The sequence below is a fragment of the Manduca sexta genome, chromosome 26, assembly GCF_014839805.1.
Source record: "Manduca sexta isolate Smith_Timp_Sample1 chromosome 26, JHU_Msex_v1.0, whole genome shotgun sequence".
Classification (NCBI taxonomy): Eukaryota; Metazoa; Arthropoda; class Insecta; order Lepidoptera; family Sphingidae; genus Manduca; species Manduca sexta.
Genome location: NC_051140.1, coordinates 6,912,619 through 6,984,707, shown reverse-complemented (window position 1 = coordinate 6,984,707; position 72,089 = coordinate 6,912,619). Strand labels below are relative to the sequence as shown.

The 72,089-nt window shown below is 34.4% G+C and overlaps 1 protein-coding gene across 1 annotated transcript; it reads right to left on the bottom strand.

The window, feature by feature from the left end:
• Nucleotides 1-34,783: 34,783 nt before the first annotated feature.
• LOC115450704 (ionotropic receptor 40a) lies at nt 34,784-56,886 on the bottom strand. Its single transcript, XM_030178783.2, has 15 exons — nt 56,438-56,886; nt 55,728-55,821; nt 55,061-55,156; nt 47,681-47,817; nt 43,520-43,679; nt 42,979-43,085; nt 42,396-42,489; nt 42,044-42,202; nt 41,614-41,767; nt 40,425-40,657; nt 39,913-40,072; nt 38,960-39,056; nt 37,487-37,637; nt 35,818-35,911; nt 34,784-35,346 (listed from the first exon to the last, which is right to left on the bottom strand). Exons 1-15 carry the CDS (start codon nt 56,617-56,619, stop codon nt 35,141-35,143), a joined length of 2,124 nt encoding a protein of 707 aa, XP_030034643.2. The 5' UTR covers nt 56,620-56,886; the 3' UTR covers nt 34,784-35,140.
• Nucleotides 56,887-72,089: the final 15,203 nt, after the last annotated feature.

Sequence of the window (72,089 nt, the reverse complement as noted above, 5' to 3'; positions counted from 1 at the left end):
TAAATTTCATCTCTCGAACGATATATTGAAGTTCGTTATACCGGGGCTGAGAGGTTTTTAAAAATAGACAGACGACATCGACTGTCGATAAGTCAGTTCACATGACTGACACCTACTGGTGCGCGAAGGGACGCGTCAACATGATTTTTCATATTTTTTTGCCGTTTGTCTTACAGCTCGCTTCGTAAACCTTACTTTTCGTTTGCGGCATGTATTATTGTAAAAAAATCTAAGTGGATTTCATTAACGCTTATTTTTCAACTGACTGACTTGACTAATATTTATGATTTATTGTAAGAAAATGTACACAGGCGAATTGAAAACATGTTTCATTTTTAAAGTCGGTAAAAAATAATCTTATGTTTTGTAGTATCATTTAAGACATTGTTTTATTTGTAACTAGCCTTTGCCTACTGCTCCGTCCGCGTGAAATTATTTTCCGGGATAAATATTTCTTGGGTTAAAAAGTAGCCTATAGCACTCAGGAGTAATATAGCTTCCTATTAGTGAATTAAAATTCAAAAACAGTTCCTGAGATTTGCACGTTTAAACAAAAAATATTAGTACAGATTGAATTATTCTAGTTCACTAGATAGATAAGTAAATTAGTGCGATAGACTTCTCATATATAATTGTTCCTTTAAGAACATTATTAATCTTTATTCCACCTTTTCTATATTGGCAGATATCAATCGAAGCAGTACCGGGTAGTACGTATATTCGTTTTCTCGTTAAGTGCCGATCGGGCATCGTGTCGATTGTCCCGCCGGCGGGGCTAATAAATGGACCTTAGCAACAAGTAGCCGGTCTTAGTAATAAGAGACCTCTTAGGCACTGCGTCAGATTTATCGGGAAAATAAGTGGATGTGAACATAGTTATGTGTGTTGTGAGAGATTTTTTGTTGAGTTAAGTAATTAATAGTATCCATGTAAGAAAATGTTATACTGCGCTGATATTTGTAGTTTGATTGCCAATATAATAATATTTATTATACACCTATATAGGTGTATAATATATAGGTCTACATAACGTAGGTACGTTACTTATTTATTTATTTATTTATAATTAGGACAACCAGTAGTTGTTACATTATAAATAGCTCCAATAAAACATAACAGTAATGATAGGTTTAAATGCACAACATTTTAAGGTGTCACAGCATGCATTGACAAAAAAAATAACAATAACAATACAAAACGTTACTTATTAATGTTTAAATTGTTTATATAGACTTGAAAATTCAGATTTCGCAATCATTCATTATTCTTAATGGTTTGTTTTCGCATTAATTTACTATAGACGCACACATTTCATGTTTCTATAAAAATCTTTATGAAAAGTGAGTAAAATTAAAGGCCCTTAATCTCTCACAATAATGAAGCAATCGAATGAAGTCGCATAACATTAATCCGTCATTTGTGAGGGCTTATCTTTAGCCGTCAGTCGGATTCGAGAAGAGATCTTAACGACGCTCCGGACGATTGTGTCCGACTCGTTAGTGTACTTCGTCTGTGATTAGTCTTTTTCTCAAGAATGCTAAGGATGCTATAGATATGCTTATAAGTAAAATGAGTATTTGTATGTTTTTCACAGTTCAACGGCAACACTGATTTTAAATATTTCGGTGACAGCGTATTTTGTAACATCTACAAAGATTTTTATTTAATTACCTACTTCATCGCCGATTTTAATGAACGATCTCAATTGTTTTTTCGATCATTCGTGGAAATGGACCAATCAGAAGAAAAGTTTTTGACAAGCTTGTAAATTATTTATTTTTATTGGTTTATCCTCTGGATCGGATCGAAGATTAAGATCGTTTTTTGAAAACAGCCGTAACGGGTGGATAGGGGGTGAAAATAAACCGATTAATAAATGATTTATAGTGTTAAGATATGTATTTTGATTCCTGACCTAGCATTTTTTTTTAATTCGAAATATTTATTTCGTTATATTTTTGGTGATTTAGCCACTGTAGGCTTAATAAGAGGCTGGTGGTCGGCGGGTCCAGGAACATGAATTGGTGTCCGCTGTCGTAATTGGTTTTATGTAAATATAGAATGAGACGCGTCATTCTGCGGCCATGACGTAAGCGACACCATAAACTTTTATGGTGCTCATCATATCAATATGTTTTCAGTCACTCAAATAAAGCGGTAGTCAAAAATGTATTGAAAAGTAGTGTAACGTTGAGTCTTTTATTGAATATCAGTAAATATGTGTCATGACTATGTATCTCCATCCATATTCGGTGTGATACCACAAGTTTTGACTCTAATTTATGAACAACAGTTGTGTTCTAAATAGATTGTGTGCTGGAGCAGATCTGGTCATATTTTAATTTATAAATTATCTTTCAAATGTGTTTCGTACTGTCCCTTCTAGATTTCAAAACGGAGTCCGCAACATTCTTTGGAAATAAAAATAACGTTTCTAGCATCTTTAATGAACCTATTATTGAATGGAGTTTGAATTCATTTCAAATATAGTTCTATTTAAATGAGTACCACATTTAATACTGGTATCGGGATAATATATTTTTTTTGGATAATGGCATGTACATATATTCAAACATTCTCAGAATAACAATGTATTTTCTCTGTTTGAAAAATAAGGAATGGAGGTATAAATTCAAACATACAATTAGTAAATATCTCAAACGAGTTTTTATACTAAATAATGTGGCAAACATTTTAATGATTTGTTAAATTAGGAGTTACAGTGGCGACGTTATCGGTGGCTCAGTTATATTGCGTTACGACTGCGGTGAAAGTTTAGGTTTGAGTCCCGGGTCGGGTAAAATGACATTAAGTTTGTCTGCTTTAGTTTAATGCTCTGGAATTTCCGATAAGGATAAGCTCGCCTCCTGTCACATCATGGGACGGAATACAAATGGCTTAAAGTATATTCGTTAGTTGCGCCTCTGCTTACACCTTTAAAAATAAAAAGCGTAAGTGTGTGTTAAATTAATAAGGAATGATTATGTGTTTATATTAATTTAAGTATTTTAGCTCTTATTTACATGTCCGTGTAAAAACAAGTGTACTAATTGATTGAACTCTGATGAAATCGATCGCCTATAAATAAAAAAGCCTCCTTTGTGGCCGAACATAGACTTCAATTCCACAAGTAATATTTGAATTAAACCGGAGACGATTCAGACGGCCCGAGGGGACGGTGTCGTCAGAATAGGGTACCGGTCCCCGAAATGGGCTTCAGGCCTCTCAACACGACCCGTCTTGTATGGGTTAATTGATTTATGTATTTCATTCTCGCAGGCCCGGATTAATAGATTTGTTGCTTAAATAATAATCAGTGATGAATTTTGTATAGTCAGTAGAAGTTTAAGACGGGAATTTGGTTATTTATATCTAGATGTAACAGATTTATGACTAGATTTGATTCCGATATTTTCGTTTAATATCATTGATCTTCAGAAAACGGCTTAAGCTAAGCAATTTGACCTCACAAAAATCCTATTTTGATCAATGTAAGTGTAAAATAAATTACGATACAAATAAAGAAATCCAACAATTTTCCATTATATCGTATCTAAAGCTTCCAAATCCCTCTTTTTACTGAGTATTACTGACACACACGTTTCAGAAAAAAAAAGATATTGTTCAAGTTTCATTGTGAATCCGATCACACGCGACCGGTGTACGTTTTTATAAAAGAAACAAAAGATTAGCTTATCTTTGTGGCTTCGTAACAAAGACTGCGTGAAACCATTAACCTCGTACCTAAGATTTACTTCAATTACATTTGTAAATTAACCAATGAAAGAGTGAAAAGGTACGTGTCTGTGTTACTAATTGTAGCTCGTAATGGCTCGGCAGTTTCGGAGATATTTTAAAGGTTATATTTCGGCAGATTTGTAATGTTCACTTTACAAATTAACTAATTTTGAAAATTGAGTATTATGATATTTAATGTTTATGGGTATTTTACTACCATTGTTAAGGTGTACTATCTCGGCGTAGTTGTGTTACGGTACGACTGTAGTGCTGAAGTCTTGGGTTCGATCCCCTGGTCAGTGGTATTGGGTTTTTCTACTATCAGACAGTAATTTGGAATTTGTGCCCGATATGGCGATAGGCTTGCCTTCTATCACATCACGGGACAGTATACGGCGAAAAGTGAGTGCAATAGGTGTGCCTCTGTCTACCCCTTCAGGCATAAACGGCGTGAGTGTGTTAAGGTGTGTAATGGCTATCTTACATTTCTATAGTACACTTACCTGAAAAGGTTAATTCAATTTCTATGTGAATATTTAGGCAATACTCAACACATTTCACTGGTCAGATGTAATCTGTAATAGAGCTTCGATGTTTTATTGTACAAACAAACCGATAAATAGAATGTTCTAGAACGGAGCAAACGATGACGTTACATTATTGCTTTGAATGACGAGACGAGTCCGCCGTTCGCCTGACAGTAAGCCATACGACCACCCATACGACCACCCATAAACAGCAGAAACACCATCCAATACCTTGAATTACAAAGTATTGTTTGGTATTCTACTGCGCTCGCCATCCTGAGACATGGGATGTTAAGTCTCACTATGTCCAGTAGTTACACTGGCTACAATGTCCTTCAAACCACAACACAACAGTGACTACACACAGCTGCTTGGCGGAAGAAATAGACATTGCGGTAGTACCTACCCAGGCGGACTCTGACTTGTAAAAGACCTACCACCAGTATAGTAGTATTTAAATCTAATTAACTGAAACTAATATATGAACACATAGTAATAATAATTAAATTACATCGCTTTCCATCAAAGATCACAATCTTTGATCACATCCTGAGATTAAACCAATCAAAATACGTCATTTGTAGGCATGTCAATTTTTTTTGTCCTGATTGGGCCATTTTTACTATGGATAGAAAAATAGCCATTGGGATCACTTCTTGAAAAGGGGTAGACGTCTTTTATAAAGACAGATGCATTAATTTCGGACTGTCCTAAACGATCAGACCTTCAGCCGCAATGAACTTGGAGTCAATAGCTGAGTTAATTAAGTCGAATTCAACTGAAACTTGGACCATTAACGAGAGAATTAAGGTGGAAATGACTGGCCTAACTGTGTTTTCTTAAAGGTTCAGTTTTTGGACTGTCCTTTGAAGTTACTGTGGAACGTTATTTTCTATTACAATTGAATTAAAAATAGATATTATTTGGATATTTGTATATATCATTATTTTCAATCTAATGCGTTCTACACATAAATACTGTATAAATGCTTAAATTCTATAACTTATTTCTATTTTTCTGAGAAGTTAAGTGTTAAAACTAAACTTTGGCTGGAAATCAGTTAATCAACTTGTTATATCGCACGCGGCAGTTAAAGTCGAAGATGTATCGAGAAATCGAATGAACTATGGCAGAACAGTAATTCCATAGTTCAGGACCGTTCAATTTGTTCTCGAGTTGCCAGTAAAAACTTTATAATTCGTCTGAAAATCGAAATACCATACTAAATGCAGTTAGTAGTTAGGGTACAAAGGAGTCTTTACTTTACCAAGTTCGGTGATTAGCCGCTTTGCACGACTTCATTAAAACTTGCCTCGGCTTCTTTTTACGTCTAATCCGACGTTAAAAAGGCAAACAAACTAAAAAACAACGCAGCGCCGTAAAACCTTTCTTGGAAAAATTCTTGTCCCTTGGAATGGCTAATAAAGTTTAAAGCTGAAATATTGGAGGTTTTATATATTTATTTACATTACTTTTTCCTTATGGGATGTACGAGTACATATATCTGAACTGGCTCATGAGTATACATGATCAGAGAGGATATTCTGAGTACTTACAATATTGTGTAAATTAATTTATTTATTTTCAGTTTTAATAGCTGTCAATGTTTCTGAAAATTGGTACGAATTTGCAATGAAACACTTCAGTTAGCTATGTTCTAATTACAAGTGATCTTATTGAACATGTCGTAAGTAAACACAATGGAAATAACCAATTAAATTATTAATCATGTTCAAATAGTTGTACAAATTAAAGCTTATTAATTAAGTGAAGCGTCGTCCCTCTTATTTGAAAATGTTGGAGCCCGCAAGTTACATTATCAAGTCCAACAAAGTACGCTAACTCCAATAATTGACTTAGCTTTGCGTCTTAGGAACTTTCCTCACATTATCCTCCCGGACAGTGCCTCGGAATCCAATTCATGCACTCCAACCCCTTCTGTAATTGTGATGCTGTTCATATTATATACTACGCCCTTTGGAGACTTAATATGTGGTAACATTGATTTGGTTATTAGTTTTATTATTTATACTTATTTTTTAGGGTCGACGCATTTGACTGTTATAAAAGCGACAACGCAATTTTTTGATATGCGCGCTCTCTAAGGGCTTAATGTTTTAGTTCACTGTTTCATTGTATAGCCTTTTGCTTGGGCCTTAACCCGGCGGTATGAAAATAGTGTTTATCCTTTTTAATTTAAAGATGTAAGCGAACTATTGTTAGTTATTCTTCAACTCTTTGTTTATTTAGTTTACGCGATACTGTGATGGCTTGGTTAGCGACTAGGTGAATGAAAAGCGGTGATATTCCCTTGGTCATAGGAGTATATTATAACATGGTGGTATATTAATTAATTAAGTATATTGATAATTTGAACACTACAAAAGGTGTTTACTTAACCTATCATCACGTTAGTTCATCTCGGTCATTCTTTTCATTACAATCCACATTGCAAATTAAACTTTAGCATCTAAAATCTTTTTGCTTTGTGCAATCGTGTTCGATGAGTCGTTTTGTTTTATCTTTTTTCCTATCAACAGCTGAAGGCGGACTCCGTGTTACTTAGAGGCGCTTTCTAGCTAATTACTTTTAAATTCTCACTGTGACTACAGATTTATTTATTTAAAAATGTATATACAATAGTGGATAAAGAGGGAGTTAATGCTGGAGGCTTTTTCTACCAGTTTACTTTCAGGAGATGCAGAAATAAGACAATTTGTAAAGTCTTATACTGTCTAATAATACCGAGCGAATAAATTACTAAGGTGTTCGAGAAAAGGAGAGTAGGAAACTATAGGTATTAATTAATCATGATTTATAGGTATCAATAGTTTAGTGAGCCTTGTGTGATGTAAGAGTTGTCAAGACGAATCTTGATTTTTATGTTACACTTAATACTTATAAATAAATCATTTTTTTAATTGTATAAAAAATACTAAGGTTGTAGTATCTCGTATATTTAGAAAAAAAAGTTAATTCTTCAATGGATTACGACACAACATGAAACTACTTAAATCAGTATTCAAAGGAAAGCGATCAACAGGAGTTTTTCATTACAACAATTACAGATTAACGACTGTGTTGGATTAACATGCAATAAAAGACTGCAATTTAAATGATGTCTTTTACGTTTGCAAACAGCTGGTGCGGAACGCGTATAATTGTTTCTTAATTCAGATTTGGAACAACATTACATAACACACTGAAGGTATACCAATAATCAATAAGGGGCCAGATCTCCCTTCCTACTATTTGAGCCCTCATAACGTAGCGGCAAAATTCCTCTATCCTATCCCTGAAGAGGAAAATGGGTTTGATGCTGTAAGAGTAAAATAATAAATTTATTATTTTACTCTTACAATACCATGTTCAAGTTCATATAAACGAGATACATTGACATAAATACTTACAACAGTTCATATTATATTCGTAACATACTGTTTAATCGATCTCATAAAAATTTGGTATCTTCAAATTACAACTACGTGACATCGTACAATTTGTCTAAAATAAATTTCGTCAATCATACTCCCACGGTCACACCAAGTTTAATATTGGAAAACTCCCGTCTAACTTTCAGGTAGATAATCAAATAAATCTAATAATGCATTAATAAGAAAATCAAGCGAGCGGGTCGCGTCGACAGCGGGCCTCACTGAAGAATCCTGCAAGTTGCCGCTCCGGCTAATGGAACGGATTCCAGCGATCGGAAGCAATCCGGTTGCCGGATGCCGTGTGGAATGCCGATCGGGCGGTGTAATTAAAACTGCCACGTCTTTTAACTGATCTCGCCACCTGGCCCGCCGGTCTGGGAGCTGCGATTTATTTTGTTCATATATCTGGTTTGTTGTAAGGAGCTAAGTGACGTAATTTATTTTCTAATAAATCATGATGCTTGAAGCAATGTTGAACGCTTGGTGATTTAATCAGGATAATTTGATCCTTGGAGTGGACTGTTGAGTGGTTTGTTATTGTTTTTTTTGTCATATTGCACTTTTGTAGGAGATATTTGTTAGGCTTTGAGTGCACACTACAGTTCCATCAGACGAGTAGTCGGGTGCTTTACTGATTTGTCAAAAAGTTGGTGCAAAGCAAAACATTTGTTTTGGATACCATTATCATCTCATGTTCGTCTAGTATTGTGGTAGTTGGAGTAGGAATGGTGCAAGAGCGAGTATAACCATTAGAAAAAATATGAATACTTAAATGAATACAATAATGTTAAAAAGTGAAAACAGCGTATAAAGCTATTTGACGATGTGTGTTACACGCTTTATTTCGTTGTCACTCAAACGTCACGTCAAATGATAATGTTAAGCGTGAAAATCATCTATATATATAAAAATCAATTGCTGTTCGTTAGTCTCGCTAAAACTCGAGAACGGCTGAACGGATTTATCTTATCTTGGTCTTGAATTATTCGTGGAGGTCTAGGGAAGATTTAAAAGGTGAGAAAAATTCGAATAATTGCCGGGAAAATCCTCAAAACAGCATTTTTCTATTTCCCATACAAACGTTTTCTAACTAATACGTAGAGTCAATTTGTAATTTATTACCGCTGCATAAAGTTCAAATTCGCGTGCGCGTTGGAGGATCTAATATCGCGTTCTGAAACTCAACAAAAGTGAAAGTGAATCGCGAACGCGACAAAATTGCATAGTCTCAAAATACATAGTACATAAATAGTGGTCGGCTTCGAGAAACTCAATTTTAGCTAACTTCAGTTGTTAATATAATATATAACTCAAAGGTGACTGACAGTGATATATCAAGGAACAGCCCAAACCATTGGACGGATCGGGCTAAGACTTTACATGCATAAAGCTACTATGACGTAGGCATCCCCTAAGAAAGGATTTTGATAAATTCTACCCTTAAGGGGATAAAATAGGGGATGAAAGTTTGTATAAATGTTCTTAGATTTTCGACTGATTGAACTGAAATTATAGATTGGGGATAAAATTAGTTTGAACCTATAAGTACCGGGAAAATATGTAGCAAGACTTTTATCAAACAGTGGAATTTTATCCTGGAAAACACCTTCACGCGGGCGAAGCCGCGAGCAAAAGCTAGTTTTATATAAAAAATTTCGCTTGATTAAGTGTTTATTTTTGGTAAATTGTGCGCGAATTATTTATAAGCTGGTAACTTTATTTTTATTTTCAAAACTGACAGTAGCTGTCTACCACGAAATGAAAACGTCATTAGTATTATCTGTTTTTTTTTTATAGGTACAGTAAAAATATTGCTCGTCGGCTTGCTATTGTGTGTCACTGTGGATACATCGTTGCCTATTTCGACCATATTCTAAAACTTTAAGATTTGGAGTGATGCGTACAGAAATAAAGAAAGAGACATCGTTTAGTTGTACATACGTAATTATGGTATTTATTTTTATTTTATTTGTTCCATAGTTACACCATCGGTTTACCACTATAACCTTACAGCTAATACAATGAATTTCCTTATACTAGGTGATAAACCTTTACACGTGTATACAAGATTATTTGTAAAATTTTACAATCGCTAGATATGACAGCAGATGAACTACTATACCTATGAAATATACCTGACTATAAGCACTACAATATCGAATAAAACAGTATAAGCTGGTATGATATAACCAGCGTCTCACATTATTTAGCTAAGAGTTTGCGTTAATAATTTGATTATTTTAATGATTATTACGTCTGACTCCTAGTGTCAGGGAGTATTTTCTTCCAGGAGGAATTTGGTTCTATCGCACTTTTGAATTGTTTACGAACTTTATTTGGAGCAAATGAAATTATGTACCAGTATATTACAACTATAGGTGCTATCATATTTTATATAATTATAATTTATTTGATTGGCGCCTTGGTTTAGTTGTAGTTTGTATAAATTGTGGCCTGAGAGCTCTAGAGTTCAATTTCTAGTCTATTTTACGTAATATTTTAGATTCTCCAAAAAGGTTTGATGTCAGACAGGCAGCTTGAGAAAAATCGTTTTATCACAAAGAGTGCGTCTTTTTAACATTGGGCCGGGGTCGAATGTGGAAAAGGTAATGGTAAATTACTAGTAAAAGAAGATTGTGGGCTAATTGAAATAGACATTGAAATAATTAAATTTACAGCTTGTTGATAGCCTAGGACGAATTCTACGAGGAACCACGAGCGACTCAGACACATTCACTTTACTTCAGTCATCGTCAGATACGAGAAGGTGATGTTGGAATTGCTAGCTTGTGAAGATACCTAAGTTTCATCTCAGTGTAAGTGTATAAAGGCGGCGCTGATGCTAAAACTATTGTAACCTCAGTGTGACTCCGGCATTACAAAAAGACTTGCTGTTTTCTTTTCACGTGCGCGTCTAATTGCGCAGTAGGTCGGCGGGAAGGTTTTTATGTGCCATCACAGTTAGATTAGATCAATTTTATGCGCCGTAACGTCACCGTAACGCGGCCGACACCTGCGCGCCTCGTAAATCGTTTTGTCGTACTGACCGACATTACGAATACGATTTATTGTTTCTTTCTTAGGGCCTTTTGTGTTATGCTCTTGGTGATTTTGATTGTCGGTAGGTTTGTATAGATTGTTGGATGGGAAAGTGATAGCTAGATAAGATGTTGGAGATGTGTCTTTTATTTGTATTGTATTGTATAACTATATTTTTTTCTAATTACTGTGCTGCAAAACTAATCATCATACAAAAGTAGATTTTTTTGGCTTTATAGTTTTAAGGTCTCAGCTTTCAGCGTTTAAAATTATTGTTTATATATTTCATATATTTTACTAAGTTATATATTCAATTCCCCATCTAGCGAAGGCGTAAAGTCTACCCGGGCAATCCACGTGTCGTTGTCACTTGTAAATACGCAAATAAAACTTGCTGAAGAAAAATATTTTTCGCATTTATTAGCAAAGTTCGTCGCTCCCATGTGTAGTGAAGGTTGAGACTCGAGCCACACATCCCTCTGCGCCTTGCATCAATCTTATATTGTAACTGACAGTTTTTACTTATATTTTTCTATATTTGGAATAAAAAATATTTTTATTTGAACACATTTCTTCGTGGTCTTCCTCGCGTGAATGTTTTTTTTGTATATAAGTCCTATTCTTTTCTGAAATGAATAGTGGCCTATGTTACTAACTTTGCTTCAAATAAATATCTCGACTTTGAATACTTATCATGTTAGGTAGGTACGATTATGAGAACAAATTATTTCTAGAAGGTTTTATATTATTTTTATTGCGTTTATGATGCTTACCTATTTAATGTACATAATATTTGGTATTTAGGCATAAGATTATTTCCAAATAGGTAGATACAAAAAATTTCATAATTTATGCACATTTGTTTGTACTAAAAATTAATTTTACATCTCGCAAATTGTACGCTCATTCAACTAATTACAAAATACTTAAAATTTTCATTCGGAGTGATTTTTTAAACTTCGTAACAAATTGGAGGGTAATACATTTTTATTAAAAATATTTCTACGAATCATTAACAGTAGGTACTTACTTATTTTTTTTTAAAACTTTATAAATCCTGTTGAAAGAATATTAAAATGTTTTATTTACGTAGTGTTACCGCTTTTATGCTTTTTAAAGGTACAAAAAGATGCATTATTACTATATATTTTTTGTGTGTATGCGTCCTTGCAATCTAGACCGGGGAAAACCTGTGTATTGGATACCGGAGTTCTCCGGCTTAGTGTCTGCAGGGGCCCAGTGGAGAGTAGGGAAGGAAATGGTGGAAGGAAGAGTGGAGCAGGGATGGGATCATACTAGGATAGGCGGACAGGAAAACGAGGAGAAATGTTCGTGGGTCCTTCTCGGCCTCGATGTCTTTTGTTAATCATGAGGTATACACATTGAATTGTGTATCTAAGGACCTAGGGCCGCAAAAAATATACCTACCGCCATGCATGGGCGCGCTTTCGGTGTGAAGATGACAAGAATTGCCTCAGGGGAGGAAGGTTCGAGCTATGTTCGGTCTCATGTATCTGGCAGGCAATGAGTTTAATGCCATTTACAAGGACACAATGTTAGGGTTCATACTGAGTTAATGTAATTACGACGTTAAATACGGAGCAGAAAAATCCAATATTATTTTACACATTCCGGGGATCGAACCCAAGGCCTCTGCATGGCTGTATGCCGTATGCAATACGTTTGCACCACCGAGGTGTAAGTTTTAAGGCAAATTTTAATGTTTGTCAAACATTATTTTAGTTAGAATTAAAAAAATATATAATTTAAAACTGACTTTGCAGATGACCAATACCTCATTAAGCCCCGTGACCACGAAGACTGCAAAAACTTTGAAACGTCGACAGAAAATTAAAATATAAAAACCGTGATAAAATGCGAAAAATAGTTTAATTTTAATATGTAACATCCGCGTAAACATAAGAAATAATAATTAATTTAGTTTTAAACAAAATGTTTGTAATGTCAGATACACATTATTGTAGTGCCAAAAACGCATCAAAGGGAATTAATGGTAAAAAGCAAAAAGGGTTAAAATATGATGTATTCCAACTGTATCTGTATTTATTTAGCAGGGCATTGACTGTTTGCAGCCCGCACGCCAGATGTCGCTCTTTGTCACAAAGAAACAATATTAGTGTCATCAGACGTACAGAAATGTAAATTTGCATTTTTCTGTTCGCTTTATTTGCGCGAAGTAAACAATAATGTTTGGAAGAGTTATTTGATGTTTGCTAATTGTGTCCGATGTACTGTGTGTATTGCATAAGTTAGTAATGCGTCGATCTACTATCTGCATTGGCCAAATTTCCCATTAAAAAACATAGCTTTAGGATTAATAACATAATCTCATTAGTCAGTGAATGTGATCATTTATATGAGGTGATGCGTATCTGTTTTGCTTTTTAATTGAATATGTGGGGGAACAAGGATCTCATTAATGAGACGCTCACGTTTTTCATTTTGTCGATTATAAAATCCCATCTCAACATAAATGGGCGGGCTGAATACGCGGATCACATGAGAATTTAAGAAAAAAACGAAATGAAATGCTGATTATGTTATAAAAGAACTGACTTATTCCACTTTACCTCGCATAGACCGCATTCTAAAGCCAAAAGAGCACGACGCCCGCCGTAGGAGCGTGTTACTCGCAAACTTCCAGCGTTTTAAATTAAATTATTTATGTTACCTTCTCGCGCGAATAAAATATATATTTTTTTGTCTCTGGAATTTAATATTTTTCATTTTAACGTGTTTTATGAGACGCTCTTATTGAATTTTGTTGCTGCGTTATTTTTGATTAAGGCCCGCGCCGCTCGCCGACCTGTGCGCGTAAAATTTTAAATATGCCAACGTTTGGTTCTCGCGAAATTTTCTTATTCCATCATACAGTATACATACGTATACATTTAAATTGATATAATTAAAATAATATATTTTAAAGGTTTTGCTTACTTAACGACTATATCGCCTAATAAAGGAACTATCATCATCATCATTTCAGCCGGGAATCGTCCACTGCTGGACATAGGCCTCCCCCATTGAGCGCCATAGGGACCGGTTTTAGGACGCCCTCATCCATCAGACTCCGGCGACCCTCATCAGATTCTCGGTTCATCTCGTGGGGGGCCTGCCTACGCTGCGTCTCCCGTAATAAAGGAACCATAGTTCCTTATACATACAATGATTTCATATTGCTTTAGCTCTATCGGACAGTGGATCGCCGAGAATAGGTTTGCCTAAACTCATATCGTGTAATTTGATTAGTACATTAATTCTAGTGTCTTTATTTCGGGCACATTATATTAAGATGTGACACACATCGTCTATGACACCACAGCCATCACAGTTTGACGATATTTTTTTTCATTGATACTATAATTTTATCTTTACAGCAAAGTAATAGCATTTCGACTTGTTAAATTTCGTATGATACATAATTACCTCACGTTTAAAAAAACTTTAATAATGTACCTGATGTAAACTATTTAACTACGTCTAATGTAATCCATCTCAGGTTTCAAGAAGTCTATAATGCAATAAAAATCACAACAAACTTACCGAGTTTAAACAAACAATTTTAAGAAAGTTAAGCAAACATTATCTTTAAGCCTATTAAATTTGATGACAAATAAAATTACGATAAGGCCGTCTAAAATCTTAAACAGTTTAGTACTTTGGGGCTCATTTAATTCCATTATGAGCCTTATTAACGTCCCCATAATGGATTCGAACAAAGATTCCTGCTTTTCTGAAGGTAATTTCCGTTCGTTTTTGTTTCCCATGTCGCAGGACGCAGATTGTGTTAATTTCCGAATCATCGGATGCTAGTTACAGGAATATTATAGTTCGGGGAACGTTGAGTAATTAAACCTCTCTGAGCTAGGAACCTATATACGGTGACGTAATAGTATGGACGTTATTGAGGTTTCTATTACGGAAAAATGGTTTGATCATTTTCATATATGTACCTTAGTTTAAGCATATGCGAAGTTACATTAATATTCAATTGGCCATATTTGTGAAGATGCGACGATTGACTTATTTATTACACCATGGGACGAATATTTTAAGCTCGATAAAGTGTGAACAATCACACTGGGTATCACAAGGTAGATAGAGCAGCAACTGATACAAATTAGATGCTACGCTATCTACCTTTCCAGATTAATTTATAAATGTGGCCACATTTCAGATATATATACAATTAACATGCCTTAATATAACTGCGAATTAACATAATATCTATAAACTTTATTGTTTCAACTACATACATAGTATCACGCCTCTGTCTCATTGGGGTAGTCATAGGCAGAGACTATAGATTGCCACTTTGCACGATTCTGGCATACTTCTTGCGTTTCCTTCACCTTCATTCATATTTTCATGCATTCCCGCCGGTTCCGGGTACTTTTGACCTGGCATTTAAAACTAGTGTTTATTTATTGCACAGTTCACGAGAAAATCGTTTCTAATGAAAGTAGTATTAGTTATGTATCCTCAAAAATAAGCCTACATGTTCACTAAGAGTTTAATCAATTGTATATAAAATTACAATAAAATCTTTTGAATGGTTTCTATTCAATTATAACAAATGTCCGAACATCTCACAAACTGCCAGTATTTATTAGCAAAATATATCCAAAATATAAGAACGTGGGTTTGTCGACAGAACAGACCTGCAATCAAACAATTCCAACAATCCTTTAGTAAACATGTCCTAAATAAACCAAAATATTTATGAGAATCGATTTTTGGTACGATAACGATGGGAAGTGAATAATCAGTCATATTACAAGATATCGGTAACTTACAGCTAAATCAGAAACTATTTGTGAATGATGGTAGGTATTAATGTAGGTACAAATGTTCTTTGGTTATAATTATCTATCTTATTTGGTTATAATTTTTTTTTCATGTTGTTTTCATTTTAAAAAGAACATTTTTAGCTTAAAAGCAATGTATCTTAAATTATCAAGTCACTGCTATAAACATTATTTATACGTAATCCGTGGATAGCGTTGTGGGTAGTACATTTAACTATCACTATATATATGTAAAAAAAACTGTTAAAAATATAATGTGCTATTGTTTGTTATCCCTAATAAATGAAAAAAAAAAAAATGCTCGTTTTTACGGATATGGGTTAAATCTAATTGTAAATCTGTTGGTGATTTTTACTGTACTAGTCTGATTACTAGTCCCTCCTGGGCCGTTGTGCATTACATGAATGTCAGCTCCTAGTTTAAACACACATCACACTTTGATCCTCGAAGGGGTAGGTAGAAGTGTAACCTGGGCACCCACTTTTCGTCTACATGTTCCGTCCCATGATGTTTATAGTGGGCGAGGCTACCGCTAGGAGTTTATTCAGCCTAATTTCATCAGAATGCTATTATACTTATAAGTATAAAATGTATAGTTATATAAATCGAAGATCTCGCAACTGGTGGTGATAGTCCGAATTGAAACTTTTTATCATCTGGCAATTATTACTGCTTGTCCCGAGTATGTTACTAAATAAGGCAGTATATAGAGTTGATTAATGTATACCTTCTACCTTTTTCCCGAGGGATCTCACCCTCTTCCCGATTTTTGGTTGGAAATTGGTCAAGTATACAACTCCTTCAGGAATGATTTAATAGAAGTTTTTTAAGGTTCAAAGAAATTGCTTTAATGTGTAAAAATATTATATAGGTAGTGTTCATAGTTCGATACCATTAAATAGAAGACTCTTTATATTTTTTCTTCTAATTTATTGCTTCATTAAGTGAAATTACTCAACAAACGTAAAGAATACATAATGCGTTTTTAGAATTTAGTACAAAAACATTTGAGTTCGGCGCGCTTTGCCAACATGAAACCGCCCGTAGCGTGCACTCTGAATATCTCCGTGGAACGCTCAAGTCCACTTTCTGCCATAATTTATTGACTTAAGTGTCATAGTTACACTCGCGGCCGTGATGTATGTGTGTGTTATTTAAATTAAATGTGGTTTCGGGCTCGTTACTTGGTTCAAACACAAATAGGTCCTTTATATTCTCAAATGTCTGAATTCATTTATACAACGTAGTGTGTAAATGACATCTGTGGCTAAAATCGTAAGTTATTACAGATGTGACAAAAAGGGTTGAAGCATCTCGCGCAGGATTTTGGTGAAAATTAAAACTGCATTAAAAATATTAACGTAATTTTAATATTTTGTTATTATTTTTAGATCATACACGTAGTATGCAATGCCTTTAAAAATATTATGTATAAATAATAAAGGTTACGTTGGTTTATTTTGGTATCTTAAACTAAAGCTCACACACATACGTGTAAATTGCGTTTTCGTATTTATTTTCCATAGATTAGTGTTGAAAATAGCTTGTACACTATATTATAATATCGTGTAATTATTTTTAGCAAACACTCAGTGTAGATAAATACAACATAGGGGAAATACAAGTTAATCTCCTTGAATCTAATCAGAGTATAGCATTTTGAAAAGGTACATAATAACTCTTTATATCTTTTAAAGTATTTCAAATTTTTATTTAAATGTTGTGCCAATTTTCCCAATATTTGCCAAAGGTAATTTTTTAGGCGCGACCCGCGAAGCTTTGGCTAGATTAAATAAAATATGGTACGTATACTCCCATCGGCCGCACGTGTATGTTATCATGTTTGTACACCAAAGTGGCTTATGTTTTCACAAACATTGACTACCAGATTACATGCCGGTGTAATATGAAAATTTATTTTTAAATCATTCTATGCATTTTAATCTTGAATATTATCTAGATTTCGAAACAAATGAGATAGTATACTTTGTTATATTCTGAATCTTTGGATATTATGTAAGGTACCATTGGATAAGAAATTTTTTTTCTGTTTCGGATCTAGACAGAGGATAGGGCAACATGCTTTAACTTAACGGGACAAAGAAATTTGTAATATATTATTTGAGCTAGATAATAGTAGTATTTTATCATGTTCTTTTCCTAGTCCATGAAGGTTGTTACAATTCAGTCGTTCATTAATTCTTCATTCAATATGACACAGAAAATTAATTTGTTAATTGCAAGTTAAACTAGAAAAGTAAGTCCCATGAACTAGCTAGTATTTTATATAATGCCGAATTTTAGCGGTGTCTCAGAAGAACTTGAACTTATGTCATTTAATCTCTGTATGAGAATTTAAGAGCATTTTTAATCTGTATTTCGCAGAATCACTCGTAATTTATATTAGAAAAAAAAAATATACACACACAGATGAAATTTTTAATCGTATATAAAATAGAATTGCGAGTAAAATAATTTTGCCGAAATTGTGTTAAAAAGATATGTGCCGCATTTGTTATTGACGTGTTCGTTTGCTATTATGGAGCTAAATATTCTTTATAGCTAATTGAGTCTTTGAGACAATGTAGAGTAGTAGTTGAGTTAATTATTATTTTTGCTGATTATCCCTTGTTGCTATTTGGCAATAACCAGCGATTGGATATTTATAAGAAGCAATGCTAGATATTTATTAAGTTGTCTGCGGAAACGCAGATAGCTGATCGGATTTACATGAAATTTGGCACATAGATAGTCTGTGTTCTGGATTGAAATATAAACTCACATTTTATGCCGGTAATTTGATGGTGCTAGTGTCGTACAGGCGACGCGACGCTATGAGCAGATACAGTAATTTAGGATTTTTTGTAGCAGAAAGGCTTTTCACGCGGGCACAGCTGCCGGCAACGCTTAGTAAAATATACTCAAAAATCAAAGTTTACATTACATATCCGTTTAACAGTAAATACCAATGAATCTTACGAGCAACGTTACTCCCCGGGATCTATAAACTTTAATCAAATACACAAGCAAGATTACTTGTAGTATGGTGACCTTACAAACCAAACTACCGGTCAAAGATTACACTAGCCTTTAATTCAAAACATAAATAAACGATCTCCGGTAAAAGGGTCAAAGTTAGTGTTTAATGAGTTGCGTTAGAGGTCAAGAGTTGGGGAAGACAATATTATTTAAAGCACCCCAATTAATTGGGGTGAACCGACGCGTGTGGGGCGAGAGACCGGGGCGGACAAATATGTTTGACACAATGTTCTCTTGTTAGGGACGGCGACTTAACTGTTGTAAGACAGTGTCGACGCGGCCTCGAAGTGTGCGATTGTGCCCTTTATTTTCTTGTATGTTTGAGTTGTTTGCAGCATTGAACGGCTACCTGCAAAATAGGCAAATGACTTGATAAACATCGCAGGAAGTTATAAGATAAAGGACGTTTACCGATTTTTAAACACACATATTGTGCTAATATTCAATCGGTCCATTATCCACTTTCATCGATACGCGTACGGAAATATGAAAGTCAATTTATCTTTTGACAGATGGTTAGAATAAACTTATTGGAATTGAGAATTTTAGCCTAGGACTTCGCCTAATTTTGGGTGGATTATTTCGGTAACATATATGCAATATACATTATGAATTGAGAAGTACTTTCTTTATTATATCCAATCTTTTACTTAAAAATTTTTTATAACATGACTGGTAGTAGGTTATTCATTTGTGAGAGTCAGCCTGGGTAGGTACCACTGCAATGTCTATTTCTGTGCCAAGCAGCAATGTGTAGTCACGTTGTGTTCCTGTTTGAAGGACATTGTAGCCAGTGTAACTACTGGACATAATGAGACTTAAAATATCATTTCTCAGGATGGCGGGCGCGGTGGAATACCACAGAATACTTTGTGGTTCAAGGTGTTGGATGGTATTTGTACTGTTAATGGGCGGTCGTATCGCTTGCCATTAACGGCAAGGTCGTCTCGTCACAAAGCAATAAATAATAATAACACTCACAATATATGTATAATTCATGTTAGCGTTATTCCAATCCTCCTGTTTCATGGCGTGATTTCAAAAAGGTTGATACATTGGAAGTGTGTTAATGTGTCTCCGGCCTTGATTAATTTTGCACAGTATCGGTCCGAGCTCCGTCTTTGCGCCCATTCAGACATGCAGGATTAATTGAACCGGGGTTGTTTGGTCTCACGCGTTGCAAATTCTTAGACATTTTTCTAGTCCGCTAATATTGACTCATTTATTAATAGCAAGTTTGTTTAACTGGCATTATCTTATAGTTAGTATGGAGTTGTATTTTATTGAGTCTACGTTTATTTTTCATTTTCCTTGTAAAGTAATTATTCAGAAGTATTTGATCTTTAACTGCGTTATTCCAGGTATTTATATAATATCCAGAAGCATTTTTTACTGTATGTTTAGATTTGCATTCGCGGAAGTATAAAAACCATAAAATATCAGGTTCATGCCAACAAACAATTCAACATAAAGGTTAGCTTATAAGATGAAAATCCTTTAAATCTGACCCACTTTGTACACAGTTCATATCCAATACAAATGAAATGATTTTCCGAGCGATCGGTGCTCGCTGATCAAAGTTGTAGCCGTACCTAAACAAAGCAGGTATGCCTTTTCCCCAAGGAGCGTTATGTATGAGGGATAACTTAGGAGCCTCTCCTTTATGCCTACTAAGGTTTGATGCGAGCGTCCAGCTATAAAAGAAATGGAGTGAGCAAATGAGTATGAGGGTGTTTCGATGAATTGGAGTGTTCTGATTTGGGCACTGGATATTGAGGATCTTGTATAAATATTGTTGTGAAGGGCGCGGTTTGGTTAAGGAATTTGTGCGCTGTATTAAATTCTGTAAGATTTTCACTGGCGAATATAATATTAAGACTATAATTTAAATCAAATATTACAGAATTTACTAAATATTACTTATTATAATCATTTAGCATTTAATACTGTTTAAATTTGAATTGACGTGACAAGATTTACAAATGTAAATCTTCATGCCTCAAGATGTTTTTACACAGCCGTATTCAAGGAGTGGTTGTTAATACTAAGACCAAATGATTGATTCGCGATTCGTAGTTGGACGTAGAAAAGGCTGTATATTTTTAGTTTGATCCATTGCGTCTCCCGTAGGCTCAATCTGTTTGTTGGACGAGGGTCGCTGATGGGGGTAGTGTTAACATTACAAATTGGGTAACTTATATGGGCGAAATATCCGCGCACCTAACCTCTTTGAATATACTATGAAATTACGGCCTTTCTAAAAATTGTTCTTGGATAATTGCATTAAAAAGTTAAAGCAGCTATGACTATGGAACTTTCGGCGAAGATATGGTCTGTCCTTATGCTTATAAACAAAATGACGCGCGTCATGTTACGCATCAATTAGCGCTTACGATTTGATTCTTGTTCAAGAGTAGCATGATTTATTTTGTCTAATTATAGATTGTAAAATTTATTTAATTTAGTTAAATTGATAACAAATATTCTTTGAGCTAGGTTTTTTTGCGTTAAAACAATAAATATTAATTATAATAAAAATTGAATATTATTTAAAAAAAAAATCCTTACAGAGACATAGTTTCCCGCGCTGTTAAGTCTTACAGCACAATTTAAAATACCCCGTGGCCGCATGTGTTGAATATAAGTTGCGTGATGAAATATTATTGAATACAATGTTATGACGTAAACATTTTGTTTTCGCCTTTTTAAAGAGATGATGTAATATAATATCCTAAATCAAACATAAGTGCATTTATCATTTTTTCAATCTAGTATTTGATAGTCCCATTATTGGCTTCTACACTTTATAATTTTCAGAAATGAAATTTTATTACGAAATATACGATTTTAGATTAGAACTTTTGAAATGTTTATATATTTTTTAGACAAATACAGAAATAATAAACTTTAGCGTATAAAATATAAGCGGTAGAAACACTAGAACATATATTTATGGAGCTCTTGGTAAAAATAAAATGAACATTTCAAAGAGAATTCACTAATGAAAGTTTTAAATGACCGACAAAAACAAAAAAGGTCGTGACCTCGTTATTGCGATTGCAATCTTTATTTCTGTCGTTAAAATTCACTTTTTCCCAATTTATAGCCCTTATACCATGCGAATAAGGATTAAAATTGGTTGTAAAATTCTCGAGCATCGTGATTCTGTAGTGGTTTTTGGACTAAAAACTTTTTGTACTTTTTTTTTTAAATCCGGCCAAAACAATTGTCTGTGAATTTCATAAAAAGGTTCCAAAAAGCGTCAATAACAACCCCCCAAACAATGGGGGCGCGATTTGAGCAATTAATCTTCCAGAGGAATCGAACTTTCGTTTGAGGCTGTTGGTGCTGCATCTTCCTTCATGTTGATATTTCATTGGATTAATAGATTTCTTTGTAGTTTAAAAGCATAGTAGATCTATATAATACTGCAGTTTTCCGGATATTATAATCCTTATTTATAAACTATTTTCGTTATATATAAATAATATTCTATAAATATAAACAGTTTATTTATATATAAATAATATTCATGTGGACACTTTTTGTATGTTAAAAAGATTAGAATTTCAAAGTTATCAACGTTTATTCGGTTTTAAGGTGATAAAAAAATATTAATTACTTTTTTTTAATTATGATATTCTGCCCAACAATATCAACATACTCTCGAAGCGTTTGACGCCTTGAAAATCATTAAATAACAAATGGACTCGAAACCATTCCAGACCGATAACAAAAACGCGATCCAAAACTACGAATCCCTTAAATAACATTTACTATACAAACAGTATATATCCGTTTTCTTTCAATTATATCCCAGCGTGGGAGAAAGCAAAAACTGTTGGTACAGATTAAACATTCCACAACACATGCGTCCAGCGGGCCCGTGTCCGCAGCATTCCAATTACATTCTGTCCCACCTACTGTAGATATACTATACAAAACTATTCTAGATGTATTTTTCACAACTGATTGACGAGATGGACAATGCGCATGTGAGTTGTCTGACCATAAACAATAGCAACGCCATCCAGAACTTTAAATTGGATAGCACTTGTTGGCACTGTGTTCGTCTTCCTGAGGTATTATTTGTTAAGTATATATTTTTTTTACTCTGCCGTTATCGGTTACAAGCCCGAATGAGAAAGGACGATGGTTGGTGTTGAGGAGGCCTATCCATGCCGTAAGACAACCCCGAGAAGACCTAGCGTCCGCGGGGTGGTAATCAGTGGTCGTGAGGATGAAAATACCCAGTGGCACTCGCCGATAATAGCGCCTACGCGTATGTGGAAGGTTCGGTGATGGAACGTTCTCGAATGATCTCGATGTTTTCAGAATGATGTGGAAACTCGATAATGAACCTCACTTTTACACGAGAGATCTTGACCATACCGGATCTTGACAGACACCCATGGTACATGCGGCCGGTGATAGGTATAAGGAACGCGCGCGGCCGCCGCGAGTCAGTCTTGTTTGCGACGCGATTAAGAGCTATAACTACAAGCAACTTCGAAACAAAACGTGTGTAAACGCGTAGTGTTTGCAATAAAGCGTATATAAGTGCTTTATTAGCCTTTTTGCCTTCGAGTTATGATGTCTATACCGGAGTAGATGTTTTATTCGTTTATAAGACAGTATAGCCTCGCATGGTTCGCTTCTAATACAGCATCGTCCCATTGCGCTTCTGTTCACGACATCGCGTAACAAACTTAGTGAGTTAAATAGACATAGGCTGAATACAAAATATCCTATTTGTTGGCTGAAAATGTTTGGGGGTGAGCGAAATCCGACGCTACGGACGCTTTATACGTTATTTCCTTTGTTTGCTTAAGGAAATTTAAATAGTTTTGTTTAATAATTTGGTCTTGTCTTCGGTACAGTTCCTGTTTGTTTCAAGGGATAGTGAATCCTGGATTGTAGTATGAATATTTTTTAATGGCATCGTGTAAGTTATAGTTGTCTTTGTCTTATAGTTGTGTAATATAATAGTATAAATGAGTTGTCATTTTTTTTTACTGTTAATGACGAGACAAGCTTGCCGTTCGCCTGATGGTAAGCGATACGACCGCCCATAAACAGTAGAAACACCATCCAACACCTTGAAATACAATATATTGTTTGGTATTCCACTCATTCGTGCTCGCCATCCTGAGACATGAGATGTTAAGTCTCATTATGTCCAGTAGTTATACTGGCTATAATGTCCTTTAAACCGGAACAGAACAATGACTACACATTGTTGGTTGGCGGCAGAAATAGACGCCGTCTCTCACATATGAGAAGCCTACCACCAGTAAAACTAATTATTTTAATTCGCGATATTGAATATTGTTTTACAGATTTTCGCATTATTCTGCATATAGAAGTACCGGTATGATCCCATATATTCGAATTTAAATTTTATAAAGCTTCGACACCCCCGAGAGTATGTTGAATATTCTTAGACATAAACTGCTTGCATGACTAGTTGAAGTTGTTGTGCGTTTGAATTTGATGTTCAGAAATATATGCACAGAAGTTATGCATTGATGCAGACTTTTGCAGAATCAACAATCGAAAATGAACCTTATCAACCTAAAAAAATTAAAGCATAATTCTTCTTAATGTAATTTTTGCATGTAAAGAAATTCATACAACACTATGACTAATTTGGACTCTGAATTAATTTTCTTCATAAACATTTCTTGTAGGTTTGTGTAATAATTATTATTCATATATAAGTAGTACCTAAATACGCTTCAAATACGTCCTACAACAAATTTATCGCAATTTGTACGACAAAAAATTCTCAAAACACGTCATCTTTGTGTTTGAGTACGATATTACGTCTGGTACGTAATTAATGGGCGTCGCAGACAGCCAAAACTACCCGAAGTCAGTATAATTAATTTGTACGTTACCTGTGTGGATGGGCTGTCACTTACTACGAGATTAATTGCGTCCGTGTTCTCTTTGATAATTGTTTTGTGATAAAATTGCAGTAATCTGTAGTTTATGTTATCTCGGATAAATAGGTGCCGCAAATATTGTCAACTTGTTGTACAAACACCACACAAAATGGCCGTAACGTACTGCCGTTTTGTAACTGATAGTTTCCTCAAAAAGTGATGATAGCCTAGTTGAGAGTAGAGTGGACTGCCGAGACGAATGTCCGCAGGTTCAAAACGCAAGGACAGGCACCTCTGACTTTTTAAAATTTATGTGTATATTCTTTATAAGAATAAGAAGAAGAAAATTTATCTAACCTAATCTAAAAATAACAGTGAAGTTACAAAAAAATCCATCCAGCTGAAAATGTGTAAAATTGTTCAAAACATAATTAAAAATAATGTTTCAAAAATCCCTATAATTCCGGTACATGGAAAAAATACTCAGTCAAAGGTAAAAAAAATAGGTTTTTCGCGATTTTCACCGAAACGCTAAGTTTAATCATAAAATTACCTCAAACAAAAATTGTACATCATAAAATTATCTATGAAAAGGTATCAATACTTTTTTTCCTAAGAGCCACCGTTTTTGAACTAACTTTCTGTTCTGTAACTTTAAATGTCTAGATTGCCGGACTACAATAGAAATAACAATATCGTCATTTTTGTTCAGCTCCTCATAAAGATATAGTATTATAAAACACATTACTCTCCAAGGGAACGAGATCTTTAAACTAATTATTCTTCAATTGTCCTTTATATAAAGGTCAAATTAAGCATATTTATTTGGATCTGGCCTGTAATAAACTCAGACGAAGCGCACCTAAGGGTATCATTATTGTTACATTTAAATGAAGTGAGTAATAGAGTATTGTCTCGATGCATTAGCTTAATATTAAACATTTTGAGGGTCGACATATTATTATCTACTTGAAACTTAGATTTGAAATTATGACAGTCTTTATTGTTATTATATTTCTAACGACAAAATGTTAGTACATTTAGCTGGACACGAATGTAATATATGGTTGCGATGGAAAACAATTTGCTTTGCATTTCTAGAATTGTATTTATTACTTAAATTTATCACACTATATTATTAATTTCACTCTGATGGTAGATTTTCCAAGTTGCTTTGAATTTCTAGAATTGTATAAATTATTTAAATTTATGACATTATATTAAAAAAATCGCGCTGATGGTCGATTTTCCTAGCAATAATCCCATATTAATTTGAGTAAGATAAGTATAGCAACGTATTACAATGTAATGTAACGTTATAACGAATACAATACGGTACGATACAATACAAGCAAAAGATCAGTTCCCAAAAGCATTTCCATGTAATGTACCATTCAGGCGAATGCTTGACGCTACGTTCGACGTAATGCTCAAGTTGAATTAGCATTAACCTGTAACATTTCTTTTACTTTGCGTATCACACCGCTTCGCCATCGCTCGTGCAATTGCTGGATATAATGTCACATCAATACACATAATAATTGGTTTTTAAAATGAGGCTGTAGCAAAAGATCGAATGTTGAGTTCGAAGGGCGGCTCGGAAAAAGAAACGGCAAATGCTCGGTGTTTTGTTACAAGCAAACGCCATAGTTTATATTAAGGTTAAAAATTAATTTACAATATTTATACTCGTTCAGTTTCGTTAATTTGAAGAGTTGTACGCTACGTGTAGTTAAACCTAGAGATATATGACAGAGATAATTACAAATAATTATAATATGTGGTCCTAAATGGTCGATTTTCCGAGCAAATATCTTACATTAATATGTATCAGTAAATTTGAATACTAAATTAATAACTCATTGTAGTATTCTAATGAGTGCGCTGGTGAAAATGTAGAAATTAATTATATTGCGGTATATTTTAATTATAAATAATTACTTGCAAATAAAATTAAGTTTGGTAACAACGTTATTCGATACCTTTGTTTAGCTTATAATCTAGATTCTAGAATTACGTATCGGGCGCGTCTCCATTCTCAGCGTGTGAGTCCAAATGTATTATTAATATTAGCAACTACATGAATGTAATATTTAGGTATTTCAATTATAATAGTAATTAGTAAGTAATTTTTTTTATAGTCGATATATTACATAACTATGTCTAGTTCTGAGATATAAACTAAAAATATCACTTTATATGTCAGAAGAATTTCAAAATAAATTTATTAAAATACTCGCTAAGATCCGCGCCAAACCCTAGGCCTTGTGTTAGGTATTTTACTTGTCTCAGGTTCTGTAATTAGACAACTATCAGTGTATTATTTGATAGTCGAACAATAGCCCTGAGCTCTTTCGATTAACGTTTAAACATTTTACGAAATAAGGCAAAAGTTTAATATAATTAAATGGTAATTAATGACGGGGGATATTAATCGGATGCCCCACCGTCTGCCGCGGATTTGTGATTAAAAAAAGACAATCGTCTTTGTTGTTAATTAGATGGAACACTAAGGAATTAATTGTTTTGTGATTCGGTTTATAATTATTGTTATTTCATTATGCAGTCACATCTTATGGATTTTTCAATGATCGTATAAAATTGAATCGTAAAATAAATTATAACATGAACAAATTCAAAATGGCATTTTTTATATACGACAAAGTAACCCCACTGCATCTGATGGTAAGTGGAGTGGGGTACAATAGAATATTGACTGACGAGAGATGATTACCCCTCGACAGTCGACACAATTATGCCGGCCTGTTGGAACCGGATATCACACGCTGATCCCGGAACGCGACTCACTTATGTGGGCCACTATTGCTGGTCTTAACACTCTGTGTACACTGGTCGCTATCCGGGCGGATATAAAATACATCCTACCATCAGCAAAATATATGAATGGATATAATAGGTTGCTTGGCTTTTCACTTCTCTATTCAATCGGGTTATATGTAATTTAATTATGTTTTACTTTTATTTGGTTGATAAATCTGTTCTAAATAAAATTCATAGTGCTAAATAATTGATAAACGCAGTCTCAGTCAGTGGGTACAACTGCATTAGAATTTTACAATGATTCTTTACATAACATTATACAAGCACTTAGATAAGATTTTTTGTATCATATCATAAGATATATGATGTAGGTATATACTTTGTCCGCCTTTACACTCTTTGTATATAGAGTGTAATAAATAAAATAAATATATTAGCACCAATTTGGTCTACACAATTCGTATCGCGCACGCAATACAACTGCACCACGACGTCTAGCACGCACCATTCATTCTGTATTCAATCAAATTAATCTCAACATGAAATAAAGAATATAAAGTACACACTCAAAGTGACATACTTGTACGCAACTCACATGAAAGCAGTTAAACACTTACGCCGAAATTCATGCGGGTACGACCGTCGATGTGAGAGTCCCTAATAAACTTTAAATTTCAAAACATTACGCCCTACGTTTAATGTGCAGATGTTTCTTTGTGGTACGTTTGGAAAGAGAATTGCCAGTATTTATTCTTATTGCTTGTTTAATTTTAAATTATTTTAAATAATGGCCAGTTAGAAATTATTTTTTTAAATTAAAAATATTACTTGGGCTTTCCAAATCTAAAGATTTTTATCTGATGCCAGCTAAGCAAATGTTTAAACACTAATTTAAATTATACAACTTTTTTAAAAAAGTGCGTATCGCTTATTTTACAAAGGTGTTAGGTTTGGATAGGCGAAAGAAGAATGTTTATAAATAACAGTGACTAGTTAAGTTTATTAATAAGAAGGTTTGTATTCAGTAATGTAGTAATAACAGACGATATCTTGAGAACAAAGAGATCTTATTCAAATTGTTACTGTAATATGCAATATATTTCAACTTACCGATTAGTGAAGGCTTAATAATGCTTAGCAGTAATCTACCTTCAAATGGGAATATTATATTAAATCCATTTCACAACGTCAATGATTCTAGAGATCTATTTTTTTATTTCACTTACGTATTTTTTATGACCGCTGTATTTTATGAGCTGTATTAAAACAGAATATTATATGAAAACCAGTGTAACACAAAGCGTGATTTGAGTTCTTTTGGTTTCATATTATTTTATTACACGACCGCTATGGACGTAGCTGGGATGAGGGGCAAGGGTTGACGGTGTCTACCCTAGAAACGTGTTTGCTCAACCAAGAAAAAACCTTGCGCTGACAGGGTCTCGCCTGGTTCCCACATAGCTAACTTGGTGCAACAAGATATCCCAGGGCCGTCGCGTATCTGCCGAAAAGCCTACCGCTGGTAGTAGTTGGTATGACAGCGTATAGGGTACATAGTGCTAGGGACTCGGTCCAATGCTCGCTTGGATGAAGCTATACTCTCGAATGTTAAAGTTGGGCCGTGAGACCGGTAAAATCATCAGACCCCATCAACCCAACCCCGCAGTGGTGGTAGCGATAAGGCGTTGCCTCTCGCGAAAAAAGAGTCTTGTGTGGTGTAGGCCTTTCGGTAAAATTTGCGAGTTTATTTTGCTTCCTATATAGTTAAGACCATCAAGCAGCGCAAAGTCTGGTACCTAGGTCATATCCTGAGACATGTTAAGTACGATCTGTTGAGAACCATAATGAGGGGGAAACTATCAGGAAAAAGAAGTGTAGGAAGGATAGGGAAGTCGTAGCTGCGCAATGTACGGGAGTGGTCTGGAATAAAAACGGTCGAAGAACTGTTCCAGCTAGCCATGAATAAGGAAACGTTCAGGGAACTGACTGCCGACCTCCAGTAATGGAGAGGCACCTGAAGAAGAAGAAGAAGCTGCCCCTCTAGAGAAAGCCCGTAGCTACGCCAATCATGATCGCTGTAAGTTTATAAACTGTACTAAACCGCAAAAGGCCTGTTCGACCAAGTTGCAAACTAACTACGGGGATGGCAGCTGCACTGCGCGTCAATATATTTTGGATTTCGCGGCTCGATACACGAACTAAATGAAAATATTACGTAGGTATATTTAACAGAATAGAACTTTGTAACTTAAAGTAGTATACGGATACTAACAAGGAATAAATAATTTAAGTTACGTTTTAAACGTCGCACAAGAAAGAAATGCGTCAATGTTCTCATACACTGTCATAATAATATCTTTTGGTAATGCGATACAATCAGTTATAGTAAAGGTTAGGTTTATATTTATAGAATATACATTAATATTCATATTAAATCTATTAGTTCTAATTCGGCATCCAAGCCAGATATATTATAAAAACTAAAGCCATTCGACCTTTCAATCGATCTACGATAATGTGGGTATGCACATAGCAATGCATTCGACGCAACCCTCGAATATACCGACTCCTCTCATTCACAACGTATTCGTTTAAAAACTCGCGTTCTGTTCCTATTCCCATCCTATTTGAAAGTCAGCGAATCTGTCGGTGTATCGGACAAAAATCGTTTATGATTTTTTGTTCCTTTTATATTCCAGTTGGAGTTTTTGCCTATGCAGTATGTTTTTTTAAGTTACGTCTATACTGTATAATCTTGCGGCGTGTTAGCGGTTGCCGCCCCAGTTTGAAGGTAGATATGAGACGATAGAAACTGAGGGTTTAGTACGGGATACCAGATTTATTAATGCATCTCCGTGTTTCATTTAGTTTGCTGGTGTGCAAATAAGAGTTACTGGTTGGTACATTGGTAACTTCAAATGGGGCGAACTTCACGCCGTTGGAACACGTGGTTTGCTGCAAGTTAGGGTTGCATTCCGTGTCAATGCTTCGTTACAGCTCACGAGCTCAGATGCACAGAATATATAGGAAACGGTTAGTTTATTATTGGAACGTACACCTCAGCGGGAACACATGCGTGGCAACATGCAGGTGGAGTTATGAGTGACAGGGTGGATGGCGGTTGCAAAAAGAACGCGAATGTATATTGGCATAAGACTATACACGTTCGTAATTCCGGATGAATTAAATGAAAGTCTCAAATCACGTGGGTTTTCTGAGTTGCACAAATTATGCCAGTAAAAGTTACACCCTAAATAGATGTGTCTCAAAGAGCAAATATAATAATAATAATATCATCGCTGTATTATAACTGTCCCACTGCTGGGCACGGGCCTCGTCTACCACTGAGAGGTATTACGCCTAAGTCTAACACGCTGGCCTAGTGCGTATTTGTAGACTTTACAAACCCTCAAAATCCTTATAGAGAATTTCTCAGATATGCAGGTTTCCTCGCGATGTTTTACTTGACCTTTAAAGCAAGCGAATTCATAAAGAATACACACATCATTTTAGAAAAGTCAGATATGTGCCTTTGTGTTTGAACTTGCGGATATTCGTTTCGGCAGTCCGTTCCACAACCAACGAGGCTGTCGTAATTTTTTTTGCAAATGTTTGTACTTAATTTACAAAGTATCTTGTCTACGTTGGATCGCTTTAATCGGTTTCAAAATTGTCTCAAATGAAAGTGATAGATATTAAGCAGTTTCCGAATTGTATGTAAAAATTCACTGAAATATATAACATTTTATTTTTCTCGACAAGTTTTATACTTTTTAGTTCAGCATTAGGTGTTTGCGTTGTTTTGTGCACTGATCGAATGTGGTGAAGTTGTGGAACAAGTGCACCCGCGGGATTACCTCGCCATTTAGTTTCAATTGATTTAAAGAAGTGGAACGGAACGGGTGATGTACGGGCACGTTCCTGTTTAAAGCGAAAATGAAAAATGTTACGGTAAATTCTTTCACAAATTGTGATTTATTTTCAAAGCGGTAAAGAAAGTTGTTTATTTTAATTTTGTTGCCTGTACTCGTGTTATGATTTGTGTTTAGTCACTATGTGACTGATATTTTCGTAAAACTAATGCAGACATGATTCTAAGTAAAACTATATATTTCGACGTATGCAACGGTTACAAGTTTTGCAAAAATCGCTCTAAAAATCAGGACGTTTGTAAACAAAGTTTTTTAAAGGCTCAGGTTTTTCGGCATTTCGGCAGACAAAGCACATGTAAATGCACGTATCCGGGGCGCGCCGGCGGGTAGTTTACAAAACCCTTTGAAACTCCCACTTGCCAAGGGAATTCATGATTTTATTGTGAACCACAAAACTAGGAATTTACATGCGGAGTATTATGATTCTGCTCGGTCAGACTATGATGTACTTTTATTATGGTAAATTCTTTAACCATTCATTCATAATTCATCAGCGTCACGTGTATTTTAGTTAAAGTATAACTTTATCTATTAAGTTGGAAGAAGTAAAACATGTCATTTTTCGACCTTAAGAAGACTGCCGATTACCCCGTTTCAGGAACCAATCGTACTAGGAACGTGTCGGGCAAATAAAAAATTTTGAATGTTGAAAAGTATTAAATTATACTAGACTTTAGCGGAACAGTGAAGTGGGCAGTCACATACTTGGCAACACAATCAATATTTTTTGCCTGACACGTTTCTAACACAGTCACAGTCTGAAACGTTGTAGTATGCAGTCAGTATATCTAGAACATTCGCTTCGTGCAACATAAATTGGTACTCCGTAATGGCCTTAACTAGTCCTCGGAGGAACTTACCTGATGATGATGGATGGTAATCATCCTCGTGCTCTATGTAAGCGCGAGGCCCTGTGCGTTTGCCTCGTTTGTCACATCCTAAGTCTACCACCGAAGGTACTTTTTACGTACGCTATAAAAATTCGACTAGGACAATCAGTACATTGTGTGACGACGTTTCTTCTGGGAAAGTCAATACAATTATATTACAAAAAAAGTAAAACTCCTCTGAACTACAAATTCAACCACATTTCCCATTAAATATGTAAACATACATACTTGTGCACATATCTATTGATAATGGTTTTTAAAATGAGTTCGGAAGTAATATAGCTGGTAATTTGAGTTACAATATTGTTGTTATATACAATGAATCATGAATGTACTCATAAACCAAAATAATCAGAACCGTCTTAACCGTGGTCTTAAGAATTGAAAGGCGATACTGCAGATCAAATGACTGCCAATTAGTGGGACCGTAATCTATATTATGGTATGTGTAATAAATCAATATTATTGTATGAGTAATAAACAAATTTGCAATACATATTATTTTCTGTATACAAACAAATTATGGGTAATGAATGGGTATGGATATTGTTAATATTTACAATCGATTCTTATTGGACTTGCACACCGAAAAATAAGCAAAGCTTAGCTCACATAGATGAGAAAACTAGTCATGATACATAGCTTTGTTTAAATAGTTTGCAGTCTGCACACAAGTATTAAAAATATCCAAGTTTGTTTTTTTGTTGCTTTGAATGACGAGACGAGCTTGCCGGTCGCCTGATGGTATGACTACCCATAAGCTGTTGAACACCATCCAACACCTTGAATTACAAGGTATTGTTTGGTATTCCACTGCGCTCGCCATCCTGAGACATGAGATGTTAAGTCTTATTATGTCCAGTAGTTACACTGGCTACAATGTCCTTCAAACCGGAACATAGCAGTGACTACACACTTCTTCTTGGCGGCAGAACTATACATTGCGGTGATACCTACCCAGGCGGATTCTCACATATGAGGGACCTACCATTTAATTAGCTTTGTTTTCGATCTCCAAACTGCTTTCGTAACGATACAGTTTATGTTGTCTTAATGACGTTAATAAGTTTAGACAACAGTTTACTCTTTTACCAGTTTACTTCATTAATAACTTACTATCTATTGGTCATCGATATATATGGGAATGGATTGGAATAAAAAACGGTCGAAGCACTGTTCTGTCTAGCCATGAATAAGGAAAGGTTCAAGGAACTGACTGCCAACCTCCAATAATGGTGAGGCACCTGAAGAAGAAGATGACCTGTTTGTCGTAGCTTCGCCAGCGTATTAGACTTTTTCTAGAACAAAAACTAGCTTATGCCATTCCCAAGGTCATACTATCTTCATACTTAATGTTATCGGAATACGTTGAATGTTTTTGAGTCTTTCCCTTTCAGACAGACAGATAGACGTGGTGTGCGATTTTATTTTATAGAACGTAAGGACTACGGCAAAATGTCAAAGTTATTGATAACGTTGGTAAAACAAGTTAATGATTTATTTGTGGACGTCAAAAAATCTTTAATAATCGTTAGTTGCGACTTAAGACGCTAAGCGTTATGTTTACTTGGTATTTATTATCTTGCTAATTAGTTAGCTTGTATTCTAGACGATTGCACTATAGTTAGTATCTTTATCTCTGTCTAGAATAATTGATAAGCATAATAATTGCTGAAGTAAACATATCAGAATTTTACGATATATATTTTCTTGTGCTAATAATCTGTAGACGCCGTGAAAATGTTATGTTCATTATCTAAATAAACAATTTACTCGTTAGTATTTCTGATATATTCTTTTGATACATAATTCTATTCAAGACAAGAGCTAGTCCAATTTACCGGCATGTATGGCTTAATAAACAAATTACATGGTACTTGTTAGCGTGTAACACGGTTGTTACGTGCGTACAACGCGCGAAACACGGCGTTATCCACTCCTACTGGATTAACTTCATTAGTGAGCTCTCGCCGTTGCTCTAATTCAATGAGGCCCGTTCTGTCTTCTTATATTAGTGATACACGGCTGCTTCGAACGGCAAGCGAAACTGTCAACTTATTAAGTTAAAAGAAATATGTTCTGTACATGAGTATGATACTTATATTGAATATTTCTGTGAAATAGCAATGGCAATTATATTACGAGTACAAGCATATATGGAAATTAGGATTGAAAATTAAATGTTTTTATTTACCAGTATCTTTGTCGTTTGAGTAAGTCATTTGGTAGAGTCCATACACCTTTGAAACTGTGATTAAGGCTTCTTAGGTCTTTAGATTTCCTCAGAATATTATCCTACAGTACGAGTGACAACGTCAGAGTTTTACGTTTTGGATCTATGACCTTCGTCTTGGCTAAGCACTCCCATCTAGGGTATCGCAACTTTTCTTTTAATTTATTAGACCTTTAGACTAAATTCTCTTATTGTAATAACGTCCAATAAAACGGTCCGAAAAATGTTGGACATTTTCCGCGTAAGTGGGTCTCATTATAGTGTTATACCGTTACTGTATTGCAATAGGACATTTATTTTACTGAGGCTCTGAACGAATCAACCCTGTGAATTAGGACTTTCCTTTATGTTTCATCCCATTATTTATTTGGACGTATAGCAAAATCGAAATGTTGAAGTTAAACCACAAGAGTAATGGGTGGATTCCGTAAATTTATCAAGTAAATACTGTATTGATATTTTATTAAAAAAAAAACGAACAACATTGTGGTTGATTACAAACAATAGCTTATAGACATTCATATTGATACAATTTATTTGAACAAAACTGTAAGACAATGTATAATTTCTATAATAGTAAAATAACTGGCTACAACGTACGTAAGTGTTGCACAATATTATTCATTCTAAAATGCAAGAATACCAAGCTTCTTAAATAAGAAAAAGTGCAAAACATATATACGACATTTGCATTCGCTTATATAAGATCTAGTGTCAAAAGAACGTCACTGTATGGAACGTTAATAACAAGAAATCAACTACACATTCACTTCATCTATTTATCTACCAAGTCTAAAAGTGTTTTAAGTCTCATATCCCATTTGCTGCTCCAGGTCCTAAAGCTCTATCAACATATCTAAATATAACAGTCTTCGTCTTTCTATAAGCACAGCATATCCCTCGGTTCATTTTAGTCGTGATTTTCATTAGCGCTTCTTTCCTCGTGTCGACGTGGACCGGCTCACGTCGTTTTTTGGCCCTTCTATACAGCTGAATCTCGATAATTAATGTCAAAGCTGAAATGGAACAAATTGCTTGAAACAAGCAAGAAAAAAAATGTACTTTTGGATTAATCTTGAATGAGTTGAAGGTTTCAAAAATAAATTGATTCAATCAACGAATGTTCGAAAGCATTGAACTTTAAACATCTAACTAATGAAAATAAATTTCACGTCGATTCAAGTGAAATTGGTAATTCATTTTTTACGTCCAGAGCTCCATAAATGATTAAAAGTTGACGTGCTCGGGTCGCATCGTGTTCTAAAATAGCTCTTCATAAAATAGTAATTCTGTAAAATAACGATAAGTTGGTAAGTATGGTCTTCGATAAGATTATTTTACTTAAAATAACATTGAACTAACGTGGTATTTTTATACGAACAGTTTTATACACTTTCTCGCCTTCATAATGTGTTCTATTAACCTGTTAGCAATTCTAAGAATTGACGATGTTCAAGAGCTGCAGTGTTAATGTATAATACCTGTACCTGCTAAGAGATGGCCGATTCCAAGAAGGCAGAATGCTCCACGTAGCATCCTGAGGGAAACTGGTTCCAGCCCTTTTGTTGATTCCGTTTGCACCTGGTTTTTAATACATAGATTATCACGTACATACTTTTATGCTAACATTTTGTGATTTTAATTGATATATTAGACAATAATTATGTGTTATTGGAATAGGTTATAATCGATATATTAGACAATAATAATATATATAATAATATCAGCCTTGTATTATATACTGTCCCACTGTTGGGCACGGGTCTACTCTACTACTGAGAGGGATTAGGCCTTAATCAACCACGCTGGCCTAGTGCGGATTGGCAGACCTCACACGCCTTCGAAATTCCTATAGAGAACTTCTCAGATGTGCAGGTTTCCTCACGATGTTTTCCTTCACCGTTAAAGTGAACGATAATTCACAAAGAATACACACATGATTTTAGAAAAGTCAGAGGTGTGTGCCCTTGGGATTTGAACCTGCGGACATTCATCTTGGCAGTCCGTTTCACATCTAAGTACGTCATCGCTGCTTTTTTCACTTTATTAGACAATAATTAAACATTTTTCATCATTATATTAATTATCCCTAAATATTCCCGGTCGCCCAATATTTGGATAACTGGGAACATATTCTTAAAACAGAAAATTCCTCAGAGATCCCTTATAACACAGCGTTAATCCGTATTACTACATAGCTTGTCAATATTCATTATCACCCGTGTTGCGATTGAATAAAATTTAAAATTTTAAACCTTACAGAATCCCATTTAATCGATCTTAATCCCACAGCGATTCCCGTTGGATCGGCCCGCGTTGGATTACGTACATTGTTTTTTGTTTACAGTAATCAATGTATTGTGTTCTTTTTCAAACTGGGCAGGAGTGAATATTGTATTGTTTAGTTTGATATCTTCTTCGCAATGGTACCACGTATAGTTGAATTTTAAAGATTAGGGTTGATATGATACTCATTTGTTAAATTTCGATTTAATTTTATTTATTGCAATAACAAGTTTTTACACTACGGAACAATTGGAACATAAAGGATTTAGACATATTTTGTAACCGATACAGCTTAGCTTATCTATTTTAACTAAAGTTCGCTGCAGCGCTAAACATCAAACGTCGTCTAACCAAACTTTTAAAACATAAAGCGGTAAAGCGGTTTATAAAGCTGTCAATTTTGACACCATACTAAAGTCATTTTGAATGGATTGCATATTAATTCAGTTGAATTTTTTTTTTTTTTTTTTTTTTTTTACGTAGGTAAATCGTCAGTTGACTATCTCCCGCCTTGGGATGGGCGGGAGAGCGTGTCAGACTTTTACTGACTAAGAACCTACGGTGTTCCCATCCTTTGCCTATGTGCCTAGGTCCAAGATCCGGTGGCATTGAGACCTAGGCAGGATTCAGTTGAATACAGTGAGTGTTCAGAACCCCACATCTAGTACGTAGTACATATATATCGATGCTTAGATATATTACCTACAAGATTTTAGGGACCCTTGGTGCACGAGTTCATGTAGGAATTATACATGGAATTTTGTATGATATATGTGTTTAGCCCATATGTGTTAATTTTAATTTATTCATGTATGAACGCAGACGATGCTTGTTGGACTGCCATTTACTAGAAATAGAGCGAGTAAGTACCTGAGAAGTGGCAGTAGGTTCCCGCGTCATGTCGCTACTCTCTCGATCGCTCTCCGTCACAGGCTCCGACTTTCTAGCTTGTTCTGGAAGGTTCTTGTACTCGTCGGTAGTCATTTTACTCAGAATGCCTGCTTCGAACAAGGTCATTACCCTTAAATAAAAAATCTCATTCAGTTGAATTCAAATTTAGAATGCAAAGTTCTTCACTAAATAAGAATAATACTATTTATCACCCCACGTCCGAAAAGGTATTGCTTTGGATTAAATATTTAAAATTTTCATTTGTTTTTTCAATGTTATTAAAGTAGTGAAATTGGAATTTTTAAATGGCCAGTATTGCTTTTTTATTTACTGGTTTTATTCTATTTACAGCTTAGCCATAAGGTTTAAAATCTCTTGAGTAATAATTTCAATTCGCAGGTCAGAAATAATAGTATTTTTAAGAGTTTTAGACATATAAAAAACAAGTGCAGTTTGACTTATATTGGAGTTTGCGATATAGCGGTAGTCTTATATATTATTATGTTATATTAAATCATAGAGCAAACATAATATGACGATCAGTGGTTGACCATATCTACTCACCCCGTCATAAATATAAGCATGAGAATTTGTAATAATTTTGTATTTTAATTTCAATTCTTCTTTATGATCTCTATCATCTATGACCCGTAAACGTTTAAAAATACGCTATTCAAGTATTTTCTGCTTTAGACTTAAATATTTTCAGGCTTAGCCTTTGCACTAGTCAGCATTAAATCACAAAGTAGGTAATTAATTATACTAGTTGAAAACTAATTGTCAGTGGCAAGAAAGGTTACTCGTTACATTAAAATGATGTCTAATATTTTTATATTTAAAACTTAATTCAAATTAATTATAATGTTTTCACAGTGTTTTTTAGTTTTTACTCTTAAAATACTTAAGATAAAGTGCAAAGAGAGATAACTGTGATTACTTCAATAACTAACTTTTAATGTATTTGAGATGTTATTATTTGATTTGTATGGTATACAAAACATGCATAAACGGTTATAGAAGTATTACCCTTCGCCAATAATATTTTTTTGTAAACCTTAGCAGAATAAAACTCATAGATTTTTATAAATAAAATAGAATGTCCCTGTTTTATCCTTTCATAATTTTTGTGTGCATGTTGTGATGACTCGTAATTGTAACATTTAGCTTTTTGTTCGAAACCTTGTATTAATCAGGCATCGATGTATATTTTGTAAGTTGTTTCTTTATTTATAATCAGACAAGCAGTTATAAAAAACTGATAAGCGCCTGTATCTTGTTAATCACTAAGTATATTTTAAATTCGCAATGTTCAAGTCTGTTCTTGAATATATAAATATTTCAAGCTGACACTACATCTTAATCTTTCTTTTAATAAATAAAATAAAATAACTGGTATGAACCTCATAAGTCTTTTACTAGATAACTCTATAAGAAGTAACTAGAGATACTTACACATTATTAAAAGTTTCTAGATACGGGCAGCCGATTTGGAATGCGATGGCCGAATATCTTGTGTAGAGTTTTTCGCTCAGGTGAAAGTTATGGGACCCTGGAACGTAAATAATTCTGAAATGTTTTACGCACTTCCTTAAGCATATTCTATAATAAGGCAATATCTGTAGAAAATAGGCATGCTAACAGTATTTTTAAAAGCTATGTGTTTAAAAATTATAATAATAAAGAAAAAAAATGGAACAACATATTTCTAAAATATGTTACCTTTATTTTGGTAGTTTAAAATTTTCAAAATGATCTAAAATTGTTTTTTTAAAGCAAATTCAGTACATGTATGGAACGTACACTCAAGGCCATTTCCTCGGAGGAGCGCCTTGATATAAACCCATTACTTCTCTTTAAGACATTAATGATTCTCTTGATATTGGTTGTAAGTATATAAATTCTTTCCGTTAAGGTAGGCAGTGCATTAGTGATTAAAATTTATTACCATCGGGTGACAGATTCGCGTGTGTGCTTTTTGTATGTTTGCTTACATATTGTAATAATAAGAGACAGCATAACGCTATTAGGTTAGTATTATTCTATAAAATTTATAGAAGCGGCGATAGCCTAGTTGGGTGTGGAACGGACTGCCGAGACGAATGTCCGCAGATTCAAATCCCAAGGGCACACACCTCCGACTTTTCTAAAAAAATCATGTGTGTATTCTTTGTGAATTTATCGTTCGCATTAACGGCGAAGGAAAACATCGTGAGGAAACCTACACATCTGAGAAGTTCTCTATAGGAATTTCGATGGTGTGTGTAGTCTACCAATCCGCACTAGGCCAGCGTGGTGGACTAAGGCCTAATCCCTCTCAGTAGTAGAGGAGGCTTGTACTCAGCAGTGGGCAAGTATATAATAAAGGACTGATCTTATTATCCAATAAAAGCTATAGCATAACGTACCAAATCTTTCAGTATCGTAGTAGAGGGTCTCCCGCCCGCCGAGCACGGCGACGCGCTTGTGCGTGAGCACGAGGCGCACGCCCATCTCCACGTTGCGCACGCGCTGTACGCGCTGCCGACGCATCAACTTCGCAAGCCGGCCGTATACACCAGTCCCGTTCTAAATTTAAATTAAAATATAATATATGTAGACTGCGTATACGCATAGGTAGGATGGAGATAATCGTTCGTTTTTTTGTCAATCAAATATATTGTAGCCAAATTACTGATGATGATTAATTCAAAGTCAAGTGAAACAGAATGAATTTTAATCCACCAATCGGCGTCTAATGGCCCCAGATCTGTTATAACAACTTATTTATGTTTTGTAAAGGTAAAGATTCTCTAATTGTAAAAAATATTGCACTATTCATAAAAATAGAAGTTGGGTTCATAAAGGCAGACTTCAGAAATGTATCGAAAGTTAGTTTTGACATGGCGTCACTACGCTAAGATAAAAGGCCAACAAGTACCTCTAAAATAGCCAGTGATGAGCTATGGGTTTCCACCACGAGCTCATAGCCGTGGTCTCTCATGGCTTCCTCCAGAGCCGATAGTGTCCCTATAGGTTGTTCTCTCGCTGGCCTTGCTAGCAAGCTGGTCAGGTTCGCTGAATACATATCACCGATAACGTAGGTAGCTCCTAGAGATATTAGCACGGAGACCAGACGGGCTTTGTGGGTCTTGGACGGTTCTTTGCTGGATGCTGGTGAATAATATGATAGAGATATGTGATGTGTTACAAATCGATAATAACATATATTTAGCGTTTTTACCATTTATTTCTTTGACAATTAACTCAAAACTAAAATAATATTTAGTACTTACAACAAAAACTTTACTTGTTTACTAAAGTCAACAATTTTAATCAAATTAGTTAACAAATAAGTAAAAGAGCAAGAACATAAAAATATAGCTAACGAAATGCAACGATTGTGAACGCCTGTCCGATCCTAAGCAAAATGCAAACAAAAGTGTATCACCAACGCCGTGGTCCGCTGGCCAGCCGGTTCAGTTTCACGCCCTTTTTCTTTATTCTTTTTTTCGCACGATTGACTACGTCACCATGCTCATTATATTTATTTAATTTTATATTGGAATGATGCAATTCCTTTAGGGAATTAAAGATATGAAAATCATATTGACAAAAAAAAAACAAATAGTTCTCACTTTGGAATGGTACCGGGGATATACAGTTTATAAACCGTATGTTCATGAGGAACTGTAACGTTACTAATTATAATCTATAATCTTTTAACATTAGTAATTAGCCTAGGTTTATAAAGGGAACGATTTACGCTCTCGCAGTTATAACTACAATCAGAACCGTTGTTGCTTTGTATTGTAAATCCTATGTCCATGAGGAACAAACTGGAAATTAAAATGTTTACAAGTATGTACACACAACATAAGGCCACGCCACTTTTCCCGGGGTAGGTATAGTCGCAACTACATATCATGTGATAATGATGTTTATGAGAGAGGAGACCGCGATTAGGTAGACGTCATGTGGGACGCCGTACTGCTCGATGGACCGACGACTTGAAGAAGGCGGCGGGTAGTGGATAGATGCGGGCTGCTTAGGAGTGGTGGTTACTGAGGGAGGTCTACGTTCAGTAGATGGAGACAGGCTGATTGATTGATTGATGTTTACGTTCTTACACTGCCTCAAGAACAACGTGGTGGTAAACCAGCAGCAGTTGTTGAGGAGTCCGAGCTGGTCGCGCTGACGCCGTTGCCATAGCGACGGGGCGGCTATCACCACCCATAGCGCCGGACCGGTCACCAACAGTGTCGCACACACTAATGGCCATACCTGTGATATTAACAATATTTTCTGTTTATATGTGAATATACAATAGCACGTAAGATAGTTGGTAGGTATGGGGATAAATTGTATTGGATGACTTTCGTATGGATTTAATTAGTGGGAAAATTATTTGTTTTTAATATTTACTGGTAATATAAGTATCGTTTATTAATGTAGTGGCGATTTGTACAGTCTCTTCTAAGCTAGAAACATATTAAGCTCTATTTAAATACCATTAACATGCATTAATCCTTTTTATGAATGTTGTTTTTTTTAACTTACTTCCCATCGAAAAGGTCGTATGATGGCCAACGTCTCGCTGAGCTTGGCCGGCGCATGCGTCAAGAATGCGCCAGAGTCGGCTAACGTCAGAAACGAGAATTCCACGGCCTGGAGACGCTCCCACGTCATAGTAACATCGCCGAGGAAGAAATCAGCTTGCTGTTAAGAAATCCATTTCATTAAATAATTTGATTTTTTTTATTTATAAATAATTCTCTACGCCCAATTTTAAATTTGTGTATGCAAAAAATAATTAAAACTATGATAAATATTTTTTAATTCAGTTTTATTATTTCATAGGCTGGGATAAGATATTCCACCATGTAATTATAAACGTAAACTTAATACATACACGTTTCCAAATTAAGCCAAGGGTTCCTTTAAAAGTGCCATTCCCTGATATTCTTGACCCTTGACTCCTGTCAGGTGGGTCGTAATATCTGTATCTGCAAAATAGTATTTTTATAATTAGATACAAAACTCTTTGATTTACCCTTTTAATAACGTAAAAGAAAAATTCACCCAAAATTAAACGTGCCATATATAGACCTTCGGAATTTTTTAAAGAACTTTTCCGTATCGGGTTTATTCAGAGGATCTTTTCTTGCCGTAAACCAATAGTCCGCTGGCCAGCCTGTTCAGTTTCGCGCCCTTTTTCTTTCTTCTTTTTTTTTCGCGTGACTTACGTTACCTTACTCATTATGTATTATGTTTAAGATAACAATTTTATTAGATGACTTTATTAATCTAGTTCGATGCAAATAACTTTAGAGCTGATGAAGTCAAACAAGGCTGATTAATGTTCTAAATTCAGAGTTTTTAGAAAATTTTAACCGTGGCCCGTACGTGCTGTATTTACTCTATGAAATATAACTAGTATAACAAGAGTTCCTGATTATTATACGTAAATAGTTGCGCAATACTATAAATGATACCTGAAATTTAGTTTTTTAGCAATCAGAGCTAAGAGTTTGTCATCCCGACCACCAGTCACTCGTACTGAGGAATCGTTATTGTATCTGACGAAATGCCATGGCGGAGCCTGCAATAAAATTGTTACACCTTACTTTTAAAATATGCACAGTAATTTATTTCGCATCAGTTCATCAAATCAGCTGTCTCTGGGCTCAGCCAAACAGAATATTTTTTCTGTGTTCATGTTTTGTTTTTAATTTTAATAATTACTTTTTTTTTAACAGGACATGTGTGTCAACTTGACGAGGATCGGCTTATGCAAACACACCAGACTTTCGAATAAGTGCTTTAGGCGCTAGCAAACCCTTGAAAATTATGCGATCATGATGAGGGCAACCTACTAACGGGATACGAACCTCGGCTCAAGACGGTCACTGGGAGAGGATGGAGACATCAATGAAATAATTACTGTTGCAGTCTATACACAGGTATGTAGGTATGTATAATTTAAATGTTTTTTAGAGATTTTTCGCAAAGTTGATAATGTTTTTAAAAACGTACATGAAGCACAGGAACATCAAATATCCTTCCTTTAAAGTCTTGATACACTTTGTCGGCAGGTGGCAGCACTGGCGATTTGTATAGGCGCCCAGCCCACCAGTTTACCAAAGTAAGATGATTCAAACGGTCTGGCGTAGCTTGGTTGTAGTATATTCGAAACCTATGTATAAAATATGTAAGGCTATTAATGCTTATACGCTTTATTTTAATCTTATATCAATTAAGTATAATAACAAAGTACTTAGTAGAAATGTGCTATCATTTTTTTTATATCTCAATTAATATAGAGAAGCCAAGGTTCAAATATTGTGTTGTTGTGCAGAATATGAGAAGCTCCTGCCATTTTGTCGTTCTATTATTTTATTTCCTTACATAACATGACATAACTACAATAACAACCAACATTTCGCCATAGGTTTTCCCTATAATATTATTTTCTCAACCTTACGCGCCAATTGTTCATAACCTGAAATTGGCTGCAATTACGTATTGTGAGTCGCGACTATAAACTACTTGTAACTATATAATACAATTAGTGTATAATATACTTGGTAATTAACTACCTTACTACCAATTAAATGACATAAACTTCCAGCCAATAAAGATAAGATATATTACAAGGTATAATATATTTAAGGTAATAAACCATTATTATTACCAGGATATGTCGAAGGTTGATAAAAAAGTTACTCGTGCCGGCAAGGCGATTCGGCTGCTTTACGACCGCCATCAAAATGTTGATATTCCCGTTGAAAATTACAGATATACGACTTACGAGTTTGTGAATGTGCGCCGACGACGCGGGACAATTGTCGACTTTTGTCCGGATGCGACACATAAAAATGTTCAAGGCGAGGTTTTACGTTTTTAACACACTTTAAAGTTTTTTTTGTGAGCTGTGACTTTGTTGCATACTTTTCCCCGCACTCCTCTTGGGATATTAGAATCATAAAACCTAGTTTATATGCAAGTGATATAAATGTTAGAATTCACTTCCGATAGCTTTTCTATGATAAACATTTTTCATTAGCTGTCCTTAAATCTTTAATTATAATTTAAAATGCTTAATATGTGATACAATGTATAGTTCTGTTACAAAGTCACACACTTATTATTTTTGTGTTTCACATACATAAGTATTGAAGTAAGGAACATAGTAGTAAGTTGAACTACATTAATATTAAGGAGCAGTATTAAACAGTACGTTATCAAGAGCGGTTGTTTCATTTCGAACTCCTCTGCACCTGACTACAATATGTTCAATGCTTTTAAATATAATACATACAATTTTACATTAAAATTATTAATAGGATCAATTGAATGAGTTCACAATTATATATCCTTTCCCAAATACAATAAAATATCATTTTGATTATTTTATTTTTAAGCTGGCTCTAAGGATTAAGTATATATTTAGAATAATTTCTATTGTTAGTAGGTATTTACGACAATATTATGTAAGTACGCTGGTCAATATTCGGTAAGCAAAAGTATACCTGTACCAATCTACGGCAGAATTTTATGTGACCGCAATATGAATTTGATGCCAAATAAACAAAACCCAAATCATTTTTTTCCATACAAAAATATAATTGTCAACATGAATTCATGTTTTGGCAGCCGTGAAATATGTTTCGGCCAATTCACAATCGGCATTCGGCCCAATCGAATTACAAAGTACGTGATTGTCCGAGGCTTTGTGTTCCTGACTTGCTTCTATTGAACTTCTGAAGTAGGGGTGGGGAGAAATGTAATTTTTAGAAATACCCCAAGGCGACCGGCGCGCTGGTGAGCAATCAGCCGCTGTTGCTTGTACAGTTGGCGCATAAAACTGCTTCAAAATTTCTCTTTATATTTATAGCCATATTATTAAATACATAAACTAATTTATTAAGAGCTAGATAGAACATAGATGAATTTCCTGACGAAATTGATTGAGCAAATTGTAAAGGTCTTAATTTGTTTCTCGAGAATAAATGTTGTCTAAATTTTGGTATAAGATCAGTTTCTATCTTTCGCATTTGGCTTACAAATTATTTATGTTTCTGATTTATTTTAGAAATCTAGATTGTTAACAAAACATGTAGATAAAAGACGCCATAATGCCATAGGTTATTAACAGTTATTTATTTTTCAAGAGAATAAGCATGATTGTCATTTCTATGGCAATTAAAGTGATTTCACTTAGTCACGTCTTTAATTTGAACAAGAATTCATTTAAAACAGTGAGTCAAACGCATTGCGTTTTGCCAGACGAAAATGAAAGGATACTTACAATTAAAGTGGTGGATGTGTTTCACTACATTGAGTTCTTATTTGACGTGGACATCGGCGCATAATTTACTGATACTGGCTGACGTTTTCCCGCGGTTTATTGCAGAGGGAGCCACCGCATCGAATTTATGAGTTTATAGCCGACCGGCTCTATATAATTGTATCAACTTATGACTATGTTCCGGGTTATGCAAATTATTTAGAAAGTTATTATGCTACGTCATTAAAATTATGAAATTTCCGTTCCATATTTAAATTATCTATTGTTGAATTGTTGCAATTTGTCAGTGAAGCGTACGTTCCTAAATCATTAATAATTATTAATAACATAAAATGATCAGACACATTTTATTATGTTTACATTTAACTTGACTAGTTTCTTCAGAGATATCTAACGATTTTGTAATAAATCACAAATATATACGAGTTTTCCGCTCCGACTGTACTTAAGGAGGGGATAAAGGAGCCAAGTTTCATATGGTGCACATTTTCCAGGAACTTGTGGGTATTGTGTTCGAAACACTTACGACGAGGTGCGACGTGTGCTCTTCATTCAATAATGTTCCTGTGAATCTTTATCGATCGGTCTCTTCAGTCTATTACTAGTTATGAAAATAGTAATAATGGCCGGTAAGTACTGTGAATTTTAGATGGGTACGAAGAAACATCCTTTGAGAAGATTACTATGAATATACAATACGCGTTTTTTTTATTGCTTTGAATGACGAGACGAGCTGACTGTTCGCCTGATGGTAAGCAAAACGACCGCCCATAAACAGTAGAAACACTAACACCTTAATTAAAGTATTGGCATTTCATTGCGCTCGTCATCCTAAGACACGAGATGTTAGTCTTATTATCTCCAGTAGTTACACTGGCTACAATGTCCTTCAAATCGAAACACAACAGTATACACTGCTGTTTGACAACAGAAATAGACATTGCGGTGGTACTACCAAGACGCACTGAATATGGGAGACCTACCAGTAACTATAACGCATTTCACAAATGAGTTCACGGTATAAATATAAAAGCGATGTGAATTTTGTCATGTCCTGTCACATCGCGAATGTCCATCGCTACAATATAATTTGACCCATTTTGTCCACGATTACCTCAATTATTGAAGGGTGTGCTTCATTATTTTATTATTCATTAATTACGACATCGGCGGGATTTTCATTATGAGTTAGTGCATCGTTAATGTTGATGTATGAGTACGCTGCATTATTTATTTTGCAATGTTTGGACTTACCTGATTAATGTTGTTTTATTTTAATTATTATGTTAAAATTACGCAATTGATGTGCATGTTTGATATTTGTTGCCGTGGGGAAACTTCAGTTGGTATAATGTAGAATTGGCTGTCAATAAATTAATTACGTACGTTTTATTTGTCATTTTTGCTGTGATTGGTGAATAAATTCAATAATGTGTATGTTGATTGGTAAACTGATGGTGAATGTTTTACGAGTAGTAAAGATAAGTAGGCTTGAAAGATCGTAAATATCGCACACGTTGAGGGACGTCAGGCAAGTGAAGGAAGTTTTAAGTGTTGTAAATGTGTTTTTTTATGCTTTGAACGACGGGACGAGGTTGCCATTCTCCTAATGGTAAGCGATACGACCATAAACAGTAGAAACACCATCCAACACCTTGAGTTATAAAGTACTATTTGGTATTCCACTGCGCTCGCCATCCTGAGACATGAGATGTTAAGTCTTATTATGTCCAGTAGTTACACTGGCTACAATGTCTTCTAAATGGAACACAAAAGTGACTACACAATGCTGGGCGGCATAAATAGTTATTGCGGTGGTACCTACACAGGTGGACTCTCACATAAGAGATCTACTACCAGTAAAGAGTCTTGCAGTTAATACTTACACGCTCTCTCTAGGGTTTGTGATGACTGCGATCCTCATTGCTTCTCTCATTAAAGATAAGAATTTATCACTCACAGTTCCGTAAGGCCAATAAAACATATATAGTATTGTCCTGTGAATTAAATTCCTGTGTGTCAACTGAAAAGGAAGTAAGAAGTATCATAAACTATGTAATTAACAAAGTCAATACCTAACACAAACTTCCATCCTTCCAACATCCAGAAAAACAGACGTGTACTGCCGTCTCACATACACATTATGGACATGTCAAACTTAACGTTGTCAGAATTGTCGTAAAAATGATATAGCCAATCACAACAAATTGAAATTGGACGGGTCTCTCATACATTATTTTAGTTTACTGTTATCTTGATTACATGAATTACTATTTAACCCCTAATTGTGATACTTGCCGAGTACAGACGAACAGTCACGAATACTAGTATGTAATCAGCTTATTTGGGTGTATTCGTTACACATAATTAATACATAGTCATTGTTAGCGACGCCAAATACTTTTTGCAAAATGTAGTTTTACCCCTTATTCATAGACGTTTTTTATCGAACGACCGAGTAAGGCTGTGATAACAAGTCTGTTTCTCAGTGCTGACGGCATGGCAGTCTTCGCAGTGCGTAGACGTAGGGCCGTTGTGATTGGCTAATATTGAAATACAACAATAATAACCAATCACAACGGCCCTATGTCTATTTCTCAGTGCCGTTGAGCACTGAGAAACAGGCTTGTTATCACAGCTTTACTCCGTCCTTAGATAAAAAACGTTTATGAATAAGGGGGTAAGTCTTTATATATTTAAATTCCGAATCCTCGATAAAGAAAATGTATAATTTGTTTACTTGTCACTTGAAATTTTAATGTAGTACATATCGGATGTGAAGAAATATTTTTGATAGATTTTATAAAGCCGTTTTTAATCCAATTGGTTCGATAATTGGCTCATCGTCAACAGCCATATTTATAAGGTATGCGGCGAATTACTAGCCAATAATCTAAATGAGGCATGAAGTTCACACGCGCCTAATATTTATATTGACGTATTTCAGTTTCAAATGCGCTTACGGGGCGGTGTTTTAATTTCCAAACAAACATTTATTTATTACAAATTATAACGCAATATTAGAGCCACGGGCACAAGACTCATTACGAAAATTTAGTCCGTACATAGGTGGTGTGTTGTTAAATATAATTTATTTATTGACGATCACTTATTTATGAAAATGAATCAATTAACGTGCCGTTCAGCCACGTCATGTAATCACTGATATATATGGGTCTGATTAATTTACTACAATTTATTATTTTAGCAGTGTTATCTATAACATGTTGAAATGCCCCTAAATAATTGAAATTTTGAGGTATAAATATTGTGTTTAATTTTGGCTCATTTTCATAGTTTTTTTTACACAGGCTTGGCAAAGTAACCTCATGAACCTGATGGTAAGTGGAGGGGGATCCAATAGAATGGCGACTAACGAGAGATGATTACCCCTCGACAGTCGACACAATTATGCCGGCCTGTTGGAACCGGATATCACAGGCTGATCCCGGAACGTGACACATTTATGCCACTATGGCGGATTTTAACACCTTGTGTACAGTAGTCGCTATCCGGACGGATATAAAATGCATTCTACCACTAGCAAAGTTATACTGCATGCGGAGTACCCAAATACAGGATATCGACTTAAGAAAAGAGCTACCTCATGTGGGACCCAAGTGTCATGCTAAAAAAAACTTTACGGCGCATGCGCACTCCATCCACCTATGAAAACATTTACCGCATGTGGGGTGTATATCATGCGTGAGCAGAAAATCTCCTTCACTCCGCATGCGGACTCTAAATGCTAATAAAAATAACCATTATATAAAGTAAAAATATAGACAAACATATTCAAAGTCTATATGAATTCGACAAGGATTATATATAATATATAGATATTTTTTATGTTGAGTTTAGGACTGTTTTTTGACGGATGCGATATATGTACGCACTAAGTATGATTTAACAGAAAATGGACTATATCGACGGTTGAAAGGCTAATTGACTTAAGAGACATTTTTTTCAAAAAAATTTAACCAGGTTAAAAAAACAGAAAGAAGTACTTATTTTAAATATGTATGAAACTTACTGTAACAACAAAATGTCGCTTAAGTCAATTAGACTTTCAACCATCGATATGTTCTCTTTATTGTTTTTAAATACATTCTTCTACACATTTAGATTCTAGTTTAAACTCTACAGTACAATATGCAACTAAAAATTTATAGATGAACACACTTATTAAAACCACAATGAAAGATTAATATTTGAAGAAAACAACTGATTAATTGTGATATCGACGTTGGAAAGCAAACACGTAGTAACCCGCAAAACTAAAATTGTTCACCAGAGCAGAAAAACTGAAATTTTTTTCAAAAAAAATTAATAACTTGCGTTTTTATAGTTCTAGAGTCGCCGTTTTTGGACACTATATTTATATTTTTGTGCTTAATAAGTTGTATTAAACGCCATCAAACTAAAGGTTGTTTAAAGAAATATTTTGCGGGTTACGACATTTGTAAATATTTTTTCAATCCATTGAAACGTAGTAAATGAAGAGAGTAAATGTATGGAACGATGCAAATCGCACTTTTTTAGGGAGAGCATACATGTAGTAACCAACTTTGCTTTAAGCAACATAACTTAGAAAAGCGTTATAATAATTAAAATCTGTACATATTTTGCAATCAGTATGTAGTAAATGGCATTATTTTCCGTATCTTGAGAGAGTCAATTGTTTTAAGGGTAAATCTTTTAAAGTTGGTTTGCTAATTAAACTGCTATAAGATACAATCAAAAAAGGTTACTTCTACTTTTGAAATGTTTATTTAATACAACCAAAATGTATTTTTTAGCAAAATGTTCTGCTTTGGATTTTTTTTAATATTTGCGCCGCAGATCGACCACTTGCCATCGATAAAACAACTCAGTTAGTTTTTATTGGTAAAAAAAAACTTTCAACTATACACTGTAATATATTACTTAACAAAATTAACACTGCTCATTTGTATACTTAAAAAAAACTAAGTTTCTCTTTAGAAACCACATAAAACCATTTAATGCAGGTAAATATTAATTACTTTCTATCCTAGAATCAGATTAAAGCACTCTTGAACTTTTGCATTGGTCTTGAAATCTAAATATTCTCTTGCGTACATTTTTTTTTTGGAATTATAAGTTTTTCAACATTTTTTTTTATTTGAATATTTATTTTGGCATATTTTCTGCGGCAGTAATTCGATGGCAAAAGGGGTAGGTCGAGTATAACATTTTTTGCTTTTTGAATTACATCTTTAGATGTTTTGTTGTAACCTCCAGCCCTTAGTCATCCATCTTCTCTTGCAATACCGTCGATCATTGTATCTAGAGTATAAAGCATATATCTTTGCGTAATTTCTAACGTGGCAATCGGAAACCTTTGGCATGCTTTACATCTATCTTCACCTTCATTTATGTAAAATTCTTATGTTTGACTTCTATTAGATGCAGCATTTTACTTGGTCATTTGACTGACCTTCTATTACCACATTGAGCTAATCAATCTATTCTTCTTTGGTAGCTGCTCAAACTCCAAAAAAAGATTAAAAATATTAACACGTCGTTCTTCTGAAGCGTTACCTCAGTTGTTACCACACTACTTTTGACTATTTCACCCTTTGTGTTAATATGTCAATCTCCTTTCTTTTTCTTTTCACTATTCTCTTTTATAATTTCATCCTTTGGTTTGGATTTCTCCAATGGCAGTCGGTGAACTTTTTTTACATTCTTGTTCTGTTTCTTTTTCAGTCTCTTATTGTTATTTGCATCTAAAACAAGAAAAAGCTAACGTTCCACAAAAAAACTTTGCAGAACTTAATTGTTTAATCAAATAATTATATTCTTATCAAAATAAAATTCATTAAATTATCTTTATTTGAGCTGTTTTGTTCAGGATCACTTGAAGAAGAAATTGATTATTTTATATTCAATCACAGACTTGAATATTTTCAGAGTTATCATCAACAAAATCTAGTTAAGATTCATCAAAGTTTAGTTTTTTTTTATCGTCGATTAACAGCTTTTTAGCTTTCTCATCTTCCGATTTAGTAAAGTCTGAGACAGGGGCAGGTCTTAATATGTCATCGTTTGTGTCTAGACATTGGAATTTTTCTTTGATTCCGTTTAGTCTTTTCTTTGTCATAACGTCTATATTTTCTAATTCTTTAAATAAGTATTTTTTTAATATTTGCCTGCTGCGTTATTTCTAAACGTATTTTTTCGTTAGCATTTCCAACCTCAGCTCCAAAGTTACGTTCAACAATTACTTCTACTTCATATGATTCAAGTGTCGCCCAATTAGGACTATTATATTCAATTTCATTTGATTCTATTGAACCAAATCCGTCAGGAGAGATACTTTGAATAGACCTGACTTTTTGTGGTTAAAATACAGCATCATGCTGTATTTACTAAATTTCTATTTTGATCTATAATTATACCCTTTCCTTCGAGAATATTTACTTATCTTAGATTTTTTCGTTGTTTTTTCATATTAAAAACCATCTCTTAAGGTCTCTCACCACTTTATTCGTTGTGCCACCATCTAAAAGAGTAATTTGTATATTTTAGCGAGATTATCAGCTAAGATTTTGGAAAGAATAATTATTGTGATAATTAATTCTAAATAATTTCGGTAATAATTATAATGCTTACGTAACAAAAATTCCACAAGGAATAAAAGTTCTAAGATAATAATATTGTACTTACTTCACCTATAATCGATATCGTTTTCTCGCTTACTATTTTTCAGTATAAAAATTTTCACTACAAGTCGCCGTACACTTCCACTTCAAAACCCGCAATAAGACGTGGCGTAAGAATCAAAGGAATGTCTGCGGTGGCGCCGATCATAAGACGTAAATCCGCAATGTGTTAAGCCTACAATCTTTAGTAGTACTGTAAACCTAACTTACTTGTTAAATAGGATCCTTGTGAATAGTGTAAAGGTCTCGACCAAAAAAACCGAATACCGTGCAAAGCGTAGTAAACACTACCATTTAAAAAAATATCACCCACTAAATGGTATAAACTCAAATAATCAAAATTTACGAGCAGCAAAAATGTAGTAACCAGCGTAAGGTATGGAATTACTGATGATGTAAATAATAGGTTTAATTTTTTTATAGAAAATGAATTGTAGTAAGTAACATAACAAAAAATATTAACAGTTTTTTTGTTACTTACAGCGTTTTGTGGTACAAAAAAAGTAAAAAATAGGTAAATTTTAAAAATCCTATTTTTGTTATTATTAATCTTACAGTTACTTGAAAAAAACCATTCGACGTGTTTTAATTTTCTGATTCCAATGATGCAATAAAAATAAAATACCGCACATGTCAGTTACTACGTGTTTGCTTTCCAGCGTCGATATGTTTAAGTTGATTTGTATTCGTGATGCATTTTATTGAGGATATCTGATGACAAGTAAATATTTATGTATCCCCACGTGAGTCGTATTTTCGAGTCCGCGATTCTAAGTATTCGTATTCGTAGAATATTTGTGCCGACGTTGTATTCTAAGATAGTTGAAAGTATTGGAATGTTTGTAAGAATTGAATTTAGTTCGCTCCATTTGTAGTACGGTATTGAAGTAAAATGCTAACGGATTCCGTTGGAAGTGTTGGTAGTAAAAGAAGATACAGGCCATGTGTTTTTAAATTTCGAACGTTTAAATTCCAATTTTAGTAAAATTATTTTTTTAATAATTTCATCGCAGTGAACATATTGTATCGGGGTTGATTATAACTATTCTTTATAAATTATATTCTCGTATTATCTAAGGTCAGGTGGGGCAAGTGCGCCGACGGGGTAAGTGCACCTACCCTAAAAAAATCGAGAACTATTGATGTTATACAATTACCGCAATCTTACATCTATGCTACTAACTGAAATACAGTTCCACTAAAAACATAAATGGCTATGTTCATTTTAATACGATTTATTCGCCATTTTATTTTAAGTGTCATTTAGACCTGTAAACCGAGATGACCCCGTGAAAGATAACATCAAATATTTCAAGATATTTAACATATTTCTGTAAACCAGTAAGGTGAATACATAGTTTAAACCTTTTATTTTAACTTCCTGCCTGAATTTTATTTATATATACTAAAATAAAGAATTTTTTAGCAATGCGAAAAAATTTACCTAAAATTAGTCGAGTAGGGCAAGTGCGCCACAGTTAATAGTCGTATGGCGCACTTGCCCCTGATCCATATATAGCCAACCTTTTTTGAGAATAAGTTTTACTAATATGAATTATTATTATTAAAATGTTATACTTAACAGCAGAATTTTTTGTACTCAAGGTATGTTGTTTTGAGCCGACTTAAATAAAAGGGCGTATTAGTTCATTCGTTTTTACAAAAGAAAATCTGAAATACCTTGGTCTAGAGCAACTTTACGTGAATAGGTTGCAACTGTTCGATGAGGCACGTTATCTGGATATAATGCAGCTAAAACATATCAAATGTCATAAGGCCATATTCTAAGTAATTGAGTTATAACGCATTCAAAATTGTTAATTCCTACATTTTTGTATGTTTTTTTAGTTTTTAGAAATAAAATGGATTTTATATTAGGGCTACCATTTTTTTATTCCAACATATCCGCACACAAAACTCTAACATAGCAAAAAATTATATATAAAAAAAAAAATTAAAATATTTTCAAGCCCCTGATTTACATATATATGGCGCACTTACCCCCGAATTTGATTTGACAGCCATAGTTTGTTATAATATTGAGTGATTAAAAATTATCCAAGAGCAATGCGAGTAAAGCTCATTTCTCTATGGACTAAAGTGAGTGTTTTCTTTATAATGTTTCATATTGGCGTTTTTTTTACACAGGCGCTCTTACCCCATTTCCGGAGGCAAGTGCGCCTACTACCATTTTTTTACTTTGAGCAAAATATTATTAATTTATGGTCCGATTTCCTTGAATGGCTATAGGTTGTTATCACAAAATACCAAATATTCTTAAATTAATAAAATTACATTCTTAAGTCAGCACAAAAAGAAATTATTTTGCATTGAATCCAGCTATGAAAATTTTATGGCGCACTTCCCCCGACTGACCTTACATAAATTTGAAAATTTACGAATGATTCGTATCACATTGTAATTCCAGAAATTTATAATATACCAGAATAAAATGTGATATCTGGAAACGAATTATTTATATTATACTTCACTTCCATATTTTGTAATAGTAATTCGAATTGATAAATAGTAATTCGAATTCGACGTAATTTTTTTATCCAATAAATTATTTCATCTCACCTCAAATAAAAGGCTCTCGCATTCAAAAGGCTCGCACAATATCAGGTTGGTGTTTTCGTCCGATACGTCTAGCGTTTTTTTTAAATAATTGAAATACTGAAAAAAGGAACGCAATCATTACATATTATATAAGATTATATTGATAATAACATATTATAATTGTCTTAGGATTTTTAAACCTTAAAGTTCAAAATTGAATATCCCTTTTTTAAAGATTTTTGCTGTAAAATGATGATATCTATTTCCTTTTTTAGTATAATAAAACAACGAGTATTTCCTTTTTATGTCGACGCAATTAAGCATATTTTGTTTTCACTTCAGCAAGTTATCATGATTTTAGAAAATTCTGTATTTAAGGATATTATTTTCGATATTTAAGATGATTTATTTTAAAACACAGGGAGTCGAACCCAGAGCCGTTACACAGCCGATGCATTTTCAGTAACCCATAAGCCCAGCCACTTACCTTTTAATTTCCTTAATTACATATTTGTTTTACAAAACATTTTTACTTAACTTAATATTCCTAGGTGTTATGATAATTAAGGAGTCTAGACTGCTTTGTTGTTACAAGTAAACGTAACATCCAAAGAGAATGCAACTCAAATATTTACAAAGTGTCCTAATTGAGTACTATTTCAAATCAAACAACATCGCACAGTCTCACCTTTTCTTTGTATTCGGTTTTGCTGATGTCTAAATTAATAACTTGAACGTTGTTTTCATTTAGAATGCATAATAGACTGTAGATGTCTTGTGATCTGAAAATGCATGGTTGGTTATTAGATATAGGAGATTATTAAGCAAAGAGGAAACTTAATTTTACTAAACTTGCAAGTAAGGAAAGCAATGTAATAATGTAAGGAATCTTAATTTTGCTAAACTTGCAAGTCAGGAAAGAAAAGTGAATTCGGTCGTCTAAACTGAATTTTGAATAAAACTTTATCAAGACGATGTCAATTGGATGAAAATTGGTACTCAGATTTACATTAATAGCATCACGACGTTTTCCCTTTGAGGAGTAAGCAGAGTAACACGCCCAACTATCGCGAGCTAATAGGGTCAGCCTTTTGTTATTTACCGGGAACAATTCTAGATTACGGGCTGATATTGAGCAGAAAACCTAATATCTCTTTGTCCAATCCGGGAATTAAACCAAAGACTTCCGCGCTAGTAGTCTCAGATTTACTAAGTCCTAGATTAATATTAACCTCTATTTTAGACTCAAAATATTGTTTCAAGTTTTTAATCAGGGAATACGCCTTCACACAAGCCGAGTCATCAGCAGATGCTATTATAATAAAATATTGCTTATAATAATTTATTATTCAACAATATCGACCATGACGTCACAGATAATTTAAAAGAAAACCATACCTGATATTAGTTGAATTGCCTCTCACAACAGTCACGGATTTCGTAGGTAACCCTACAGCTATATCCTTAATCGCATTAGAGAAGTCCTTTGGAAGTCTGAGCATGGTATCAGAGATCACATCTTGTATGTCGAAGAAACACAAACTCGTTTCCACAAATAATAATATGAATATCATCCTCATTTTGTTACCATTTGTTAATAAGCGTTCAAGCGAATACGTTATGACAAGAAAGCAAGTTATGGACTATTTCATAGTTAGTCATCGCATTTATTATATTACGTACGGTTGTGGATGTATAAACTGTGGATGCGGTAATTCTTTCAGTGAATTTTTTTTTTCTTAGAATTAAACGTGCTACATATAAGTTGTGTGAAATATCGCTTATATTAGAGCCTAAGTTGTATTCATGCATTTGTTGAAAATATCAATCGTTTCATAATGGCGAAGAAAATTGGTATAGTTGGATGATTGTGGTGTTACATTCAAATGTTCATATAATATATGTGTATAGGTTTTTACTTGCTGATATATCTAAGTTAGTAAAATCTAACGTGATAGAGAAGGGTGCAAAATTTTCGAACCCTCGGGGGTAAATAATAATATAAACCGCAGTAAATGTGAATAAACTTATTATTATTATTATTATATAAGTGGGCAGGGCACATAGCCCGCAGAGCTGACCGCCGATGGGGCAAGAAGGTTCTGGAGTGGAGGCAACGAATTGGCAAGCGCAGCGTCAGATGTTTACCCACGAGGTGGACAGATGACTTCATAAAAGTCACAGGAGGTCGCTGGATGCGGGCCGCTTACAATAGATCGACCTGGAAATCTTTGGGGGAGGCTCATTTTCAGCAAGGGACATCCTGCGGCTGATGACGATCATAAATAACCACAATAAAATCCGTAAATAGATTTATTTTAATGTCTAACATTCAAGTAAACATAAGAAATCATTACTTAATAAAAACTAATAATCTATTGCTATATAGAATGATAAAGCAAGTGCCTTTTGAGTTACACGCGTGCAATCTATATAAATAAAAATCAGTTGCCACATGTGTGTAAGAGCATCACTTGTGAACGGCTTGAAAGATTCCTTTTTTGTTGTGTTCCTAATTAGGACAAGGTTTGTATCAAAGATTTTTTTTTAATATACGGGTAAAGTCTGCATTTTGCGCATTTTTTGTATCGAAATATTTATTCGTTACAAGCTAATCTTCGACATCACCTAACTGATTTCAATGAACACTTTTGTTAAGTTAATTCCATCTTGAATTATAGGATAATAAGATCCGAAATGTAGCGCTGTTGTCGAGACTTAAAAGATAAAAGGTAGGTTACATAAAATGCAGTCTGTAATAAGAGAACATTCCTGGGCCCAATAGTATACAATAAACCGACCTTTACACTGCTTTCCTTGCGTGGTTGGAGAAAATTAACTCTTCAACTAATATCATGTATCTCCAATACGTAGCGGAGATTGCGTTAAAAGCAGTGGCGAAGGGGTAAATTAAAAAAAAAAACCTGAGAAAAAGCTTTGCCTTACCTAACATACCGCGGCAAAATTAACAGAAAACAAAAATTAAGAGAAACCTAAATAAACCTAAAAGGGAAGCCGGTAGCAATTAGGTTGTGTAGACGCTTCGCCACTAAAAAAGCAAAGGTTTTCCACTCAGATTACCTCCAATTCTTACGACTCCATGGCGGTGTGCACTGGAGTATGTCCAGGTCGAGGTCGACCCGGATTGGCATTTGACGAGTGAAGTGGCCACTTTCCATCGAAAAGGTCCTGTGACCGATGGTTTGAAAGCTTTGCCGTGTCGCCTTCTGAGAACCACGCACAAGATTAATGTGCGTGGTCATAAATCTGTATGTGATTGAGAATGCGTATAGTGATTTTTGCGTACATAGAATCACTAAAAGGGTTTTTGGAATTATGTATATTTATTTACTTATGGATGTTAGCCGAAAAATTATTGTGAAAATAAAATTATTCTGATATTTACCAGCTTTGGATTAAGGGTCTGCTGGCATGAAAGTCTTTTCCTAGATAAAAAGATTATTAATTTCCATTACTTTTCATAAGTCGGATTATGTTTTAAATTGACTAATCTTTTATGTAAATACTTTAATATTATCAAAGTATAAAAAACAAAACTTACTACTTTATATTGTATCGTTACGGACACAAGTCGAAATAGGCGACTAGAAAATAAAAAGCAAATTAGAAAACGTTTTTTGGTTGCCGGCAAAAATAAACTATGCGTATTCAGGCGGACTTACACACGAAAAACATCGCCTAATTAAATATATTCTATAAGAAGATATAAAAGCGCGTTAATAATCGTCCTATATACAGGTGATGATACCTATCTCGTACTCGCAGATAGTACATAATATATTCCCATTTGCGAAGCGTATTCACATCCATGCAAAATATTTTCCATTAAAAAAAATATTGAACATTATGCGCGTGAATGAGGGGGCTTTACAAGAGGCCTGATGAGTGCTGTCAGCAGGGACATACATCGTCTTTGTGAATTATTTATCAGCGTATAACCTGCACGCTACCTTCCCCTTACATGTCAGCTATCAAACCGACGGACAATTAACACTATAGGTTACTTGCATTCAATATCTTTCCAAGAAATGTTAAGATGTAATGTGTTTTCAGTGTCTGCGAATTTGAAACTATATTAAGCTTATATACGTTGCAAAGAGTATGTTTGCATGTTGCCAGTATGTGTATTAAATTTTGTTTTGAAACGGATTTAAATGATGTAAATTTCCTGGAAATGGAACTGTACGTAACACTGTATATTATTTTGTCTGTTATTGAGAAATACTTTAAAAAAAAAAGGTTAAATGAAATGTGCGTGTGTTAAATGTTATATATAATGTTAAAGCCCAGACACAAGATTTTTTTATCTCTGTTTGTTTCTGTCCAAAATGGCTGTAATGCAGTGGCGAAAGGTTCATATATCCCGATTCCTGCCGGCTTCTCTTTATGTAGAACTAAATTTTGCTTGCTGCTTCGCCCGCGTGAAGGAAGCTTCCGGGATAAAAGTCCCGCTATTATATTTTCCTGGGATAGAAAGTAGCCTATAACCTTCCCAGGATCTTAAGCTATCGCTATATCAAATTACATAAAATTCTGTTTAGTAGATTTTGAGAAAATCGATAACATCCAGGTAGAAAGAAAAGGAGACATTGTTTTATATATGCACAGATTTATGTACAATATAAATATCATTAGAACGATTTGCAGATCGAATTTATGCATATCATTTCTCGACTGCTGTACTATTTAGATAGCATTTAATATTGGCACTCAGAGGAAATTTTAGAGAATAATTCGTATAACTTGGTAGGCAGTGGACTTTTCGAAGCATAATTCGTATATCATTTTATTTTGTAAAGGATTGTTTTGACGCTGTTACCTTTAACACACCAAAGATTTGCACAGTTTTTCATTTTGTCAGGATGAAAATAAAGTATTTTGTGAAGGATTCTTTGTGAATTGTATCGGGTGGGATTTGACTTATAATGAAGTTGTCAACATTGCTAACAATAACCTCTATTAACATGATTTACAACGTAAATTATTGGTTGTTTTAGGGGTAGATCGATGGCAAATTATGTATTAAATCATGTGTATACATGTTTGTTTGTTTTATAATACTTATGGTGTACAAAAACGATATAAATAATACATTTTTGCATGACAGTTATTTTAAAATATTGGACATATTTAGAAACCCGATATAGATACAATGTATTATGTGATACTATTAACTTTCCGGTTGAAGGACATGTATCTATGGCTATGGATAAATATAAAACAAAGATATAGATAAAAAAAATTGTACGATATTTTTAATTCAAAATCGTGATGAGACAAAAAAAATAGCCTTTTAAGCTTCTTAAGTGCGTTTTAAAGCATGATATATAGCGTAACTGGAGAGCGTGGCGTGCATTACCTGATATCATCACGGCAGCCCCCAGTGATGCGGCCAGAGTGCAGGAAACTCTACACTCAGCCCCAAAGGCAACGCTCTACTTCTAAGTCCTTGGGTGTGTGTGGTACCAGGCAGAAACACCGAGCGATTTTAAATATTCTTAATTAGTGTTTATTTCATTATAAAATGGCATGAAATTTCCTTTAATAGCTATGCTGGGTATGATACCTGATGAAAAAAAGTTGCTCTAGTGCTCCGTTTTTGAGTCGAGTGGCGCGTGGACTCAAATGATTATTATATTTTTTAAGCTATCACCGGACTTTTTTTTGTATTTTCTTGTTCTGGCTTAATTTGGGTAAGATTAAGTGGATCCCAGTATAAGTGTTGCTCTGTGAGATGATTTAATTATTAATATACAATTCGGACATGCATTCGTTTTAGGTAATGTGATTTGGAATAACTCTTTAGTCTTGTAAGGATTATTTCCTGACCAATAGCCATGATTGCAGACATCTATTTAACTGAATTACAACATATATATTTTATTTATTAAAATTTCTTTAACAGCTTAGAATATAATATGTAACAAACCATCTTGTTAACATAGTAACGAGACTTATATCACTGCTCTCTTACATTAGTCGTATAAAAATCAAACCCGCTGTCGTTTATTACATTGGACCAAACAAATATTTTTAACTTGCCATTCAAAATTAAACCTAAACGCTCTACATTATAGTCAAGTTTTCTATATGGACAACTGAGATGTAATTTACTTGATATTAATATTACAACGCGACAGCATCTAGAGTATCTAGTGATAATGTTTTTGGGACATATTGTTTAGTGAGAAAGGTGAGTGTTTAAGCCACTATTTCCATTTTACTGGGTTAATTAAATACTTCTCGGCTTTCTATTTAGTAATGCAAAGGAGGAAATCTTACTAATATTATAACGCGAAATTTTGTGGAGAGTTTGGATGCTTTGATGTAATTAGTAAATTCAGAATTTTCTGGACGAATTTGGATGAATGATGATTTGCACAAAGATAGGCCTCCTCCCGATTGGTATTTAGGCAATTTTATCATACGAAAGTACATGGTGTTTTTTATACAAGGTTTGTCACAAGAGCGGAGCCACGAGAAATGTTTAGCTGCATGAAAATGTTATAGCAGGTTGTTACTTTGATTTGTGGACAGAAATAGTCTGGATGAGTCAGCCGGTTCATTAAGATTTGAGTCTAAAATCAACTGCAACGTTAATTGCCTAAAGTTGAGTTTTTCGGGTAAGTACTACAAACAAAACGCTTGTTAAGACATGTATCGCGAGCAAATTTAATATTAGAGGATAAGCAACATTATGTTTACACACACGCACACACACACACACACATGCACGCACGCACGTACGCGCGCACACACACACACACACACACACACACACACACACATACACGCACGCACACACACACACACACGCACACACACAAAGGCACGCGTACTCATGTCATTTATCCATGAACGGGTGGGATAGGTTTTCGCCAAGTTGATTCCAACCATTTCCAGAATTCCCGACCTAGCGCTGATACTGAGTAGATAAATACAATATTATTTTACCTGTCCCGGCATCGAGATGAAGCGGAATACAGCTACAATCATCGCACCATGATATTTACGATCGTCTTAACTCCTTAAGGATAATGGGTAAATTGTGTCGCCAACACAGCTCGGGGCGGTAGGCAGTTTGTGTTTGACAAACGGGTCAGCAGAGACCTTCGGGTTCATCGAACAACCGAGTGCAGCCTCAGGACAACTGTAATAACTAACGTCTCTTGTAATGACGAAATTCCTTCGTTGCGTATTACCCGGTACATGTATTAGTGGAGGTAGATTTAGCTAGCGGGTATTTTTTTATAGGTGCAGGGCAAAGTGAACTCAATAGACATCGAAATAAAACTATTATTAAGATTTTATTACGGTTTTTTTTTGTTATAATTTTTTCCCAACGTTTCGAAAATTTTGCAGCCTTCATGGTCACGGGGCGGACTCTTGCGCCAAAAAAAAAGTTTTATTTCGATAAATGTGTATTTTTAAAGACCTCTCTCCGGTCATGTCGGATTGCTGTCTCATCGGACTATGAGAGTGAAGGAACAGTGAGTGCACATGTGTATTGCGCACACACTTGTGCACTATAATATCTTTTGCGAACTTGATTCGTCTCCGTTGAGATTTGCCGTGGCCGAAATTCGGCTAGGAAGAAACCAATCAATCAATTTTCAAAGATAGCGCGTTCAAATAAACCAATTCATCAGCTGGGTTTACTAACTATAAATTATAAAAAAAATGTTTTTATAACTTTATTATTTGTGAAGCGAGTAACATGGTCAGCGTTGTCCAATCAATTAATCAATTTTCAAAGATAGCGCGTTCAACTAAACCAATTCTTCAGCTGGGTTTACTAACTATAAATTATTAAAAAAATGTTTTTAAAATTTTATTATTTGTGTACCGAGTAACATGGTCAGCGCCGCTCGCTCCACAACGGTCGGCCCGCGGGCCATCTCAGGATCCTGACTGTATCTTACTGGGGATTTTTAATATTCTCCATCTATGTTAACTTCCACGTTCCTCGTGGAACCTTATATTTCCTGACAAGATATTTTTAATTTAGTGTCCTTGCGTTTTGTTTTATTTCTGTTAAACAATGCTTCTACAACAATACGAATTGCTGGGCTGATTGCATTTCTGGTAAGTTCCAAAAATATTTTCATTTATTTTACTGGGTTTAAAGCATCAGCAGTATGAATGCCTGTGGAAACGGTAAGGATACATTATAAAACAATAGATCATTTTAGGGTTCATTGTAAATCTTTATAAAATATGTGGTTCAATATTACTAACCACAAACGAAGTCTTAGAATGTTCTTAGTTAGTAATTAGTCTTAGAAAACAGCCTGCCGCGTCTGTCCGCCTGAACGCAATAAACTCAAAAACAATAACAATTTTCATACGGTTTTTACCAATGGACGGAGTGATTTAATAGGTTTATGTGTATAATTCATTAATGTTTTATACAACTAAAAACGAAGCCGGGGCGGGTCGTTAGCAAATATTAAACAATAATCTAAGACAAAGATAGGTTATATTAATGCAATCTTTGTATATTCATATTATAAATGTACGCGAGGTAAACCATACATTTGTTAAAAATATCTCATAGTTTGTTTAACTCGAGCGCTTGTGTAACAAAATTGTTTCCACCACGAAGCATTAGTGCGGGAAACTTACACCGAAACCACATTAAACGAATGATTTATATTAAACGTTACCAAAGTATCTTTATTTGTATTTTAAGGTTAGGAATTTAACTATATCTTAGGAAATAGTTTTTATTTTATTTGGACTTTTATATTGAATTGATTTACGTACAACTTTAAATAAAATAATGTATAAAAATTGATATAATGACAGATTAAATGTGTACCTTCGGGTGATGCATGGTAAATTATGAGTTGTTTTTATTATTATAAGACTGCATTGACTTTACTAAATAAATATGATATTTTCTTTTGTAACAGTGTTCTAAAGAAATATAAAATAATATAGCTGCACAATTTGATGTCTACATAATAAAGGTTTTACTATACTTATCTTATTTCGTAGCAAGAGTGTAGCGGCGACCGCGTAACATTAGGCTCATATTGATCGCAACTGTGGTTAAGTTATCTTAGATTAGAATATTAAATCCAAAAACATTTGAATACTTTGTATGTATATAGATAAGCAAATGATTCTGAAAACGGTAAATGGTAACATTTTGACAAAAACATAAATATAGACATAAATTGATATTTACATAATAAATATGTTGTTATAAATACTCACCTCGTTTCGTAGTAAGCGTGTAGCAGCGACTGCGTAACATTGGGCTGATATTGGCTGCGACTGTGGTTAGGTTAGGTTAGAATATTAAAGCGAAAATACATTTCAATACTTTATATACCTCTAAGCAAATGATTCTATTGACGGCAAATGGTAAAATGTTGTCAAAAAATATAAACATAGGCAACATAACAGACATAAATTGATGTTTTCATAATAAATATATTGTTATAAATACTTACTTCGTTTCGTAGTAAGCGTGTAGCAGCGACCGCGTAACATTGGGCTGATATTGGCCGCGACTGTGGTTAGCCAAGCGCGCGTTTTCTTTTTTCAGCGATTCGCCGGGATTTACGTGAAATGTTACTATTGTTTTAATACATTTTTTAATTCTGACTTGTTTATGTTTCGTGCAAATTAAAATTTTAGTTTAAAAGTCTAATGTTGCATGACTGGATTGCTTTTACGTGTGACCTTTTTGAGATTATGCTGTAATTTGTTGTTAGTAATAATTTATTTTAAGGGTTTTATTTGGAACAAATTATAAGCAAAGTTTATTTAAAATTTCGCCTGAAATTATTTTTTGCAATTAATAATACTCATATATTGTGTATGTGAATACTAAGTATTACCTGCAGCTTCACTCATGTAAGGATATTTGCCTATTAAAATGTTCTATTTCCTAGTTTTTGGAGTAAAATATAATAAAATGTTAGTCAAGGACATGGCATTATATATTTGTAAATTTCATCAAAATTTTCTCAGCTGTTAGAGTTTGCTTCCAATAAACATCCAACTATTTTCGCAAACTTTCGCACTTATAATTGTTCGAGACGGAGAGAGTAATAGGAGCACTCTGCTATAATAAATATAAAAACATATACTCTCAAAACTATAATACTTTAGTAAATGGTTCAACAAATTTTCGATTTAATTTTAAATAATTTAATAATATTATCAGCCTTGTAAAATATACTGTCCTACTGTTGAGCACGAGCCTCCTGTTCTACTTTCTGCTTCTCTTCTTTTTCTCTTCTTAGTTTTTAATCCACCACGCTGTTTAAATATAAATTTTAAAGACGAAGTTATTAAAAAAAATAATTCTTAGCAAAGAAGCAGATGTCGCCAATAGTAATATTGAAATGCTTGAGCGTGAAATTATCTACACTCCGTTGCAGTCGATTGAAAACTTCGCGTTAACTCATAGGTTAATCTAACGCGAGCAAACCGCAGGTTATTAATAAAGTTTCAAAGGTTCAGTGTTGCATGCGCGGTTATTTATTACATTACGTACATTTATCGGGCTCGCATCGATTGTTCTGGTATGTTTCATTACAGTTTGAGATGGTTTAACGTTTAGAGGGCATGTACTGATTTGTTTTAAAGTTATGTATTTAAGTTATGATTTGCAAATAGTTATTGTGGTAGAACTGTGTTAAAGATTAGCTAACTTAGCCATGGTGGTCAGGTTTGCAGTGTCTACAGAAAATGATCGTATACTCACGCCTTTTATCCCCGAAGGGTGGGCAGAGACGCAACTAGTACACCCACTTTCTGCCGCGTGTATTCTGTCCTATGATGTTATAGTGACTCCAGGCTGCAACTAAGTAGAAAAACCCAATATCACTTTGCTTGACTCGGGCATCGAACCTGGCCTTTAGCATTGCAGTCGTACCGTAATGCAGCTACGCCATTGAGACAGTCTCCCTAAAATGATCGTGCGGTTGTTATTTCTTTATTATAAATCAGCAGCGATGACTCATCATTAGTTCTTTGTTTTATGATTCTCTTATAAAAAGAAATTTGTTTCAATGCAAATAGGATTGGTTAGGATTCAGTGATTTTATATTAAGTAAGAATTTTGTTTCTCTCTTCTTAATTTTACCCACCTACAAGGTCCTATTGCAGGTATATTATAATGTTAGCTCGAGGTTTTTCATCAACCCTAAGAGATATTGCATATCAGTTTCCACATAATAATACCAAATCACGAGCAGTAGTAGGGAACAGAGGGGATACGAATTGTTAAGGTCGTCTAAACATTATTTTAATTTATAATTTGCAATAACATTTTAAGTTATTATAGTAATTGTTATTTACTGATTTGTGTACAATATAAAAGCAGTTATATCGGCGTAGCTTTTAGAGTCGTAGTCCTGTAAACTGTTACTTAAAATAGACATATCTCTGGCTCACTATTACAAGGTTCTATGTTATATTTATTCATATTGAATTATATATTATATAATTTTAAATCTTATTAAATTGTATATCTGACATATTTCTAAGTCTGTTTCCGTGAAAAATTCCAATCAGCCCAATAGATTAATAAAGGGGCAGCAAAGAATTGTTATTTTTTCAAGTTTTTACCAACACGAAAAATTTTAATATCGTTTTTGCAAATTAAGGAAAAATTAACATAGGACCTTGTAATAGTGAGTCAACGATAGAGCATCTGCTTCACGAGTTTCGTGTGGTCAGAGATCGTGGGAGGGTGAATTACCTTTAATTACCTCCTCCTTTCCTCAAACTTTGGTAATGCAATCACGATTATTGTGTTGTTGAGGGATGAACCCTCGAGGAAGAGTCGGTGTTTACTTATCATTTACGAGAACGTCACTCAGTGCCTAACTTTTTTAATTAGTGATTTACTTAAGCAGTATTCCGCCTCTTTACTTTCAAAATTATTTAACGTAAGAAAATTATGAAGTAGTTTAAAATTGTTTTATAAAGTTTTATAGGTAAAGGGCTTGTCCCGTTTGGTTCTTAATAATCGAGCTACCTAATAGTCTACTTGTAGAGTATGTGAGAATAGTCGAAGGAACTATTTAAAAGTTAATTCACGGTTCGATTCTCGTCCTAAATAAATGTAAAATATATGATCTGATTTTTTATAGGAATTTTGTCACATTTATGCTAATAGGAAACAGAAAAATGTATGGAAATGATATATCTTATCAATAACTCAATTGCTAGGATATTTCATTATCAAAGATAACGTTAGCGTTAACGATTGTAGAAAGACATCTTGACTAAGGCTCTAGTACCGCCCCGGAGCCTGGATTTTGTGCCCAATGTGGTGTTCATTTCGTGAAAAGTGGGTGCATTAATTGTTAACTCTTTAGATATAAAAGTGTGAGTAAAGAGAAAAGTTCAGTAATTCTAAGAATAGTGCATTCATGTAAGTTATATAGAATGTAGCCATTGATTGTTCGAAAAGCCATTTGTCTGTCTTCTATATGAGTTTGATTGTCACATAAGTAGGCGTCTACGAAGTTCACAAATATGTCGGCCATCTCCTCGTCTCCACTGAGTCTATTTCAATGGTTAGATACTTATGCTTTCAAACGTTGGTAGTTAAAATGAATGCTGCCATAAAATACGTATATATTGGAATGATTGTGATGCTCGATAAGGGGAGTTCGCTCTTAGTTCTTCATATAGTTTTTGCTGGGTTTCTTTAGTTTATTATAATACTTTCTTTTTTATGGATCACACCTTTTTATATATTTTTAGGGACCAATGGACAGTCTCACAAACATATAAATACGAATAAATATATATAGTTACTATAAGAATAATAAATGGTTTTTTAAATAAATTTAATTTAGTTTGGAGCTATTTCATTTCATACTTATACAGTATGCCAGTTCCAACAGGCCGGCATAATTGTGTCGACTATCGAGGGGTAATCATCTCTCGTCATTCGACAGTCTGTTGGATCCCACTCCACTTACCATCAGTTGCAGTGGAGTCACTTTACCGTGCTAGTATAGAAGTGAAACTTATTATCTTGTGAGTATTGGTGTAGGCATGCTTGCTGCTATTATTTTGATTTTGCTACTTTCCACTAATTCGATGCTACAGTTTCCATGGGCGACGACTATCATCATCATCATTATCATCAGCCGCAGGATTGTCACAGCTGAACCTGGGCTTCCCCAAAAATTTCCATATCAACTTATTGTTCGCCTATAATACCTAGTATAATTTTTAGGCCAAAGAACTATTTAATGCGAATAGAGCGGTGTGAAAAATTTAGAGTTAGGTAAGCGTGATTTTAAACGAAATTGGCTTCATTAGCAATAATGTATTTCGTATGATATTTATTGTTGTTTTGAATGACGAGATGAGCTTGCCGTTCGCCTGATGGCAAGCGATACGACCGCCCATAAGCAGTAGATACACCTTGAATAAGAAAGTAAAGTTTGATATTTCACTGCGTTCGCCATCCTGAGACATGAGATGTTAAGTCTCATTAAGTCCAGTAATTACACTGGCTACAATGTCCTTCAAACCGGAACACAATAGAGATTTCATCCTGCTGCTTGGCAGCCGAAATAGACATTGCGGTTGTACCTAACCAGGCGGACTCTCACATATCAGATACCTACCACCAGTAAAATATAATCACCTAAAACTTCTAAAAATTAATGTACACACATTTCCACGCAAACCATTTTCAACAATGGCTGTAATGAATAAGCCATTATTCAACGGGTCGTAAGACAATTATAACGTCCATTATGGCGGGAAATTAGCAACGATTTAACTGAACGATCTTGTCATTAATGCGTGTTACAGTTTTATTATCTGTCGCATTGGGAACAGGGCCCTTATTCTGTATGATTGTGTAAACGCGTAACGCGGCCGTGTCATGTTATCTCCGAGAAATGTGCGTGGAATGGTATTCTGTAAGTCAAATTTCTATAGTCCTAAATATGACGCGTTGTGTTACGTGCTTGTTACACACTGTCAAAATAACGTGCGGGATAGAGAATAAGGCCCCAGAGTTGACGCTTGATTTGCGAACATTATTGCGGCTCATTGTGCGCGAATGTTCGTGTCATTTAAAGTGAAATCGTACTTACGTATAAGTAAGTATGTGTATAGAACTGTTGATCGATGAAAATCTTTATATTTGATTGTAATGGTTAATATGAAAAGTGAGTCGATGGGTGTGTTGTTATTTGTATTTTTGTATGTACAGTCAACTAAAATATTAGTTGAGCAATTTAAAAACTTCAAAATATTTCTAGACGTTAAGTAATTGAAATATTCTTTTTTCTTTATCTAAAATGAAGCATTTGAAGTTTATTTTAATGAAGAAAAAAAGAACACGATTGTTGATAGGGAGACAAATGTGGAGCGGCGATTAGATTTTTTTTATTCGTCAACTTTTTTGTGGCTGTACTGTGCATATGATTTCATGGTACATGCGTTTTAATAAATAAAGGTTTTCTATTTTTTTTCTCATACTAAACATTTCTGTCATGGAACCTTCTGCATAACGAACGAGAGCCATCAAACTCGACACCGGATTCTTTTCAACAATTGCGTACTTTGTCATTTATGAATGGGGAAATATTGAAACATCGTTTCGCAAATAAGTCCGCCGTACAAAAATATTATTTTCAACCAATCGTTTTACGCCTTTCATTAAATTTGAAGGAATTTCCACTTCGTCGCAATGTTTAGATAGCTCAAGAAAAAAAAAAAACATTTAAGTAGATAAAACAATAAATTTGGTTTAGTTTTCATTGACCTAAAATTTTAAAACGCTCCAATGTTTCAAGCTGAAAAACGTTTTACTGGATTTTATTTATTGTTCCAATTAAAATAAGTTTCATTTCTGAAAGCAGGGGCGTTGTTAAAGTTAGACATGTTTCCAGAATACTAATTACATACAATACATAATGGTATCGTTTGTTGTCCTCAGGGTCGGTATGCAATGGTTGTATCATTTTGTCAAAGGTGTTTCTACCTCATATATTAAAATTATTGCTTTAAAAGTCGGTACCAGATTCAAAGTATCAATGCGCTTATGCAACAAATGCAAATAAGTATCTAATTTTAGCAAATTCACAATTGTAATGTATATAATTACAGTATTTAGGTAGAAGTAAAACAAACAATGTTTTTTTTAATTTTTTTAATATTCTCACATGCCAAAGTGCACCCCACTGCACCTGATGGTAAGTAGAATGGGCTCCGTAGAATATGGACTGGTGAGAGATGATTACCTTTTGACAGCCGTCACAATAAGCAGGCCTGTTGGAACCGGATATACACAGGCTGATCCCGGAACCCGACACAATTATCTGGGCTACTATGACGGGTTTTAACACCGTGCATACAGTGGCTGGTACACGTGCGGATATAAAATATATCCTACCACCAGCAAATTCTTGAATGTATAAAAACTTATACAATACAGGTAGCGAGTGAATTTACTTTCATAAGAAGCCCACAATCGACGATCACAGTCAGTCCCAATACAATATACTTGTAAATAATTCCATCCCGAGTGTCCAGTGGAGCGTGCCGATGGTCCCGCAGGCGTCTGATCTCATCTCTTAAAAGGTTTCGACGATCGAGCCCCGTTACTTAGCGTAGCAATATTTCTGTCGACTAGTGTCCCCGCGGTAGAGTCTCTTGCTTATTTATCTTTAGTGCGTGAGCATACTGGCCTAGGAAATATGGTTCAGAATTTTAAAAAAGATTATGTTGTTAGAATTAAAATATTTTTTGAAGGTATTTGTGATACGTTTTGCTATAAAATACTGAGCGTTTGACAAACCGAAGAAGTTGGCAGTGAGCAGTTGTTCATTGACAGTTATACTGCCGTGTTAAGCTCAAAAGCGATATCACAAAAAAAAATCAAAATCTTGATTTTTATGGCGTCAGATAGCTTAAAAAAATGCCCATCCAATGAACTTACCTAAATAACGGTATCTTGTTTAGAAGTTGTTAAAAAAACATAAAAGAGTTTTTTTATGTTTTTTTAAATATCTCAGTTTTACTCAAAAAACTATAAAACTGTATTTACAAAACGTCGATTATCTCGAAACGAGGTTTCCCTGACGTACCGCTTTCGCGGTGAGCACGGCAGTGTAGGTATGGGTAATTTTTTTGTATAATATTTGTGAAATTAAATTTGTAGTCAGTAATACTCGTTTTCATTTTAATCAAAATCGTTTCAGTTCCTAAAAATATTATAGTTAATTTAAAGATTATGATTTCTGGTGATTATTACTTATTTCTGGTCGAAGCTGTGATTTAAGTTTGATTTACAGATACTGCTGATAATCTGTTTAATAGTGTTAATACAGAGATAAGTGTGTGGCACATACAAGTACTTTCACAGAATGTTAAAATCTAAGATCCCAACCTATGAATATCTATAAATGTATTCATTGTATTTCAAGGCTTCCCTAGTTTATCTACCACGCTAGTTCCCAAAAAAGGTAGGTAATATACACATATATAACCAAAATCTTATCTGAACCTCTTGAATGAACAAAAACGTATAAAGGTCGTCCCAAAAGTTTTCATGAGTTTTGAGCCGAAGCCGTTCCTTCGGCCCCGGACGCCATCCGGGGTTAGGTGCTAAAACACTGAGATAAACCGCCTGCACCCAGATGCCGTACTCACAAAACACCTTTTGATGTATTTAGAGTATATTTAATATAGTTGGGTTTTATCTTTTAGTACATTTTTTTTTAATTCACAATTTGAAAATGAATATGCTGGTATGTAGCATTAAGATTGCAGTATAACTAAGAGAGGTAAATTAAATCACCTAATAATTATTGTGGAATTTTGTAATCATCCTATGACATGAGATGTTACTTCTTATTTTGTCCAGTTAGACTTGCTACAATGTTTGGAAATAACGTATGTGGATTGTTGATAGGTTTTCAAATTTAGCCTGCTGATTTTAATAATCTGGCTGAGCATCTTGTGTTACATTATGAAGCTTTATCTCCTGAAGTTATAAATAGTCCAAGGTTCTTTGTACCCAGCGATA

Excerpts from the sequence above, each read along its gene's own strand:
- LOC115450704 (XM_030178783.2), bottom strand. The coding sequence starts at position 56,619 with ATGAGGATGATATTCATATTATTATTTGTGGAAACGAGTTTGTGTTTC. Across the intron at positions 43,680-47,680 it reads ACAAACCCTAGAGAGAGCGT|GTTTCGAATATACTACAACC; the intron begins GTAAGTATTAAC and ends TTTTATACATAG. Across the intron at positions 35,912-37,486 it reads AACCTACTGCCACTTCTCAG|GTGCAAACGGAATCAACAAA; the intron begins GTACTTACTCGC and ends ATTAAAAACCAG.